Genomic DNA, 61,104 nt, shown 5'->3' with positions numbered 1-61,104 from the left:
TTCTCTCTCTCTCCCTGGGTCTCTCTCTCTCTGTCTCTCCTTGGGTCTCTCTCTCTCTCTCTCCCTGGGTCTCTCTCTCTCTCCCTGGGTCTCTCTCTCTCTGTCTCTCTCCCTGGGTCTCTCTCTCTCTCTCTCTCTCCCTGGGTCTCTCTCTCTCTGTCTCTCTCCCTGGGTCTCTCTCTCTCTCTCTCTCTCCCTGGGTCTGTCTCTCTCTCTCTCTCTCCCTGGGTCTCTCTCTCTCTGTCTCTCTCCCTGGGTCTGTCTCTCTCTCTCTCTCTCTCCCTGGGTCTGTCTCTCTCTCTCTCTCTCTCCCTGGGTCTGTCTCTCTCTCTCTCTCTCCCTGGGTCTGTCTCTCTCTCTCTCTCTCTCTCCCTGGGTCTGTCTCTCTCTCTCTCTCTCCCTGGGTCTGTCTCTCTCTCTCTCTCTCCCTGGGTCTGTCTCTCTCTCTCTCTCTCTCCCTGGGTCTGTCTCTCTCTCTCTCTCTCCCTGGGTCTGTCTCTCTCTCTCCTGGTCTCTCTCTCTCTCTCTCCTGGGTCTGTCTCTCTCTCTCTCTCTCTCCCTGGGTCTGTCTCTCTCTCTCTCTCCCTGGTCTGTCTCTCTCTCTCTCTCCCTGGGTCTGTCTCTCTCTCTCTCTCTCTCTCTCCCTGGGTCTGTCTCTCTCTCTCTCTCTCCCTGGGTCTGTCTCTCTCTCTCTCTCCCTGGGTCTGTCTCTCTCTCTCTCTCTCCCTGGGTCTGTCTCTCTCTCTCTCTCTCCCTGGGTCTGTCTCTCTCTCTCTCTCTCTCCCTGGGTCTGTCTCTCTCTCTCTCTCTCCCTGGGTCTGTCTCTCTCTCTCTCTCTCTCTCTCCCTGGGTCTGTCTCTCTCTCTCTCTCTCCCTGGGTCTGTCTCTCTCTCTCTCTCCCTGGGTCTGTCTCTCTCTCTCTCTCTCTCCCCCCGGGTCTGTCTGTTTGGTTCTCCGGGTCCGGGGGGTTCCAGTTTTCCGCGGACCCGGCGCAGTTCCGATGGATCTTCAGAGGAAATCTCCGGTCGCCGTCCATGGAAATGTTGATAAAGAAACATTTTTACGAGAGATTTACCCGCTGGTAAGCAGGGCCCGTGATGCGACCACGGCTCTTTCCTTCAGCTCATCCCGCAGTTGCTGCCGAGAGCCGCCGGTTACAGGGGAAGGAATTGGTTAAAAATCCCGCTCGTTATTAGTTTCCAGTTTTAAAATTAAACTTTAGTTCCTTCCGTTGAAGGAAATTAGAGTAAATTCGTAACTCTTTTAATGGTAATGGATTTTTCGAATAACATACAGTACGGAAACGGGCCATTCGGCCCATCGTATCTCTGCCGGCTCTTTGAGAGATCTCTCCAATTAATCCCACTCCCCTGCTCTTTCCCCATCGCCCTGCAAAATTTTTCCCTTCAAGTATTTATCCAATTACCTTTTGCAAGTTATTATTGAATCTGCTTCCACCGCCCTTTCAGGCAGTGCATTTCAGATCAGAACAACTCGCTGCCTAAATTTTTTTACCCCATGTCGCCTCTGGTTCTTTTGCCAATCACTTTAAATCTGTGTCCTCTGGTTACCGACCTTTCTACCACTGGAAACAGTTTCTCCTTATTTACTCTGTCAAAACCCTTAATGATTTTGAACACCTCCATTAAATTTCCTTGTAATCTTCCCTGCTCCAAGGAGAACATCCCCAGTTTCTCTGGTCTCTCCACATACCTTAATTTTCACATGTGCAAAATATCTTTTGCACATGTGAAAATTAAGCTTCTTGTTGGAATGTTTAAACATGGATTTTCATTTAAAGGGTCAAAAGGAGTTTTCTGACTACAGTTTTGAACAATTTGCACCAGAAACTGTGTTAGTTGTGACATTCAAACTGCAACTGGCTTCATTTCTACTGCAGCACAAGCTTTTACATTATGGCATGTGCATTTCTCACTTTTATCAAAAATGAAAACATCTGTATCAATCAAGTACAATCTGTTATGCGGTAATGTAATCTTATCACTGATTTCCCTCATTCCAACCTCTGTCTTCTGTGATGACATTTCCCCTTTGACAAATGTTTGTCTGCAAAGCTTTATGCATTTTGAATAATATTTCACTGACAAGTTTATCTTCTGCTGTTGGAGATGCCTTACCAGTGTTCAGACATTTTTTGTCTTTGTGATTGAAGGACCACATGTAAAATTTACATTAATGTTCCCATTAAGTTGCATACAGATACTAACAGATGTTGGTGTTCTGATTTTTAGATTTAAACACCGGTCAGAAAAGTGAATTTCAGAACCCACAAAATTCAAACAACAAATAATGTATAGGCCCAAATAGAACAGAGTTGCAAGAACTCCATGGGCTGGATTGCATGACACATGTGACTGTCAGTCATAGGGTAAGGATTTCCAAACTATCAGTCCTTGGAATTTCCAGAAGTCTCAAAATGGGTCATGTCAGACTGATGTGATGCATGATTGTGTGCAACCCCTGGTTGGCACTAGGACTATTTGTGCTAATTACACCAATCATTGGATATCTAAATTGCACAATATCAAAATCTGTTAATGTGCTGTCAGATTCTTCCTATTCAACCAAAGCATTACTATTCTCAAACATCATTTTCAGTCTCCTGCTGAAAGCTTTATATTTGGATTGTGTTTGGATTCAATCATCTGGGATTCACTGTTGAGGTACTGGTCACAGTAACGTCACCCGTTGCCCGCCTCTGCCTCAGTCCATCTGCTGCTGAAGCCCTCATGCATGTCTTTGTCATCTACAGATTTGACTATTCTAATGCACTCCTGGCTGGCCTCCCATCCTCCACTCTTTGTAAACATAAGCTCATCCAAAACTCTGCTTCCAGTATCCTAACCCACACCAAGTCTCAATCACCCATCACCCCTGTCCTTGCTGACCTACGTTGGCTCCCGGTCCCCAATGCCTGCAATTTAAAATTCTCATTCTTGTGTTCAAATCCATTCATGGCTTCACTTCTCCTTGTCTCTGTAATCTCCTCCCGCCCTACAACCCTCCGAGAACCCTGGTTGCTCCAACTCTAGCCTCTTGTGCATCCTTCACTCCCTTCGTCTCACTATTGGCGGATGTGCCTTCACCAGTCTAGGCCTGGTGTAGAATTCCCTCCTTGAATCTTTCTGCCTCGTCAACTCCCTCTCCTCTAAAATCCTCCTTAAAACCCACCTCTTTAGCCAAGCTTTTGGTCACCCAATCTAATATCTCTTTTGGCTCGGCATTCATTTTTGTCTAATTCCACCTCTGTGAAGCGCCTTGGAACCTTTTTCTGCATTAAGGGTACTATATAAATGTGCATTGTTGTAATATTGTAACATTAGCTCCACCATCACAAATGTAACTGCAAGCATTTCTATTGTTGCATAATTACTTGAAGAGTTTCATTAGTAACATGACATCATTCAGCCCCTCGTGCCTGTTCTGCCATTCAATCAACTCATGGCTCAACTCCATTTACCCATCTTTGATCCATACACCTTGATATCCTTACCTAACAAAAATCTATCGATCTTAGTCTTGAAAATTTCAATTGACCCAGCATCCACAGCCTTTTAGGGGAGAGAGAGATCCAGATTTCAACTAGACTTTGTATATCAAGTCAATTGTTGATTGTGCTTAAGAATTCAGAATCTGGCCTCAATTCACCAAATTAATTGCAACAAACTGCAACTGTTTTTGCACTGCATTGCATCAATTAATTTTACCAGTAGAGGGTGCTCAGAATCTTTTGGGAATTTACTGTACATAAAGAAACACCATTGCTTTGACAAGGCAACTGAGAATGTTACTTTTTTTTTTCTGTTAAAAGCAATTGTAGTTAATGAAAGGCCTCAAAATCTACAATCCACTCAATTACATTTTGATTTCTTTGCATATTATTCCCTTTTCTTTCGAGACAGCTGGTACCTGCTTAATTGCTCATTGGGGCTGCATGGCTGGAATTTTGAACTTTCCATGTGGGGAATTGTGAGCATGAACCCATATAATAACATACGGGATATCAAATGCCCAAACCACTAGTTTATTTTAGGGCTGGATCAATATTGCAGCTGAATTCATATTAGCAGCTGTATCTTTCTTGTTAGTCTTTAAGATTAGGTAAGCACTCTCACTTAAACAAAAAAGAGCTCAGCAATAATCATGCCATACAGTCAACAACGTGCATTTAAAAAGTGCTTCTCATGGGCAGGAAGACATCTGAGTATTTACAATAAGGAGGAAAGGGATAGCGTGCACACTGAGCATCTAGCTTTATTGGTGAAGATGAATAGAGAGGGAGGGTATCAATTAGCAGGTTTGGGTACAGCTGGATCATGGAGTTGGTTCGCAGTTGATCCTCAACATCTGTAATTGGGCTCCAGGGCAACAAGTGGAGCAGGGCCAAGGCGATGTCTGCTTGTCTTGGCACCGTGCTGGCCCACATGATCCACCCTGACCAGTCCGACACGGTCCTGGGCCGGAGAATCCACGATAACAGCCACCTGGTCCGGGACCTGATCCCAGGGGGCTGGTCTGTCAGCCACCTTCCTTTCCCTGGATCGGGAGAAGGCGTTCAACAGGGTGGATCACGAGTACTTTTTCGGGACTCTGCGTGCTTTCAGGTTCGGGTCCGACTTCTGTACGCTGCCTGGAGTGTCTGATTAAGGTTAACGGATTCTTGACGGCGCCCCTTCGTTTCAGGAGAGGAGTGCGTCAGGTATGCCCAATTTCCGGCCAATTATACACCGTCTGCATGGAGCCTTTCCTGCGTCTCTTGCGGAAGAGGTTGTCGGGACTGACTCTGCGCGAGCCAGGCGTGGAGGTCGTCCTTTTGGCGTATGCCGATGACGTGCTCCTCGTGGTCATGGATCCCGTTGACTTGCGGAGGATGCGCGAGCGCTAAAAGGTGTACTCTACCACGTCCTCCGCAAGGATCAACTGGGAGAAATGTTCCGGACTCCTTGTGGGTCAGTGGCGGGTGGACTCCCTGCCGGAGGAGCTACGGCCTTTTGCCCGGAGCACCACGCACCTCCGGTACCTGGGAGTCTACCTTAGCCCTGCCGAGGAAGTCTGGCCGGCGAACCGGCAAGAGCTGGAGGCCAAAGTAACCGCTCGCCTAGGGCGCTGGACAGGACTGCTCCGAGTGTCATCCTACAGGGGTCGAGTGCTGGTCATAAACCAGCTGGTGGCCGCAATGTTGTGGGACCGGTTGGTCACTTTAATCCCTCCTCCTGAGTTTGTCGGCAAGATTCAGAAGAAGCTCATCGACTTCTTCTGGGGGGTCGCTGCTGCGGCCCTGAGTCTCCCACTTAGGGAGGGCGGTCGGGGGCTGGTGTGCATCCGCACCCAGGTGGCAACTTTCCTCCTTCGGACCCTGCAGCGATACCTGTACGTTGAGGATTCTCCTAGATGGTGTGTGCTGGCCACGTATTTCTTCCGCCAGCTGCACGGCCTGAACTACGACACGCAGCTCCTGTTTATCACGTTGCTAGGCAGTCGCGCATCTTTGCGGGAGCTGCCTATTTTTTACCAGGATCTGATCAGGATCTGGAATATGGTTGCCTCCTGCCAGCGCTCTCCCCCATCAGGGGTGGCGGCCGTCCTGCAGGAGCCGCTGCTCAGGGATCCGTTCCTCTGCAGCGTTGGCTTCAGCAGCGCGCGGATGACGGAGGAGAGGGCCCTGGCCGGTAAGGTAACCAGAGTCAGGGACGTCCTGGATGGCGGAGGGCTGGGCTGGATGGCGCCAGGGACACTGGGCACACGGATGTCCTTGCGCCATGTCTGGGACGCGGCCGCCGCCATCCGGGCGTTGAAAGTGGCACTCGGCCCTGACTCCACTCTTTGTGTGGAGGAGGCTCAAGCGTGTGGAGCCATCCCGTCCAATCTGACCCCCGTTCGGATGGAATTCCTCATCGGCATCAGGCCCCGAAACCTCCCTCGGAGGGCTGTGCCTCACAACTTGAGCCGTCTCTCGGAAATTCCCTCCGTGCCATTTCACTCTGCGCGGAGGGATTTCCTGTACGGGCTGCTCCTGCACACTCTCCACTTCCTCGCCCTCATCTCTCGCCCAGACACGCCCTGGCGTACCATCCTGCCGTCCGGCGGAGGCGAGGTTCCCTAGTGGAGGGCTCTCTACTCGGGGATCCTCCCGTGTGCCTTTGGGGCTCTGGGGTGGAGAGTGTTGCACAGAGCAGTCGCGACCAACAGGCGTTTACGCCATTTCACGGACTCCCAGGCCGCCTGCAATTTCTGCGGCCTGGACGAGTCCGTGTTTCATTTACTCATGGGGTGTGGGAGGCTGCAGCCCCTGTTCCGCTATTTAAGGGAGCTGCTCCTCAAGTTCTGGCTGCACTTCAGTCCTACGCTCCTGATCTTTGGCCGCCCAGTGAGGGGGGGGTGGGGGTGGGGCTGGGGCTGGGGTCGGTGGACGTCCTCGTGGGCCTGCTCCTGGGCCTGTCCAAGGTGGCTATCCACAGGTCCAGGTTAGACGCAGCCTGTGGGGGCAGTGGCTCCAACTGTCTGCCTTTCTTCTGCGGCATTCTCCGCGCCCGGGTGGCCCTGGAGAGGGAGCATGCGGTGTCTGTCGGTACGCTTGAGGCTTTCCGCGACCGGTGGGCACCGCAGGGACTGGAGAGCATCCTGGACCGATATAATAAAATTATAATTTAACACTTATTTTTGGTTTATTGGTTTACTGCACATGAACACACCCTAACCCCCCCTTCTTATATAAAAAAAAAGGGGGGGGAAAGGGAAAAAAAAGCAAAAAAAAAAGTGGAGTAGGAAAGTAAACTCAATGATCTCATTAGAAGAACAGCAGAATGTGCAGTGGGGTAGGCTGTTAGGTAAGAATAACTGCATTACAGGAAAAGTGGAGTTTATTTACATCCCATACTGATGGACAAGGGAACCTTGTATATCCTTCAGATAAAAGGAAAGGATCTTGGTAAAGTGAAGCCTAAATGGCTAAATAGAAGTCTGTAGGGAAATTAATTTTTAAAAAGTATTTTTCTATGTATAAAAGGTTCAGGGTAATGTTGTTATCTATGAGAATTTTTTTTTATCCTTCCATTAAGTAGTTTGATAATGGTTCAGGGGGAAGCAAGAATGCATTATTTGATGATACTGTTAATGATTGCTTCAGCATGTTAGTAAGAGTATTATAAAGAGCACTTTATTAAAATTAGTATTCTTGTAAGGATCCTGAGACAATATTGGCTCGCCATGTGAAGGAACAAAAACAATAACTTGCATTTTTATAGCACCTGTAACATAAAAAACATCCCAAGACACTTCTCAAATGGAAACAGACAAAAAAATGGATGCGAAGCAATAGAGGAAGAGATTTAAAGGGGTGACTGAAAGCTTGATCTAAAACATAGGTTATGAGAAGGTTTTTAAAGGGTAAAGTGAGATGTTGGATAGGTGAAGGAGTTTAGGGAGAGAGTTCGAGAGAGTGGACCCAAGGCTGCTGCAGGGTTTGCCCCTAAAGGCAGGAAAAAGAGAGAGCTGGGAACACATAAAAGGCTAGGGTCAGAGAACTGAAGCCTGAAGGAATTTGCAGAGACAGCAATCATAGTATCAATAGGTTTAGAACAGCTATGGAAAAGGACACGGACCACTCTAAAGTAAAAATACTCAATTGGAGGAGGGCTAATTTCAATGGGATGAGAACAGATCTAGCCCGGGTAAATTGGAATCAAAGATTGGCAGGCAAAACTAATTGAACAGCGGGCGGCCTTTAGGAGGAGATGGTTCAGGTACAGTCTAGGCACACTCCTACGAGGCAGAAAGGTAGGACAATTAAAGCCAGAGCTCCCTGGATGACAAAAGAGATAGTGAGTAAGATGAAATGGAAAAAAGGGGCATATAACAGATATCAGGTTAATTACACAAGTGAGAACCAGTGGGGCAGAGGGGCAGTGAAAAAGGAAATAAGAGGGGCAAAGAAAGAGTTTGGGAATAGACTGGTAGCCAACATAAAAGGGAATCCAAAAGTCTTCTATAGGCATGTTAACAGTAAATGGGTAGTAGGAAGAGGGGTGGGGCTGATTAGGGATCATAAGGGAGTTCTACACATGCCGGCAGAGGGGATGGCTGAGGTACTAAATGAGAGCTTTGCATCTATCTTTACCAAGGAAGAAGATGCTGACAGAATCTCAGTAAAGGAAGATGTAGTTGAGATACTGGACGGGCTAAAAATTGATAAATAAGAGGTACTTAAAGTAGATGTCATCCGCTCCAGATGGGATGCATCCTAGGTTGCTGAGGGAAGTAAGGGTGGAAATTGTGGAGGTACTGGCCATAATCTTCCTAACATCCGTAGATACGGGGGTGGTGCCAGAGGACTGGAGAATTGCAAATGTTACACCCTTCTTCAAAAAAGGATGTAAGGATAAACCCAGCAACTATAGGCCAGTCTGTTTAACCTCAGTGGTGGGGAAACTTTGAGAAACGATAATCTGGGACAGAATTAACAGTCACTTGAATGAGTGTAGATTGATTAGGAAAAGCCAGCACGGATTTATTAAAGGCAAATTGTGTTTAACTAACCTGATTGAGTTTTTTGATGAGGTAACAGAGGGTAGATGAGAACAATGCAGTTGATGTGGTGTATATGGACTTTCAAAAGATGTTTGATAAAGTTCCGCATGGTAGGCTTATTATCAAGATTGCGGCCCATGGAATAAAGTGGGCAGTAGCAACATGGATACAGAATTGACTAAGGGACAGGAAACAGAGAGTAGTGGTGAACGGTATTTTTCAGATTGGTGGGAGGTATACAGTGGTGTTCCCCAGGGGTCGGTGCTGGGACCACTGCTTTTCTTGATATATATTAATGACTTGGACTTAGGTGTACAGTGCACAATTTCAAAATTTGCAGATGACACAAAACTTGGAAGGGTAGTAAACAGTGAGGAGGATAATGATAGACTTCAAGAGGATTTAGACAGGCTGGTGGCATGGGCGGACACGGAGCAGATGAAATTTAACGCAGAAAAATGCGAAGTGATACATTTTGATAGGAAGAATGAGGAGAGGCAATATAAACTAGAGGGCACAACTCTAAAAGGGGAACAGGAACAGAGAGACTTGTGGGTATATGTGCACAAATCACTGAAGGTGGCAGGGCAGGTTGAGAAAGTGGTTAAAAAAGCATCTGGGATCCTGGGCTTTATAAATAGAGGCATAGAGTACAAAAGTATGGAAGTCATGATCAACCTTTATAAAACACTGGTTCGGCCACAACTGGAGTATTGTATCCAGTGCTGGTCACCGCACTTTAGAAAAGATGTGGAGGCCTTAAAGAGGGTGCAGAAGAGATTTACTAGAATGATTCCAGGGATGAAGGACTTAAATTACGTGGATAGACTGGAGAAGCTGGGGTTGTTCTCCTAGGAACAGAGACGATTGCGAGGAGATTTGATAGAGGTATTCAAAATCATGAAGGGTCTGGACAGAGTAGATAGAGAGAAACTGTTCCCATTGGTGGAAGGGTCAAGGACCAGAGGGCATAGATTTAAGGTGATTGACAAAAGAACCAAAGGTGACATGAGGAAAAACCTTTTTACACAGTGGGTGGTTAGGATCTGGAATGTACTGCCCAAGGGGGTGGTGGAGGCAGATTCAATCTTGGCCTTCAAAAGGAAACTGGATAAGTACTTGAAAGGAAAAAATTTGCAGGGCTACGGGGATAGGACGGGGGAGTGGGACTAGCTGGATTGCTGTTGCATAGAACTGGTGCGGACTCGATGGGCCGAATGGCCTCCTTGCGTGCTGTAACCTTTCTATGATTCTGTATGTGTGGGGTAAGGCCATGGAGCAATTTAAAGACCAGGATGAGGTGTTTAGGTTTAGTGGGCAAAGGTGAGCACTGTATTGTTGAATTTCAGTTGGTGAGGCAGATTAATGCTACTGATAATTTAATTGTAAACAATTTTACAACACCAAGTTATAGTCCAGCAATTTTATTTTAAATTCACAAGCTTTCGGAGACTTCCTCCTTCCTCAGGTAAACATTTACCTGAGGAAGGAGGAAGTCTCCGAAAGCTTGTGAATTTAAAATAAAATTGCTGGACTATAACTTGGTGTTGTAAAATTGTTTACAATTGTCAACCCCAGTCCATCACCGGCATCTCCACATCATGATAATTTAATGTTAGTACCTGATTTCAGGAGGGCTAAATTTCCACATATGAGGGAAGATTTGGGGAAGGGACATTGGGGTAGGTTGTTTGGTAAGAATATCTGCAATATAAAGGAAACATGGAACATGTTTACATCCATGCTGATGGATAAGGGAGCCTTGTGAATCCCTAAAAGAAAAAGAACTGTTCATAGTAAAGTGAAGTCTAAATGGCTAAGTAGGAAGGTCTGTAGGGAAATTAACCTTAAAAAGATTGTGTTTTCACAGAGCAGCATGTTTTTTTTGGAGTCTGTGTACTGTGTATATTAATTAACAATGTAAAAAAAGTTTGAGAAGTAAGATATTTTATTGTTGTCCAGATTCATGTGTTTAATGTCGAGTGCAGGGTATTTCATACATTGAACCTGTGAGATGACAAGTTGTGCTGGGAATAGACGCCACCTTATGCTTATTAGATAAATTAAGAAAGTTTGCGGGCATCATACCCACACACGAGCAAGGCGTTTGAGATAATAGTTTTGGAATTAGTATTATCAGGGGAATTAATATCCTCAATCAATTTTTGATAAGGTGGTATTAAAAATGAAGAGGGATGAACATTTGAACCAGTTTTCCCAAGAGTATGGATCAAAGAGAGGCTCTTAATATTCGTCCACTTATTGAGATGTATTAAGCTGAATAATTTGAAATCCCAGTGTCATTAGCCTTGCCTGTTTTTGGATAGGTTGCTTGGTTCAGTGCCAGCTCTCTGATGCTGTCTATCTTGATAGCAATACTCTAGAAAGGTCTCTGGAAAGAAAGAGAGAGCGGTTGTCAAAACAATTTGCACCCAGGCTTTAAAGTGCGCTCAGTTTCAATTTGGAGGGAGGATTAATGTTTGTTCAAATGTTAGATCCTGTGTTTGTGAAATATTTCTTGTTTTGAGCAGTTCCCTTGTTTCAGTATCTTTGATATGTTTAACCCTGTTTTATTTTTGTCTGATTACACTCCTGTGAAGCGCCTTGGGATGTTTTATGATAAAGGCGCTACATAAATGCAGGTTGTTGTTGTTCACAGGTTCTTCCTTTTCGTGCAAAGTTTTCATCATGGTGCTTATGTCAGAGCTTTAATCAGGCACTTTGTTTAGTTGATCAGTGGTTTTATTTGAATTTTGTGTGTTTAATTTTATTTCCATTTCAGTTACAGAATGTCTCACTGTGTGTCAAATATGGTTACCTGCCCAAAAATATGATGGTAAACATTCAAACTGAAAGTGTTAAACAGAGAAAGACTTGCTAAGCAGTCTGTAGAGCCAGCGCTCGATATTACAGAACAGAAGAGTGGTGCTAGCTAAAACCTGATCATTTCATCCAGAGCTGTTATATTTCTATCCAGAGTAACACTGCCTCATGTTATTGATTAATTTCTGGGTACTGTCATCATAACAATAATACTTATATTTATATAGTGCTTTAGAGCATTGAAACATCTAGGTGCAGTGAATTTTTTTGAAGTGTGGTGATTTGTTATGCATCATGTTGCCTTGTAGCACCACCCATGGTGGTAGGAAGATTGGTTGCTACTGGAAACTTCCTAACCCATTTTCAGTGGTGATACAGAAAGCTCCAAATGGTGGCAGAATAACCACGATGATTTAAATTCAGGAGGGATAACTTGCATTTTGTTTTAAACTTGGTTACTGGCTTATACCTTTAAAAAGTGATCATATATCTCCAGTGTCCATAAATTTTGATCTTCTCCATGCCCTTTAATGGGTAATGGAAACCTTGATTTTATTCAGTTCTTCAGTAGGCTGAGAGGAAACAGGGCAGTACCAGAGTTAAAATTGCTGTGCATCACTTACCGTCCCTTTCGCACTCCACCGCCATATATACTGGGACCTTCTGCTGGAGAGCCCAGGCTGAATTAGGTGGGAGCCTCATTACTGTATGCAAATCTGGGTCCTACGAAGAACCCCGATGCAATTTCGATGGACAACTGGGCGGAGCATGTGCCATTCACACCCGCCCAGTTGAACCAGACAGAAAAGCGGAAGAGGTCCCAAAAACAAAAGTAAATAATTATTTTTGTGGGGCCAGGAGGAGCAGGAGTTCTCTTCTGGGCTGTATAAGAATAACATGGGCAGATGCCGCCTCGGGCTCCCCCCACCCCATCCCCCCCCCAGACCTACCCTTCTGCTGGCTGGTTCATCCCTTCCTGGCTGACTGATATTGCGCTGGCCTGGAGCTGGCGAGCTGCATTGGGACACCCGTTTGAGGGGTGCAACTCAACACGGCATGGTAATGAAGGCACCGCCCCGGGCAGGAATTGATGGACATTCTGCCTGCCTGTTCCATGCCTGGAATTAAATGACCTCATGACCATGCTGCCGGTGAGTTGTGCACCCTGAGCGGGCCATTGCGATATCGGGTGACTCAGAGGCTGAGCCAGCCAGCCCGCAGGTAGGATCCGGGAGAGGGAAAAGGTCTGAGGAGGGGTCGATTACAATTGTGTGGGGAGGGGCGGGGGAGCCCAGGGCGGTAGCGGCCCATGGTATTGCTCCTCTTGGCCTCACAAAAATGTTTCTACACTCATCTTTTGGGCCTGCTTCTGCTTCACTGCCTGGTACAACTGGGCAGAGCATGCACGGTGCATTGTCCATCCAGTTGTCCCTCGAAATTGCATCGGGGACCTATGTGTGTCATGGGATCCCGATTTGCATATAGCAATGAGGTTCCTGCCTGATTCAGGAACCAAGGAGGACTAAGGCCCACAGCCCATTAAGTTTGAAATACACTAGGAGAGAATACAAAATAAATAAATCAACTAGTAGTGGTTTGGTGATATCAAGCTTGAGTTTTAAAAGCTGGCAGATTGTAAGAGGCAAAGCAGCAATGGGGCTGTAAGTGGTGCACGGCAATTTTAATTCCGCTACTACCATGTTTCCGCCAGGCGAGCTGAGTTAAAATCTGACCTTTTATTTCTGTTGCAAATTCAATGTTTCCACTTTCACTCCTTCTTCATCCACTGACGCTCTTGGCCTCACTCTCTGTCTCTGACTCTACTTTTGTTCCACCTAAACTACAAATGCTCACTCTTAATCTAACACTTGTCACCCAGTTTTGTACTGTAACACATTCTTTCCTAAGAACTCAAAACTGTTGAGCTTGTTCAGTCTTCTCTTTCTCTTACAATCTGCCAGCTTTTAAAACGCAAGCTTGGTATCACCGAACCAGTACTAGTTGATTTATTTATTTTGTATTCTCTCCTAGTGTATTTCAAACTTAATGGGCTGTGGGTCTTAGTCCTTCTTGGTTCCTTAATTTAAAAAAAAATCACACTTAGCTGCCAGCAGTGCCCTTATCTTCCTGGAATTATTACAGAAAATTGCTCAGTAGGTATGCAATAGTACCTGCCAGTTGCACTTCCTAAAATGTATACCTAATTAGCTGTTCAAACTTAGACATTTTTGTGTTGGTTTTAGAAACTTGAAGGGTGTCTACTGATGACTTTGGAAAGTAAATAATCCAATTTAGGGTTAATTGAAGGTCAGGTTTTGATTTTATTGAGCACAATAATTTAACGTCTATAAGCAGTGATATCATTACAGAAATATCTCTAGGGACGTGCAAGATTCAAATTACAGGGCAAATCAACAATTTTCACTAATTGTATTTTTGCAGCAACAAGGAAACAAATTGACTTTCTGCAAAATATAGCAAAAAAAAGCACACCTAAAACAATATGGGCTTGGAAAAATGTGTTTAGAATTTAAAATGACAATAAAATGATAGGAATAAATATGTTTTTGGAATGAAGGTTATGAAGTCATCGTTAAAATCAGAGTTTTTAACCGGAATTAAAAATAATACTACTGACGTTATCCCTTCATTATTAAAATTAGGATTGAATCAGGGGATAAGAAGCCAAATGGAATCACCAATCCTCCAATTAAAGAAGGATTTTCTTTCACATATCATATATCAATGCTCACAGTACTGCGTCTGCTGAAATATGATTCATGCCCATTTCAGTCTTGGGAAAGCAAAGATCTCTTTTTAAAAGAATCCAAAATTTTGCAAATTCATGGCATTTACAAAAAAGTGAGGACTTCCAGGTCAAAGAAAATTGTACACTGCCAAGATTACTATTATTTCAGTTCTGTAAATGAATTATGGAACTACTCACAGAACTTCAGTTCCTTTCACTGCATTAGTAAAACAAGGGAGTCACTAGGTAGAAATATTGGCACATCGGAGGTAGTGGGTCGCAGTTTCCCGAGCGACACTTTTCAGCGAGCGCCACTGGTCACTGAGGACGCATGATTGGGTTGCGGTACAGATCAGCCATGATCTAGTTGAATAGTGAAATACTCCTGTTCCCTTGTTCCTAATCAGCCCTCATTGCTGATCATGAGTTGCTACTTGCAGGAGAAAAGGAGATCCTTCTTTTGAAAGCCATTCAGAAATTAACTGCAAATGATCCCTAAATATTTGAAAAAGAAAATTGCAAAAGAGTATGGGGAAAGAGCAGGAGAATAGGATTGAGTGGTAGCTCTTTCAGTGGGCCTGCACAGATGCAATGGGCCAAATCGCCACTTCCTCTGTTATAAGATTCTATACTCTCACCACCGGGAACTCACATCGTTACTTAGTCTACTTTTGATGTCTTTGTTAAAGTTGTAACACACCATCAAATTGATTTAAATGGATAGTAAGTCAGGTCCCGGAGGCCTATAATTTCCTGACTAGTGCTCCCTATATGCGTCTCCCTTTGGGGAGAACGCCTAATAGGACAATTAACCCATGACTGCACAAGTGCCTACCTTCGGGTACTTCATTGAAGTGACCATTCTTCATTTTCGAGCCCAGACAGTGAGTGCTGCCAGGTATTCAACCATAGAAGGTTCACAAGCAGATCTGGTACTGTTCCAATCTGAAATCCACGTGCGCTTTTCAGTTGCGCTGGTTAGTGATCAGGAGAGGAAGCCCCAGTTGATTTTATCCTCTGTATAAACTAGGGACACTGGGATCAGTTGTGCCCTGTGGATGCCCTGGTTGAGATCACCTGACCCAGAATTTAGCCATTTCGGGAGTTCATCACGTAGTTTTTTTACAAAATGTGTGACTGGGTCCATGTGATTTGAAGCATTAATTCCTGAAACATTGATGAGCCACATGGATTTTGGCTCATTTCAATCTATAGGATTTAACAGGACTGTGCAATCTTCATTAAGAATATAGACCCACATTTTGAGCCCCGTTAATAGTTCAACCTGTAGAGACTGCAAACAGTATGGGTTTTATATGAAGGGCTGCCTTTAGGGTTAATTTTGATTAACTCCTGAGGTCAGATAAGGTTTTTAAACTAACAATGTAAATCTGCTTTGCTGCCCCAAGTAAAATGCGATGATGTGTGAGCAGGGCTTCTGTGGGACAGGATGTGGATGGCGGAGCTTTGGATAATTTGGAACTTGTGGAGGTTGGAAGGCTGACTAGGAGAGCATTGGAGAAGTCAAGTCTAGAGGCGATGAAGGCACGAATAAGGGTTTTGTCAGCAGTAGGGATAGTGTAGGGGTGAAGCAAGCAATGTACATAGTAGAAATAAGTGGTCTTGGTAATGGATATTCCACAGGTTGTGGGGGCTCTTTCAGCTTGGTTGTAACCCACCTAGGAGAAGGTACTCTAAAGATTAAAAACTCCGAAGAAGGCAGTGGGAAACCACCTCAGCTGCTCCTCCCCAGTAAGTGGTTCAAGAATTTCATGTATGTGAGACTTGAGTTAGGACTTGTCCTCGGGCAAAACACATCGGATGGCTGGAGTAATGTAATGGAAGATGCTAGTTTTGACTGCTTTGTTTGTGAACACTTATATTAAATTCACAGACTCACCTATAAATAACACAAAATACTTTTATGAAATGTGGCTGTACTATTATAAAATAGTCAATTGGTTTTTAAACATCAGCTTGCATTTTGCCCACTTACCTGTGTTTTTTTTAAATCTCAGAGAAAACCTGCAGTTCTTAAAGGAATTCACCTGGGCACATGCACATCAAAATGGACAGTGGATTACCTGAGCACAACTGGAGGAAGTCAAGAGGTCAAGATCCATGTTGCATCAGTACCACAGATGAATTTTATCAATAAAAATTTTATCTACAGGTACTAAAAAAAACTTGTTCTCATAGATTTATTTTGTGGACTTGAATTTATTTTCTACAGAGGGCACTACAGCTCGTTTCAAGGAATTATTTAATGCCATTCATTGTGACAACTTACGTAGAATTTTGATTTGCTGTAATTCAGTAGATTTAAGGGAAATGATGCATTTAAGGGGAAGCTAGATAAGTAGAGGAAGAAAGGAATCGAAGGTTATGGTGATAGGGTTAGATGAAGTAGGATGGGAGGAGGCTCGTGTGGAGCATAAACACCGGCATAGACTAGTTGGACCGAATGGTCTGTTTCTGTGCTGTAAATTCCATGTAATTCTACCTTTTTATACATGTATGAATGAGACCAACTAATGCTGGATTATAAAGGTTTTGAATTCAGGTACTTTAGATGGAAACTACACGACCAGCAGAGCAGGGCACCACTCCCCCTCCCCCCCAACATTGGGCTATGAAGTGGTGAGTTCCCAATTTCAAAACTTGCTACCATGGGGAAAAGCCAAGCAGTGAGACTAAGAGCTTCCTATGGCGATATGATGTGGAAAACCAAAAGGGTCGGTCTTCCTGGATCACTCTCGTATGCTTCCCACTGGCCACTTAGAGTGGCTTTGGTGAAGCTTGGGAGTAGGTGTGTAACCTATCCTATTGTTTGGGGAAGGTGCATGACCTGGGAAAGTTCCACAGCATTAAAAAGGGAGACAAATCAAACTAATTTTCTGAACTTAAAGCACTTTGCTCACATTCATTTTAAGTCTTTATTTTGAAAATATATTTCCAAATGGAGTTTTCTAGTACTGTGTGATATTGTAACACTGAAACAGGTGTTACCCATACCAGCTTCTGTTTTCTCCAGTGAAAATTTGTAGATTAGAATTGTTTTTCAAATGTATTTTATTTCTGGACAATTAAAATAACAATGCGTGATAACAGATCATTTTAATTGAAAAAAAACATTGCATACATAATACAAGGCTAAATACAAAATAATTGAAAAGTTTTCATTGTTAATGTTCCATGATCTGTTTCAGTACCACTTTCACACCAACATAGCTGTAGAGTAAATGGAGATCCAAATATGGTAAATTTGCCTCAACGCATCACCTCCAGGCCATGGCAGTTCTATTTGTCTCACACTTCATTTTACTTGCAGCCACCCAGCTAGACCAGAGATTTTTAATTGTGCTGTGCTGCTGTAAATGCTCTCCTAGAAATACAATACAATAGTATAATACAAGGAAACCTGCCGTCCTTACCCGGTCTGGCCTATATGTGACTCCAGACCCACAGCAATGTGGTTGATTCTTAATTGCCCTCTGAAATGGCCTAGCAAGCCACTCAGTTGTAAAATCTCGCTACGAAAAGTCATAATAAGAATAAAACCAGACGGACCACCCGGCATCGGACCACTAGGCACCGGACACGACAACCGCAAAAAACCAAACCCAGTTGACCCTGCAAGGTCCTCCTTACTAACATCTGGGGACTTGTGCCAAAATTGGGAGAGCTGTCCCACAGACTAGTCAAGCAACAGCCTGACATAGCCATACTCACAGAATCATACCTTTCAGCCAACGTCCCAGACTCTTCCATCACCATCCCTGGGTATGTCCTGTCTCACTGGCAGGACAGACCCACCAGAGGTGGCGGTACAGTGATATACAGTCAGGAGGGAGTGGCCCTGGGAGTCCTCAACATTGACTCTGGACCCCATGAAATCTCATGGCATCAGGTCAAACATGGGCAAGGAAACCTGCTGATTACTGCCTACCGTCCTCCCTCAGCTGGTGAATCAGTCCTCCTCCATGTTGAGCACCACTTGGAGGAAGCACTGAGGGTAGCAAGGGCACAAAACGTACTCTGGGTGGGGGACTTCAATGTCCATCACCAAGAGTGGCTCGGTAGCACCACTACTGACCGAGCTGGCCGAGTCCTGAAGGACATAGCTGCCAGACTGGGCCTGCGGCAGGTGGTGAGCGAACCAACACGAGGGAAAAACTTACTTGACCTCGTCCTCACCAATCTACCTGTCGCAAATGCATCTGTCCATGACAGTATTGGTAGGAGTGACCACCGCACAGTCCTCGTGGAGATGAAGTCCCGTGTTCGCACTGAGGACACCATCCAACGTGTTGTGTGGTACTACCACCGTGCTAAATGGGATAGATTCAGAACAGATCTAGCAGCTCAAAACTGGGCATCCATGAGGCATTGTGGGCCATCAGCAGCAGCAGAATTGTATTCCAGCACAATCTGTAACCTCATGGCCCGGCATATTCCTCACTCTACCATTACCAACAAGCCAGGGGTGCCAACCTGGTGAAGCTACAACTCAGGACTACATGCATGCTAAACAGCGGAAGCAACATGCTATAGACAGAGCTAAGCGATTCCACAACCAACGGATCAGATCAAAGCTCTGCAGTCCTGCCACATCCAGTCGTGAATGGTGGTGGACAATTAAACAACTAACGGGAGGAGGAGGCTCTGCAAACATCCCCATCCTCAATGATGGCTGAGTCCAGCACGTGAGTGCAAAAGACAAGGCTGAAGCATTTGCAACCATCTTCAGCCAGAAGTGCCGAGTGGATGATCCATCTCAGCCTCCTCCCGATATCCCCACCATAACAGAAGCCAGTCTTCAGCCAATTCGATTCATAGAATCATAGAATCATAGAAGTTTACAACATGGAAACAGGCCCTTCGGCCCAACATGTCCATGTCGCCCAGTTTATACCATTTTATATCACTCCACGTGATATCAAGAAACGGCTGAATGCACTGGATACAGCAAAGGCTATGGGCCCGACAACATCGCAGCTGTAGTGCTGAAGACTTGTGCTCCAGAACTAGCTGCGCCTCTAACCAAGCTGTTCCAGTACAGCAACAACACTGGCATCTACCCGACAATGTGGAAAATTGCCCAGGTATGTCCTGTCCACAAAAAGCAGGACAAATCCAATCCGGCCAATTACCGCCCCATCAGTCTACTCTCAATCATCAGCAAAGTGATGGAAGGTGTCATCGACAGTGCTATCAAGCGGCACTTACTCACCAATAACCTGCTCACCGATGCTCAGTTTGGGTTCCGCCAGGACCACTCAGCTCCAGACCTCATTACAGCATACTGCATGCGGGCTCGGACTGCTTCATTATTTGAGAGGTTGCGAATAGAACTGAACACTGTGCAATCATCAGCGAACATCCTCATTTCTGACCTTATGATGGAGGGAAGGTCATTAATGAAGCAGCTGAAGATGGTTGGGCCTAGGACACTGCCTTGAGGAACTCCTGCAGCAATGTCCTGGGGCTGAGATGATTGTGCTAGGTGTGACTCCAGCCACTGGAGAGTTTTCCCCCTGATTCCCATTGACTTCAATTTTACTAGGGCTCCTTGGTGCCACACTCGGTCAAATGCTGCCTTGATGTCAAGGGCAGTCACTCTCACCTCACCTCTGGAATTCAGCTCTTTTGTCCATGTTTGGACCACTACCATCTACCAAGTGGGCTGCTTTATCTTGGATGGTGTCGAGCTTTTTGAGTGTTGTTGGAGCTGCACTCATCCAAGCAAGTGGAGAGTATTCCATCACACTCCTGGCTTGTGCCTTGTTGATGCCACCATGCAGCAAGACCTGGACAACATCCAGGCTTGGGCTCATAAGTGGCAAGTAACATTCACGCCAGATAAGTGCCAGGCAATGACCATCTCCAACACGAGAGAGTCTAACCACCTCCCCTTGACATTCAACGGCATTCGCATCGCCGAATCCCCCACCATCAACATCCTGGGGGTCACCATTGACCAGAAACTTAACTGGACCAGCCACATAAATACTGTGGCTACGAGAGCAGGTCAGAGGCTGGGTATTCTGCGGCGAGTGACTCACCTCCTGACTCCCCAAAGCCTTTCCACCATCTGCAAGGCACAAGCCAGGAGTGTGATGGAATACTCTCCACTTGCCTGGATGAGTGCAGCTCCAACAACACTCAAAAAGCTCGACACCATCCAAGATAAAGCAGCCCACTTGATTGGCACCCCATCCACCACCCTAAACATTCACTCCCTTCACCACCGGCGCACTGTGGCTGCAGTGTGTACCATCCACAGGATGCACTGCAGCAACTCGCCAAGGCTTCTTCGACAGCACCTCCCAAACCCGTGACCTCTACCACCTAGAAGGACAAGAGCAGCAGGTACATGGGAACAACACCACCTGCGCGTTCCCCTCCAAGTCACACACCATCCCGACTCGGAAATATATTGCGTTCCTTCATCGTCGGTGGGTCAAAATCCTGGAACTCCCTTCCTAACAGCACTGTGGGAGAACCGTCACCACACGGACTACAGCGGTTCAAGAAGGCGGCTCACCACCACCTTCTCAAGGGCAATTAGGGATGGGCCACCGACGCCCAGATCCCATGAACGAATAAAAAAAAAGTTCCAGATATATGTGGAAGCACAGCATACAGAATTTTACAACAGTGAAGATTTTTTAAAATGGCATAATGATCATCTGGACTTTTAACATTTCACCCTGAGAAGCAGGCAAGTTGTTCCGATGGTGTGATACTAAGACATAAAAACCAGGCCAATCCAAAGTTTGATCCCCCCTCTCTATGTCGTTAGCTAGTCCTGCCTGGGATGGCATTCAGGATGCTATAATTGGCCTGAGGCCCCTGGGCTAAGGAGAGGAAAGATCTGCCATAGTGTTCCCAATTCAGATCAGGGTTGTGGGTATTGGGTGAGGATAGGATTGAGATTGGCTGCAGTCAAATACTCTGCCACCACAACTGTCATGAAAAACATGAACAACGGAACCCTGTGTGAGAACCTCTCTGGATACGTCGAGGGCTTCCTGAAACCCATCGTACAGGGAACCCCCAGCTTCTGGCGTGACACTACAGACTTCCTACAAAAACTCAGTACCCACGGACCAGTTGAACCAGGAACACTTCTCACCACGATGGACATCTCTGCACTCTACACCAGTATCCCCCACGATGACGGCATCGCTGCAACAGCATCAATACTCAACACCAACAACAGCCAATCTCCAGACGCCATCCGACAACTCATACGCTTCACCCTGGATCACAATGTCTTCACCTTCGATAACCAGTTCTTTACCCAAACACACGGAACAGCCATGAGGACCAAATTCGCACCCCAATACGCCAACATTTTTATGCACAAGTTCGAGCAGGACTTCTTCACTGCACAGGACCTCCAACCAACGCTATACACCAGATACATCGACGACATTTTCTTTCTATGGACCCACGGCGAAGAATCACTGAAGAGACTACATGATAACATCAACAAGTTCCATCCCACCATCAAGAATCGGTTTCTTTCTTGGACACACGAATCTCCATCAAAGACGGGCACCTCAGCACCTCACTCTACCGCAAGCCCACGGACAACCTCACGATGCTCCACTTTTCCAGCTTCCACCCTAACCACGTCAAAGAGGCCATCCCCTATGGACAGGCCCTGCGAATACACAGGATCTGCTCAAACAAGGAGGAATGCGATGGACACCTACAGACGCTGAAAGACGCCCTCGTAAGAACAGAATATGACGCTCGACTCATCGATCGACAGTTCCGATGGGCCACAGCGAAAAATCGCATAGACCTCCTCAGAAGACTAACACGGGACGCAACCAACAGAGTACCCTTCGTCGTCCAGTACTTCCCCGGAGCGGAGAAACTACGCCATGTTCTCCGCAGCCTTCAACATGTCATCGATGACGACGAACACCTTGCTAAGGCCATCCCCACACCTCCACTACTCGCCTTCAAACAGCCACCCAACCTCAAACAGACCATCGTTCGCAGCAAATTACCCAGCTTTCAGGAGAACAGCATCCACGACACCACACAACCCTGCCACGGCAACCTCTGCAAGACATGCCAGATCATCGACACAGATACCACCATCACACGAGAGGACACCACCCACCAGGTACATGGTTCATACTCCTGTGACTCGGCCAACGTTGTCTACCTCATACGTTGCAGGAAAGGATGCCCCGGAGCACGGTACATTGGCGAGACCATGCAGACACTGCGACAACGGATGAACGGACACCGCGCAACAATCGCCAGACAGGAGGGTTCCCTCCCAGTCGGGGAACGCTTCAGCAGTCAAGGACATTCAGCCACCGATCTTCGGGTAAGCGTTCTCCAAGGCGGCCTTCGAGACACACGACAACGCAAAATCGTCAAGCAGAAATTGATAGCCAAGTTCCGCACCCATGAGGACGGCCTCAACCGGGATCTTGGGTTCATGTCACGCGACACGTAACCCCACCAGCGAATAAAGGTTATCTGTTTTTAATACAACGGGTCATTCTCTGTCTTTCTCTTCCTTTCGGATGCTTCTCCCTCTCTCTCTCTATCTTGTGTTCTGGCCGTTTGTATATTCGGTGGTCCTGTAGGTAACACCCCTCTGTCTGAACACTTTGATTGCCTTGACAACGGGCAGTTGGAAAGATTATCTGTAATCACCAGGTATTGTTCTCTGACTATAAATGCGAAACGTTCAAGGAGTCCCACACTCACCTGACGAAGGAGATAATCTCCAAAAGCTTGTGATTTTCAAATAAAATTGTTGGACTATAACCTGGTGTTGTAAGATTCTTTACATTTGTCATGAAAAATGGCCATGGGGCGAGGTGTCCTTGAGACTCTACACCAGCAAGTGTTGGAGCTTTCAGCAAAGGAATGGAGGGAACTGGGGAAAAAAGTTGGAAATGGGCTGTGTTTGCTACAAAAAAAATTTACTGGAAGTGTGGAGAGATTAAACTTCATTGTCACGTGCTTTCTGTGGTCCCGGCAAATGGTGTAGCAGTATTGTTTCAACATATAATGTTTAACAAAGCATTTTCTAAAATCTGTAAATACCTGTATTGTAAAGCAGGGAACCAGCTGAAGTATTTTTTTCTTTTCTTACTGGGCTCTCAGGAAAGTACAGTCATTGCAACTATTGTGCATATAGGTATATATCTACAGAAATATTTTACAAAACCATTGTATACATACGGGTCTATGGTTTATGAGGCCATTGTACGTATTGGCGTATGTTCAAATTTATTTTATGAAGCCAGCATATATTTAATTGCACACTCATATCTATTTTAGGCAGCTAGTTTAGTCTTGGGTTCTGGGCGTTAGTGTCCACACAGCGGCCAAATATCACTCATTCAGATTGGTATATAGTTCACGTGTGTTTCTGCTGCAAATCTGTTGAAAAGGCTACATTTTGCCACAGAGGAAGGAGTGCATCCTCTTACAGCTGGTAATGAGAGTTGCACTAGTTTGCTTGTGTGGGGTCATCCTTCTCCAGTGGGCAGGCCCAGTAAGCACTAAACTGGGCTGCAGAGAATTTTACTGCGTACATTGAGGGTGATAGAGGAAACCTACACAGTCGATAGGAAAGAACATTTAGCATATATGCCACCGTTCAAAGCCTGGAGCTCTATAGGGAAGCCCAGCAATTTTATAGTAAATATAACATTATTCTAATGGGCATATTAATTAGGTAGCTCAAAATGATTATAATGACTTATTGTATTATACATCGAAAAGGTATAATTTGGACATATCTCTAGGCAGAATCAAATTCCCTCCATTCCTTTTGTGCATCTATTTTAATGGATTTATATCACATGGGATTGTAATTACCATTGATGATGATGCTAAATTCCTATCTTTTAAAAGTACTTTCTAAAATAAATGTTTGTGCTTTAAGACTATGCATTTGCTTTCCAATAAAACAATGAAAACATTAGAGATAATTGGTAAAGATAAAATGATCTCATTCATTTGGGTTCAACTTAAGCAAAGTTGATTTAAATGCTTTTGGAATTCTGCATTAAAGCATTTTATAAATGTTTAATTATCTTCAAAATAACAGATGATAACAAATCGGTGTGAAGAGGCTCATGAGAATAATAAGGGACTACGAATAATATTAATTATTCATACAAATGAACAGCAAATATGCTCAGTTTGCTAATAACATAAGAAATGTCACCACTAAGTATTTGCACAATATATAGTGCCATTGTCATTCAGAGTTCTGCAAGGAAAGCAAATGCCCCCTTCCCTTTGTTTGATGGCACCCTGCAGCAACATAGTTGATCTGAGAGCTCAATTTTGTGAGTGATTGAACATTGGCCCCCATTATTGTTGTATTTCACAGTTCCAGTAATATGACACTCCACCAACTACCTACTTCTATTTCTAAATTGAAATAAACAAGAAATTGTTACTTTTGCCAATTACCTTAAATCTATGTCCTCTGGTTCTTGACCCTTCTGCCAATGGGAACTGTTTCTCTTTATCTACTCTGCCTAGACACTTCATGATTTTGAGTACCTCTATCAAATCTCCTCGCAACCTTCTCTGTTCCAAGGAGAACAACCCCAGCTTCTCCAGTCTATCCACATAATTAAAGTCACTCAACCCTGGAATCATTCTAGTAGTCTCTTCAGCACCCTCTCTACGACCTTCGCATCTTTCCTAAAGTGCGGTGCCCAGAACTGGATACAAGTTCTAATTATTGACCACACTGTTAAAAGGAGCACTTTTTTCAAGGAGAGTCTTGGGCAGTGTTATTAATTAAGTCTGTACAATATTTGCTTAAGAAAGCCATGGTTCACTGGTTATATAAACGGTGCACTCTTCAAAAGATATCTAAAGAAAGACTTGCATTTATATATGGGGACTTATCAGAAACATATCAAAGTGCATTGAATTAATTTGAAATGCAGTGACTGTAGTTATTTAAGCGAACATTGCCGTTATTTTGCATACGGCACGATCTCAAACAGCAGTGAGGTCAAAGACCAGTTAATCTGTTCTTGGGAATGTTGTTTGAATGTTGGCCAGGATATGATAAGGATTTTCTGCTTTTCTTTGAATAGTCCCATTAAACAGGCAGATGTCCACTCGAAGGATGACACCTCTAACAATGCAGCTCTCCTTCAGGACTGCAATGGAGTGGAGTGTCATCTCAGATAACATACTCAAATCTAGGAGTGGACCTTGAACCCTTAATTGCAGATGACACTAAGTTAGGAGGGATAGTAAGTAGTGCATATGGGAGCAGGAAGTTGCAAAGGGACATAGACCGATTAAGTGAGTGGGCAAGACTATGGCAAATGGAGTTCAATGTAGGTAAGTGTGAGGTCATCTACTTTGGACCCAAGAAAGGTAAAATTGGAGTATTTTCTAAATGGTGAGAAACTAGGGACTGTAGAGGAGCAGCGATTTGGGAGTCCACATACACAAATCATTAAAAGCCATTAGAAGTACAATCTTTTCCATGTTTCAGGCCTTGGTCCGATCACATCTAGAATACGATGTCCAATTTTGTTCCCCTTGCATGATGGGGGATATCAAGGCCCTGGAAAAGGAGCAAGGATGTCTTACTGCAGTTATACAGGGCCTTGGTGAGACCACACCTGGAGTATTATGTGCAGTTTTGGTCTCCTTACCTAAGAAAGGATATACTTGCCATAGAGGGAGTGCAACGAAGGTTCACCAGACTGATTGCTGGGATGGCAGGACTGTTGTATGAGGAGAGATTGGGTTGACCCGGCCTGTATTCACTTGAGTTTAGAAGAATGAGAGGGGATCTCATTGAAACATATAAAATTCTGACAGGGCTAGACAGACTGGATGCAGGGAGGATGTTTCCCCTGGCTGAGGGGTCCAGAACAAAGGATCACAGTCTCAGGATACGGGGTAGGACATTTAGGACTGAGATGAGGAGAAATTTCTTCACTCAGAGGGTGGTGAACCTGTGGAATTCTCAACACAGAAGGCTGTGGAGGCCAAATCACTGAATATATTTAAGAAGGAGCTAGATAGATTTCTAGACACAAAAGGCATCAAGGGGTATGGGGAGAGAGCGGGAATATGGTATTGAGATAGAGGATCAGCCATGATCATATTGAATGGCGGAGAAGGCTCAAAGGGCCGAATGGCCTACTCCTGCTCTTATTTTCTATGTTCAGAGGAGGGCCACTCAGTTGATACCTAATTTAAAGGCCCTCAGTTATCAGGGCAGGCTTGGATAGCTGGGTTTTTTACTCTGTTGAAGTGCAGACTTGAAGGAAATATGATTGAGGTCTTTAAATAATGAAGGGTTTAGATGCTGCCCACATGGATGGTCTATTTGAGCTAATTAGGGAAACGGTGAACTAATGGGATATCAGTACAAGTTACATAGCATGGAACTAATTTTAGATGCTAGGAGGCGTCAACCTTGGAATAACTTGGTAGCACATACAGTGAGTGTGGTTTCACTGCAAGGATTCAAAAGGGAGTCAGACAAGTTCCTGTGAGTGATGAACATCTTGAGCTTTAGAAGATTGGTGGGTTAATGGAGGCTCGTGACATCAGTTGCCATGTTCTCCTGGAGCTAGTTTGATCACCTTCGTGCATTGGAGAGGAATTTCTCAGTTTTTCCTAAATTGGCCAATGGTTTTTCCTTTGTTTAATCACTTCTCCCAGTTGATTGCATGACTGTGGGCAGAGATGACTTTGGGAATAGGGGTGATGGTGTGTGTGTAAGTTACACCATGCCAGGATAGAACAGGCTTAATGAACGAACTGGTCTTTTCCTGGCAGTTTTTGTATGTTTATTTGTTCTTATTTTTTGTTCCTTGTGCGGCCAAAGAGTACTTGCTTCAATAACCTGTTCATAGTTTATATCTTTAAAATCTAGTTTAATTGAATGTGTTTCTTGTTTGCAGAACTTTACCATTTGATGTACTTGTGAAGCGAGCAGCTGAGGAAACACATACAGAATATTTCATATCAGAGGTATTTCTTCAACTTTTCCTAAAACTTGTACTGGAATAAATTGTCTGTTTTGGGAGTTGTTTGCTGCAGTTGGAAAGATATTAGTACCTTGCTCTAATTAGTTGCTTTCAACAGTGACAAGTTTGGGCATGGCAGCATCAGATAGGTGGGTTAAAGGCAACAGCAAAGTGCTGACAACTAATGAAGAAGATAAGCCTGATTGTAACAAAAATCACACGTAAATTAATCTCTGGCTATAGCAACTACAGCAACACTGTGCCTGGAGAAATACAAAATATTTCATGTAACCGAACAAGGTACTGTTCAGCAATGAACATAACAAGTTAAATGTACAAGAATATTTTCTGATGACATTAACAAAAGGGAAAACAACATCACAACAGGATATTGCATCAGCCAGGTCTTGGACATCAAAGGGGCAGGCAAGTTGCCGTCGCCCCCTCCCCCCCCCCCCCGGATGTTCAACTTCCCGCCACTTGTTTTTAAGATGAGAAATGGGCAGCTGGCAGTGGAATGTTGTCCTCACAGGGTCTAAGGGTGTAGTAGTTGCAAGAACAAAGACTTTATAATTCTACCTTGTCAGTGCTCCAGGAGGGACTCTTTTCTGAAACAGGAGGCACCTCATACTTACTTCAACACTGGACCACGCTCGAGGATGAATCCACCCACAATCAAGTGGAAGAACCAGTCAACCAGCAACATACACAAGTGACTGAATTACAGTCAGCAGAAGCATCAAGCACTAAGCCTAATAACCCAGAGGAAATATGTTGTCGTAGAAGATCTGGATGACTAAATAGAGAAAAAACTAACTGAAATAAATTATTCTCATAAAACCCATAGAGGGGAATGTAGTATTAACTGTCACTTTAAGAAAACAAGAATGATACCTATATGAACTCGGGAGTTAGAAGTGTTTATGTAGTATGGGCTGGTTGAAGAGCATCTTTCTATTTACTGATTGCATATGCAGTTGTAGTTCTTAAACTGTGCGTCACTAATACATTGTGATGAGTAGTGCTTAATATGTCTTCTTGGAGTTCTTTATTAAACTTATTTAGCTGAAGGAACGTATACTTGACAGATTCTTCACACACTAGAGACTTATATCATAGTAGGTAGAGCACAGGAAGAGGTCCATCGTGTCTGTGCCGGCTTTTTAAAAGTGCTATCCAATTGGTCCCATTCCCCTGCTCTTTCCCCCTAGCCCTGTAAATTTTTTCCCTTCATGTATTTATCTAATTCCCTTTTGAAAGTTACTATTGAATCTGCTTCCACCACCCTTTCAGACAGTGCATTCCAGCTCATTACAACTCGTTGGGTAAAAAAAAAATGTTTCCTCATGTCGCCTCTTACTCTGAATCAGACGTGCGATCTACCCCATCCCCAATTTTTCTTCCATTGCTTCTCCTCTCCTAAAAGGTGATTCATGCAGGCATATGTATGGGGGAAAGAAGCCATTCTTACCTGGACAGTGAATGTTGGTGGGCAATTCGACCGTGCTGGCCCATCAGAACCAAACTCAAACATTCTCATCAGGGATCCACACAAGTGCGCTTTCAGCAGTAAGCAGGAGCAGGAATGTTACCCGTTTTGTTTTTTCTCCAGCCTAACCCCAAAACACTTGAGGCCAACTGTAGTATTTCCGCAGAAACCCTGGTTGAGATCTGTTAGGATGGACTAGGGATTCTAGTCTACATGACTCAGCACCGCACCATGTGGTGAAGCCACCCACTGAGCCACAGGAGAACTGTTCAGTTCTAAAATTCAAAAATGCCAAAATAGCCTCACATCTGAAGTGACCTGCATCGAGGATCATCATTTAAGCAAAAAACATTTCAGTCCCAGAACCTGATAAAAATGATTTATTAACGAGAGCAAACAATAAATGTGACTAATTTTCCTACACATCTTTCACAGAGAGAAAAAATGCCATTGTCTCATTTTCCAGATGGTTTATGGTTTGTTATGTGTTCATTTGTACAACGGTGATCATCTATGTAATACTTTGTTTTAGTGCTTCATTAAACTTCCTGAGTTAAAGCAAATTTGGCTTAATGTCTTCAGGGATTTGTTTTATGCTCATTTGCTCCATGCACAAGCCTATGTATTTTTTAATGTTTCTTTGAGAACTCTGCAGGGAGCAGTCATGGAAAGGGCAAGGCTGTAGAGCAGCTTATCCCAGAACTTTTAAATAACATTGAATGTATGAAACTTTAATGACTCCTGTAACTTGCACAGATGAATAAGCTGAGTGCCCTTATGACTAATTTAATCATTGTTTTGTGTTCAGGATGAAAAGTATTACTTGCGGTCACTAGGAGTAGACCAACGGAAGGTGAGTGACTAAACAGTCAAAGGTTTCACAATCTGCAGCTCCTAAATCACCACCCTTGCATCTTATTTTTTCTAGTTTTTTTTCTCCTCCTCTCATGTCACTGACTCATGCTGGATTTGATTCAACAGGCAGTAGGAGGTATCCTTCATTATCTGGCACAAGTGGCCAAGCTATCAGTCTAGACAATCGGTGCTCATGGTTATTTGACCATGAAGAGCATCACAGCCAGGTCTGATCCCGTCCTTGCTCAACTTTCACCCAGGCACAATACCCAACTGGTGTTACTGGACAGCGAGCAGTGCTGGCAACTCTGGCTAACTTTTTCCCTGCGGGAACATTGAGAGCAGTTTTGAAGCTTATATCACCACCCACCTGAGAGCTGTATATGTTACAGACCGGGGATCATAGAATGGTTCAGCACAAAAGGAGGCCATTCAGCCCATCGAGCCCGTGCCGGATCTCTGCAAGAGCAATCCAGCTAGTCCCACTCTCCTGCCTTTTCCCTGTAGCTCTGCAAATTTTTTCTCTTCAAGTTCTTATCCAATTCCCTTTTGAAAGCCATGATTGAATCTGTCTGCACCACCCCCTTAGGCAGTTGATTCCAGATCATAACCACTCGCTGCGTAAAAAAGGTTTTCCTCATGTCGCCTTTGGTTCCTTTGCCAATCACCTTAAATCTGTGTCCTCTGGTTCTTGACCCTTCTGCCAATGGGAACAGTTTCTCTCCAGCTAGTCTGTCCAGACCCTCCATGATTTTGAACACCTCTATCAAATCTTCTCTCAACCTTCTCTGCTCTAAGGAGACCAACCAGAACTTCTCCAGTCTATCCACTTAACTGAAGTCCTTCATCCCTGGAACCATTCTAGTAAATCTTTTCTGCACCCTCTCTAATCGCAGCTGTGACCTTCCCAGACTGGGCAATGTGCTTATCCCCTGAGTTGGTAGAGCAGCTTTTGCCAGAGGGCATTAACTGAAACAACTGACTGCCAATCAGAAATGATTTGTGATTTGATTACATGCTGTTAAATAGGCTCATGTTACCGTTGGTTTAAATGTTTGTAATAAACCTTATGCACTGTGCAGATAATTAGCATTTCTTTGAATCAAGATCAAATGCAGTAATTAGACTTCATAATCAGTAAGATCTCAAATGTCAGAGGTAATTAATATGCATGAACACAAAGGAAATACAGAAATATGGACTTTAGGTCTTGTGTTTGGTATTATTATGAAGTGTCTACTTACTTCACACTTCTCGATAGGGAACATTTAATAATTATTGGGACATTTCAAAGCAACAATTTCATAACATGTTCTAGTTTGGCAAAAAAACTTAGAAATAGAATCATAGAAAGGTTACAGCATGGAAGGAGGCCATTTGGCCCATCGAGTCTGCGCCGGCTCTGTGCAAGAGCAATCAAGCTAGTCCCACTCCCCCGTCCTATCCCCGTAGCCCTGCAAATTTTTTCCTTTCAAGTACTTATCCAGTTCCCTTTTGAAGGCCATGATTGAATCTGCCTCTACCACCCCCTCGGGCAGTGCATTCCAGATCCTAACGACCCACTGTATAAAAATGTTTTCCTCGTGTCACTTTTGGCTCTTTTACCAATCACCTTAAATCTATGTCCTCTGGTCCTTGACCCTTCCGCCAATGGGAACAGTTTCTCTCTATCTACTCTGTCTAGATCCTTCATGATTTTGAATACCTCTATCAAATCTCCTCGCAACCGTCTCTGTTCCAAGGAGAACAACCCCAGCTTCTCCAGTCTATCCACATAATTAAAGTCACTCAACCCTGGAATCATTCTAGTAAATCTCTTCTGCACCCTCTCTATAGCCTTCACATCTTTCCTAAAGTGCGGTGCCGAGAACTGTACACAATAATCCAGTTGTGGCCGAACCAGTGTTTTATAAAGGTTCATCGTGACTTCCATACTTTTGTACTCTATGCCTCCATTTATAAAGCTCAGGATCCGTATCCTTTTTTAACCGCTTTCTCAACCTGCCCTGCCACTTTCAACGATTTGTGCACATATACCCCCAGATCTCTCGGTTCCTGTACCCCTTTTAAGAGTTGTGCCATCTAATTTATATTGCCTCTCCTCGTTCTTCCTGCTGAAATGTATCACTTCGAACTTCTCTGCGTTAAATTTCATCTGCCACGTGTGCGCCCATGCCACCAGCCTGTATATATCCTCTTGAAGTCTATCATTATCCTCCTCACTGTTTACTATCCTTCCAAGTTTTGTGTCATCTGCAAATTTTGAAATTGTGCCCTGTATACCCAAGTCCAAGTCATTAATATATATCAAGAAAAGCAGTGATCCCAGCACTGACCCCTGGGGAACACCGCTGCAAACCTCCCTCCAATCCGAAAAATACCGTTCACCACTACTGTCTGTTTCCTGTCCCTTAGCCAATTCTGTATCCATGTTGGTACTGCCCCCTTTATTCCATGGGCCGCAACCTTGATGATAAGCCTACCATGCAGCACTTTATCACCTTTTGAAAGTCCATATACACCACATCAACTTCATTGCCCTCATCTACCCTCTGTTACCTCATCAAAAAACTCTATCAGGTTAGTTAAACACAATTTGCCTTTAACAAATCCGTGCTGGCTTTCCCTAATCAATCCACACTCATCCACACTCGTCCAAGTGACTGTTAATTCTGTCCCGGATTATCGTTTCTAAAAGTTTCCCCACCACTGAGGTTAAACTGACTGGCCTATAGTTGCTGGGTTTGCAATATTGTTCAAAAATTGAATGTTATTTTAATTACTGACTGGTAAAATTAAATTTTAAGATACCTTAGCAATAATAAAGGATCCAATAGCCAGAAAAATACTAAGCAAGATATCCAATAGCTGTATACATGACTTAATAAAAATTAAAACTAAGTTGGACAAATGGATTTTGATCTCTCATTGAAATGTGTGTTTTTGTGGTAAAACAATATCTGAACTTTGACCTAAGGTAGGAGTTGTATTCCAGAATATGTCTGTTTTGAAACAGCAGTTATAGTCTGACCTGACTGACATTTTTATAAAATATACAGAAGGAAAATATACCTTTTTCTCAAGAACACAAAATTAAAGGGGGAGCATTAAAGGTAATGGCCTCGAAATGCCTAAGTTAGGGTTTGTGCTTTTCTAGGGGCAGGAATTTGAGGCAGTTTCTGCCCAAAAGCGTCACATTGTAAATGCCGCCAGGTTTCAGGGTGGGCTGAAGAAGCACCCAACTTCTTAATGGCAGACGATGTACAATACAGTTTGGAGGGATGATGGTACCCGGCCTAAATTCCATAACTTTTGCCTTCACATGTACCCTTCTGGTTGTATGCCACTATTTAACTACCGTAGTTGCCAGGACCTGTTCATCAAGATGGTACTTTTTTTTAAAAGGGTAACTGCTGATGGTAAGATTTGTTTTCAGTACCGTCGGTCATTTACTGGGATTGACTGAAGCTATTTGATAAATGGTTTCACCGTTATACTGAGAAACTCTTCACCTATATTCTCCAGTACCTGTGGAGAGCCATGTAGTTAAAGGGAATTAGGGAACAACTCTTTGAAGGCTGCAAAATAGGCTTCCCATTGGGAATCCCACATTACAATGGCAGAAAAAGTACCCACCGCTCTCAACTTTTATGCAACACGCTCATTCTAGGGAGCCATAGAGAACTTTTTCCCAATCAGGCAGCTCACTGTACATTTCTGCTTAAGGCAAATCACCAAGGTCCTGATTGCTATGGCAGCTTAGTTTGTGCACTGCAACAGTGATCCCAGACAGATGACTGAGAGGCCAATAAATTGTTACAAAATCACTGGAATTCCCCAGGGTTGTAAGACCTATTGATTACATGTGGTTTTGCGGACCCAAATGTTAACCCCCATATTTATATCAACCGTTAAGGCTTCCCTAATTCCCTTTAGGGTGATACCCCAAATGGCGGATCTTGAATTTTACAGCAGGGATTACCCATTTGCTTTGCTCTTATTCAGCTGACAGCTCACCTTTGTTGACCTTTGTGAGGTCATTAAACTAATTCTGGCAGTGTAAGTGGGTCCTTGGTGTTATATTGATGCACTCTTCAGCCACAGTCTCCTCCACATGGCCTATCCTGTTGCATTTCATAGCTTCTTACCAGCTATTCCAACAATAGCATTCCTACTAGGCACGATGGGCCCAGTGGCCTTCTCCTGTGCTGTACCTACTGTGATACTATGATATGATACTCTGATTTCTGACAGAAGAAATTCAGCATCAGCCTCAGAAAAATTCAGTGCTCACCTTTTTTCTCCTCCTGCAGTTACCATTGTAATCCTTCTTACCACAGCATGCTCACTCCATTAAATTGATACAACCCCTTAAATGAGGAAGTTGCCTCCCTGCTCTGCCCCGTCCTTAAATTTTCCATCCCCCCCCCGCCCCCAAAACATATCTGGCATGCTACTGACAGGATTCGCGTCCTTACTTCACCCAGCATATTGGAAATTAGCTAACCCCCGGATTTCTGATGGGGGTCAGCATCCTTGGATATCAGCAGACGGAATTCACGCCCAACCGCACTTCTGCCCATGCATCAGGGACCCAGGAATTTCAAGCCAATATTCCAGCTGATTGGAAAGCTGCTTCCATTTAGATAAGTCTCCAGATAACCTTGCCACTAACTAGAAAAGTGGATCTTCTGTAACTCCCTTTTCTCCCCCACCAATCCTTTCACAAGTTCTTTGTGCATAATGTGAATCATTTTATTACGGCACTGAGCTCTAATGTTGGAAGTTTACCTTTTATTATTTGACTGCTTTCCATTTCTTGGTGCAATGAATTTGCTTTGTGTGGATATCATGTACTGATCATTCCAAAGTAAGACTGCAGCATTAATGAAGGTATGCATTTATGCTGCAATTTGTTAACAAGATGGTTTGTGCTGCTGAAAGGATTAAGGGAGCAATGTTTCCTATCTTGGAAGTTTTTATAGAGAACATGAATAGGGAAAATGGAGTAATAGTGGCAAAGGGTTACTTCAGAAAGGAATACTTCAGCAAGGACTAAAACAAATGACCCATTTGTTGTGCATTTTCTTTGTGGCTATTTTGTGTCCTTATTTAAAAAGCTTTTTCTGCTCCATTAAAATGCAATATTTGTAGTAAAAAGGAATTTTGAGCAGATCCACAAAAGTTTTGTGAAAAGTTTTGTTTTTCTGAGGAGATTTGTGCATAACTGATTAACTCCGCTTTTATGCTGAAACATCGCTACGTATGAATTTCCTCCATCGTTTGTGGTGCTTCTCAGATATGTAAGACGAAGCCCTCTGCCGCTCATCCAAAAGACCAGCTCATGTGAATTTCCTAGACTCACGCCAATAATGCAGTACCATAAATCTATGCCCAAACACTTAAGTGCAGCATAGCCCGAAGTCACATGATATTGGTGTAACAGATTTCTGGAGTTAAATAGTAATTTTCTTTGCAATTTAAAAAAAAACTAATTCTTATTGAGATCTGCCACTATACTTAACCACATTGCTGTCAGTCTACATGCAACCGATATTTTTCAGACCCCCCCCCACCACACAACACGTTCAGATGGTCTAAACAGCTGGAAGGCCTTTCCGATGGGCATGCCCCTGTTCTGCATAATAATGGAAAGGTCGAGGAATAGCAGAGGCAAAAGGCTCGGAGAGTAAAACGCCATGGCAGAAGACAGCAGCCAACTTGCTACTATCTTTATCGGTGGAGCTGCATTTGCATTTATTTTACGCTAGTTTTTATGTTCCAGCTTAAATTTCTGCATAAGTGCGATCCAGGAAATTCGGGTCATGCTTTTGCTAAAACCATTTTTTCAATGAAAATGTTCAAAAAGCACTTTTATTGAATATCATTTTTTCTTTTAGAAATGTGTACACATACATGAAATGTAATATTTCAGCATTTTAATCCGTTGACAGCTAGATGGAATCATATCATGAACCGAATAAGAATGTGATCCAAAGTAATAGATAATCCAAATTGTTGGGTTGATGAATGTTTCCACACCAACAATGCTAACCCTTTTTTTCCCTCTTTTCAATTTGTTGATGGATCTGCTGTGTATTTCCAACATTTTCTGTTTTATTTTAAACAAACATTATCTACATTTTAATTTTTTTTTAAATTACAAAACACTTGTTTAAAGGGTTACAAATGCATAATATTTGAATCGATATCCATTAATAAAATAGAATAAAGTGACATACATTATTGGGTGCAATACTATATGAGACTGTCTGGGTATTCAGTATTCTGATTGTAAATCATGTCTTGAACAAAGATCAGGGACAGATTAACGCAAGGGACTTTGGGGCAGGTGCTCAGTGGGCCCCTGCCACAGACCCCATGCAAATATGTTTCACTTGAGTATATTGTGTTATGATTTGCTTTATTATTGATGCAATGTAGAAACATTCTACGGGCTTATTTCTTCATTTATTTTACTGCATGCTTGTGTTTTAATGGATCGGGGGTTGTGCGGGAGTGGTGCGGAGGGACCCTGAATGTTCTTGGTGCCCAGGGCCGCAAGAATTCTTAACCCAGCTCTGACAAAAATTACTGTAATATGCAAATTTCTTATTGAAGCCAAAAAGGTCTATTAAAATTAAAGAAATTTGGGGGGAGAAATCATAATGAGCAACGTTACCTTGCGACCATTTAACAGCTTGTGTCAAATTGCTGTCTCCATTATCTTAACAGAGGTTGATAACGGCACATGTCGTACTGCTGTCTCCACTGTTTTAACAGAGATTGTTAACAGCTTATGTCAAATTACTCTCTCCACTTTTTTATCAGGAATGTTAAAGGCTTGAGTCAAATTACTTTCTCAACTGCTTTAACAGAGATGGTAAAAATTCATGTCAAATTCTCCTCACGGCTGTTTTAACAGAGATGTTAACCTACTCAAAATAAATGGTTTAATGCTGCTGTTAAAATAGTTGAGAGGAATTTGTTAAGTGTTCATCAGATAACATTGCCCACAGTAATTTTCAGGCTTTGATATAGAACAATTAATTTTTAATCCTAATGCTTACTTGTATACCTGTAGGATTAAAATGGTAGTTTAAATTTGTGGTATAAATTAGCAAATTCTGATTCTTTCACTATCATGTCTTACTGCAGCTGTTTTTTTTTCCAAAGCTCTATTAAATTCAAATTTCTATTAGTTCAAGTGTATCAAATAAATAGCTGACAACATCTTTCTTTGCTGGTTAAAAACAGGATATTGCAGATATCACAAAACAATTCCCATCTCTGGCTAAGGACATCAGTATCCCAGAGTTCTTTGAGAAGAATCAATTTTTCTCCAGTGTTTTTCGAATCAGCTCGTTGGGCCTGCAGCTCTGGACTCATTATGATGTATGTAACAGGACTAATACTGTATGATGTGTGTAACAGGACTAATACTGTATGATGTGTGTAACAGGACTAATACTGTATGATGTGTGTAACAGGACTAATACTGTATGATGTGTGTAACAGGACTAATACTGTATGATGTGTGTAACAGGACTAATACTGTAGTCCGTTTTTCCTGGTTTACATGTTGGTGCAGTGGACATTTGCTTACATGACAACTGTAGAAGCGTCCATTGATACAATGAATCTGTTGACATTGTGTACATATGGACATGTTAGACACTTAAGGATAAGGCTGCTTTCTTGGAAGCCATGCGGTCAGGTAGCTAGACAATACTCAAGTTTTTTTTTTCGTTCATGGGATGTGGGCGTCACTGGCAAGGCCAGCATTTATTGCCCATCTGTAATTGCCCTTGAGAAGGTGGTGGTGAGCCGCCTTCTTGAACTGCTGCAGTCCGTATGGTGAAGGTTCTCCCACAGTGCTGTTAGGTAGGGAGTTCCAGGATTTTGACCCAGTGATAATGAAGGAATGGCGATATATTTCCAAGTCGGGATGGTGTGTGACTTGGAGGAGAACGTGCAGGTGGTGGTGTTCCCATGTGCCTGCTGCCCTTGTCCATCTAGGTGGTAGAGGTTGCGGGTTTGGGAGTGGCTGTCGAAGAAGCCTTGGCGAGTTGCTGCAGTGCATCCTGTGGATGGTACACACTGCAGCCACTGTGCGCCAGTGGTGAAGGGAGTGAATGTTTAGGGTGGTGGATGGAGCGCCAATCAAGCTGGCTGCTTTGTCCTGGATGATGTCAAGCTTCTTGAGTTTTGTTGGAGCTGCATTCATCCAGGCCAGTGGAGGGTTTTCCATCACACTCCTGACTTGAGCCTTGTAGATGGTAGAAAAGCTTTGGGGAGTCAGGAGGTGAGTCGCTCACTGCAGAATACCCAACCTCTGACCTGCTCTGGTAGCCACAGTATTTATGTGGCTGGTCCAGTTAAGCTTCTGGTCAATGGTGACCCCCAGGATGTTGATGGTGAGGGATTCGGCGATGGTAATGCCGTTGAATGTCATGGGGAGGTGCTTAGACTCTCTTGTTGGAGATGATCATTGCCTGGCACTTGTCTGGCGCGAATGTTACTTGCCACTTATCAGCCCAAGCCTGGATGTTGTCCAGGTCTTGCTGCATGCGGGCATGGACTGCTTCATTATCTGAGGGGTTGCAAATGGAACTGAACACTGTGCAATCATCAGCGAACATCCCCATTTCTGATCTTATGATGGAGGGAAGGTCATTGATGAAGCAGCTGAAGATGGTTGGGCTAGGACACTGCCCTGAGGAACTCCTGCAGCAATGTCCTGGGGCTGAGATGATTGGCCTCCAACAACCACTACCATCTTCCTTTGTGCTAGGTATGACTACAGCCACTGGAGAGTTTTCCCCCTGATTCCCATTGACTTCAATTTTACTAGGGTTTCTTGGTGGCACACTCGGTCAAAAGCTGCCTTGATGCCAAGGGCAGTGACTCTGGAATTCAGCTCTTTTGTCCATGTTTAGACCAAGGCTGTAATGAGGTCTGGAGCCGAGTGGTCCTGGCGGAACCCAAACTGAGCATCGGAGAGAAGGTTATTGGTGAGTAAGTGCCGCTCCATAGCACTGACGACGACACCTTCCATCACTTTGCTGATGATTGAGAGTAGACTGATGGGGCGGTAATTGGCCGGATTGGATTTGTCCTGCTTTCTGTGGACAGGACATACCTGGGCAATTTTCCACATTGTTGGGTAGATGCCAGTGTTGTTGCTGTACTGGAACAGTTTGGCTAGAGGCGCGGCTAGTTCTGGGGCACAAGTCTTCAGCACTACAGCTGGGATATTGTCGTGGCCCATAGCCATTGTTGTATCCAGTGCACTGAGCTGTTTCTTGATATCATGTGGAGTGAATTGAATTGGCTGAAGACTGGCTTCTGTGATAGTGGGGATATCGGGAGGAGGCCGAAATGGATCATCCACTCAACCTGTCTGTCCCTCTTATGGTCTAAATCAAATATGTAGTTTAACCTTAAAATATACACCAGCAATCCTGGTACAAAAATTCACCATTAAACATGTATGAAAGCTGACGTCACCTCAGTTAAAGAAAGAACTTGCATTTATATCGTACCTTTCATGTTCTCAAGATGTCTCAAAGCACTTCACAACCAACATACTTTAGAAGTGTAGTCAATGTCGTAATGTAGGCAAACGCAGGAGCCAATCTGCACACAGGGTCCCACAGACGGCAATGAGATAAATTACCAGATAGTCTGTTTTAGTGATGTTGGTTGAGGGTACAAAATGTGGCCAGGACACCAGAAGAACTCCCTTGCACTTCTTCGAAAAGTTCCATGGGGTCATTTACATCCACCTTAGAAGGCAGATGAGGCCTTGGTTTAATATCTCATCCAAAAGACTGCACCTCCAACAGTGCAACAATCCTTCACTAATGCACTGAAGTATCGGTCTAGTTTATGTGCTCAAGTCCCTGGAGTGCGGCTCACAGCCTTCTGACTCAGGCAAGAATGCTACCACTGAGCCAAGGCTGACCCTTTAAGATGTTACTATCCACAAGCAGATGTATGTCTTTTTTTTTTAATTCGTTCATGGGATGTGGGCGTCACTGGCAAGGCCAGCATTTATTGCCCATCCTTAATTACCCTTGAGAAGGTGGTGGTGAGCAGCTTTCTTGAACCGCTGCAGTCCGTGTGGTGAAGGTTCTCCCATGGTGCTGTTAGGTAGGGAGTTTCAGGATTTTGCCCCAGCAGCGACGAAGGAACGGCGATATATTTCCAAGTCGGGATGGTGTGTGACTTGGAGGGGAACATGCAGGTGGCGGTGTTCCCATGTACCTGCTGCCCTTGTTCTTCTAGGTGGTAGAGGTCACGGGTTTTGGAGGTGCTGTCGAAGAAGCCTTGGCGAGTTGCTGCAGTGCATCTTGTAGATGGTACACACTGCAGCCACGGTGCACCGGTGGTGAAGGGAGTGAATGCTTAGGGTGGTGGATGGGGTGCCAATCAAGCGGGCTGCTTTGTCCTGGATGGTGTCGAAGCTTCTTGAGTGTTGTTGGAGCTGCACTCATCCAGGCAAGTGGAAAGTATTCCATTACATTCCTGACTTGTGCCTTGTAGATGGTGGAAAGGCTTTGGGGAGTCAGGAGGTGAGTCACCGCAGAATACCCAGCCTCTGACCTGCTCTTGCAGCCACAGTATTTATTTGGCTGGTCCAGTTAAGTTTCTGGTCAATGTTGACCCCCAGGATGTTGATGGTGGGGATTCGGCAATGGTAATGCCGTTGAATGTCAAGGGGACGTGGTTAGACTCTGTCTTGTTGGAGATGGTCATTGCCTGGCACTTGTCTGGCACGAATGTTACTTGCCACTTATCAGCCCAAGCCTGGATGTTGTCCAGGTCTTGCTGCATGTGGGCACGTGCTGCTTCATTATCTGAGGGGTTGCAAATGGAACTGAACACTGTGCAATCATCAGCGAACATCCCCATTTCTGACCTTATGATGGAGGGAAGGTCTTGGTGAAGCAGCTGAAGATGGTTGGGCTTAGGACACTGCCCTGAGGAACTCCTGCAGCAATATCCTGGGGCTGAGATGATTGGCCTCCAACAACCACTACCATCTTCCTTTGTGCTAGGTATGACTACAGCCACTGGAGAGTTTTCCCCCTGATTCCCATTGACTTCAATTTTACTAGGACTCCTTTGTGCCACACTCGGTCAAATGCTGCCTTGATGTCAAGGGCAGTCACTTTCACCTCACCGTATGGCAAATGGAGCAATGGACTTGACTATACAGTAGTGCTAAGTCTGTGATCAAGGTGTGGTGAAGGTGTGATGCTTTGACAAGTGCAGGTTTTGTCTTTTTCCCCCAGACGTGAAAAAGTATGTTTACAGTGTTAGTGGTACCCCCTAGAAGACCCAGTACATCCGATTGGTTGTACCTCCTGATTCCCACATAGCCAGTGCCCTTAATCAGCTGAATCAGTGGATGAAGGTCTAAGAGTATCAGTCAACACTATTTTCCTTCCTAGCTTATAACCTGGAGAGGATGTCAAACTTAGGAAATGAATGTTTGCCCTGACTCAGCCTTGAGTGATCCCCAGTTTTAACTGAGGCACTTATTGACTTAGGTCATTGCTGATGTCAGCTGAGAGTGAATGGGGCTTCTGCTCAGTCTGAAATGTCGAGTCTCCTCAGGGTGTGGGCACAGAACTGTAATCCTGCCCTTCTAATGGAATTTTGTAAATTAAATTGCATGTGGCAAAGATAAAAAGGGGTAAGGAGTTTACTTTGAAAGGTGCTTCCCCCTACACCACTATGCCCTTCTCATGTATACTCATTCTGTCAAGGCTAGACTGAGAAATTTGGTTTAATATTATTATTTGTGGTCATGTATTAGATCCCATGTTCAATATTTTTATGATAATACTGTTAAAATTAGGAAACCAGTAATAGGAAATGGATGAATCATCGTGTCCTTTCTATTGCATCTGTCATGTTCAGCTGATTATGTCACATAGCTATATATCTCCCTGGGGTGATTTAGCAGATTTAACACTCATCTTGCTTTATATTATTAATGAAACATAGAAGAAATGGAATAAATTCAGTAAAAACCCCTGTACGACCTCATAAAAATGACGTTATTATGGATTTGAAATTACAAAAAAAAAGCAAAATAAAGGGGACAAAGATTACAGTTATATAAACTACTGTGATCAAAGAAAAATAGTGAGGTCATGCTCCAGATATTGGGTCTTTGATTACTACTATAAAACACTGATCAGTTATTAATACTATTCTGTGGAAACACTAGAAAAGATTATTTCTGTATATTCATAAAATACATTAAAATAACATCAGATTGTTAAAAAAAAAGTCAATTTCAGTCGGACTAGCTTTGGTTTGTAAAAGGACCCCATATTACAGCCCACGGAACAGCTGGAAACTAGACCAGGGCCCGAATACTCTGGATTGCAGCCATGCGCGGTAATTGCTGTTTGGCCTTTGTAAGGCCATTTATTACAAGGAGAGTGACTGGAATCTAATATATGACCACAAATAATAATATCAAACCAAGTTACCCAGTCAGAGGCCCCATGCCCAGACCCTACTCGGAGATCTGGCACAAGGTTGGTCCCAGTATGGACTGATTGACCAACTGGTCTCAGTGAAGCTCACCGGGAACTCCAAGCCAGAATTGCAGCTTGGACATCCGAATATTAAAGAAGTAGGATTTTATTGTGTGTATTTTAAGGAGGCCTCTTTGTATAGGGGCTGTAGGGGTAACGAGTTTTTATTCCTGAAGGAGGGAAGGGGATTAGGGAACCTAACACTCCCTCCTCCGAGCTGTGGACTCTTCAGCAGAATTTCTGGCTGCTTTGGTGAGGTGTAGGCACCAAGATTCTCCCTGAGCTCCACAAACCTTGGCGGGGACAGCCGTGGAGCTCCAGGGCTAGCTTATCTCCAGACTTGCGCTGAGATGCACCACCTTGCAGATTTTCGGGGCCAATATTTAACTGATCTATAGAGTAAAAGTTCTGTTTTCTATCTGTGCAGAGTTGGCTAATCTCAATTAGGGTGCCAGTTGGAGTGTAACAAGGAAGTTATGGAGGGCTAAATCTACCAGGATTCCTGCTCTTAATCGTTACCCAGTGATATCTGTTGGAAAGTGTGGAGGGCTGGAGCAACCTCAGCTGTAATGGCCCCATAGTCAAATAGTCTGCCAACACTCACTATCTAGACTCACATTTTTGGGTGAGGTGCTGGTGAATTTCTGGCGCCCATCGACTACTGCCATTCAGTCACTACCTTGAGGAGAAGGGAAGAAAACTGGCAAAGAAAAGGAAATAATTGGCAGAACTGTTAACCTTCAGATACTGTAATGAGTCAACACTATAGTATCACTTTTAACTTTGGATAATGCCTGATACGTATACCTTTTGGTGTTGGAGATCTCCACCAGTTTCACTTTGAATTCATTTTGTTGAAGACTAGTTGTGCAGTTCCATTAAATATCATTGAACTATTTTTCGGTATCCTTCCAGGTTCTTTTTGTGGTGCATCTAGCCTTTGCCCACCAGTTGATTGCCTCCCTTTCGGGCTCGGGTTTTAGTGATTCTTTGTTGGATGCCAAATATTGCTACCCAACACATCTAGCTCTCTTCCCAAAAACCTGGATATTTGTTTTGTTCAAGACATTCTCTGCCCCTTTCTCTGACCAGATTTGTTGCTTAAAGATCTCCAGCATGCAGCTTCACAGGGACAACTTCTCATTTCTGGCTTATACTTAACCGCATTTATTGGTGCTGTCATATTGGATGATTTCATTTCCACCAACATTTATGTCATAGTGGATAGTTTGACAGAGAATGGCGAATGTTTTTTTCCTTAAAACCAAAGGAAAATCACCAAAGAAAAATGCCTGGAACCTCCAAGGTAACCCCCATGTGAAGATCATACTCCACACTACTAAATGTACAATAAACTGGAACCTCAATGGACAGCTATCTTCTCAAAGCTGCAGTTTCATTGATACAAAGTTGAATTTGCAACTTGCTGAAATAATTTTGTGCAACATACTGTTGTATCTCTCTCTGCCCCTGCCTCAGCTCATCTGCTGCTGAAACCCTCATCATTGCTTTGTTATCTCCAGACTCAACTATTCCAATGCTCTCCTGGCAGGCCTCCCACCCTTTGTAATCTTGAGCTTACCCAAACTCTGCTGCCCATATCCTAACTCGCACCAAGTCCCGATCACCCATCACCTCCGTGCTTGCTGATCCAAATTGGCTCCCGGCTCGGCAACACGTCGATTTTAAAATTGTCATCCTTGTGTTCAAATCCCTCCATGGCTTCGCCCCTCCCTATCTCTGTAACCTCCTCCAGCCCTACAACCCTCCGAGATCTCTGCGCTCCTCTAATTCTGGCCTCTTGCACCTCCCCGATTTTCATCACTCTACCATTAGCGAACATGCCTTCAACTGCATAGGCCCTAAGCTCTGGAAATCCCGCTCTAAATCTCTCTGCCTATCTCTCCTCCTTTAAGTAGCTCCTTAAAACCTACCTCTTTGACCAAGCTTTTGGTCGCCTGTCCTAATATCTCTTTAGGTGACTTGGTGTCAAATTTTGTCTGATAATGCTCCTGTGAAGTGCCTCGGGACGTTTTTACTACATTAAAGGCACTATATAAATGCAAGTTGTTACTGTCTTCTACAGGTTATGGATAACCTACTGATCCAAGTAACAGGAAGGAAACGAGTGGTGCTGTTCAGTCCTCAGGATGCACCTTACTTGTACCTAACAGGTAAAAATTACAGTTAGGGTTGAAGGAAGACACTGTATTGCACCAAATCCTACTAAGGCTGTTAAAAACTCATTCCAAATTAAGTATCATCAAGCCTAATTTACATATCTCTTTGCGAGACTAGAAAGTGTAATGATTGTGGAGGTGCACTGTGTGATAATTAGTTCCATCTGCTTAGTGTTCATGTCTTTTGTTGAATATTCATAGCAAGGCAGAGCGCCAATTATCAGAACAAAGTGCCTTTCAAATGTTTAAGTTCACTGTTAACCTATTTGCTCTGCTGGGACATGTCTTCTCATTCTTTAATTTTTTTAATTGATTTAATCATCACTACCTTACAATGGCAGTAATTGGTGAAGTGATCAATATATCAAATTGTATATTCATATGTAATTACAATGTACTAAGAAGGGCACGCCCTGACAATACATTGTATTTTGAATTAAAGCAAATTTGGTAGGAAGAAATAGTTCTGATAAAATATTTTCCCTAATTGGATTTCACTTAGGAACCCCAATTAAGCTGTTTGTCCTGTCACAAAGCCGTATCATTTAATGCTTATGTAAAGGCAGAATCTTTGCTCCACATTCAGTGCTTTTTATTCTTAACTCCCTGACTTTTCTCTGGTTTTGCATTGCTTCAATTTGTTTTCTGTCCTCTCCTACAAGTCTAACTTCCTTCAGATATTTTTGGAGATCAGGAATACTGTAGATTCATGCAGGGTATGACATCTCTGCTTTAAGTTCATTTTCATACCCCATAACTCTCTGAATTCAAAGTGTCATTGATTTAATTTGGGGGAATTATTGGATAGGCTTAGTTCTTGACCTCTTCAGCACCATCGTTGCTGCAGTCTGGACTATTGTGACATGGTTTGCACATGGATTTTTTAAAACTACTTTCAACAAAGTATTACAGTTTGTTGGCAAATACAATTAACAATGCAATGACATCGTTGCATCAGCAAAGGCATAATTGATTTCTTCCATTTACAACTCTTAAAAAAAACTGATATGCAAGTCACTTTACTACGACTTTCTTCAGTTGAATTAAAGAAGCAGATTTAAAGAAATGAACATAGCAAGTGAAGGGTACTGAAAGGAAGAAAAGTAGGACATTTTCCATGTCTTAAACTCATTCTTTAAAAGTATAGAACGCTAATGTAAATAAAATCAGTGTTTAAAGTAGTTGCTGCACGAAAGAGAAGAAAATCATGATACCAACAATCCGAGGGCCCCAAGTGTACTTTCGGTAAATACCATTGAGTACTAAGGCAAGTTTTATTTCTCCCATCCAGGTTTCCTAACCCACACTCACTCATACTACTTTTGCTTTTGCTAATGACATGCCATGTCCCACTATCAATATCTATACAATTCTAGGTTTGTCTCCAGTTTCAATAGCAAAATGTATAATATATAGTACCAAAATCAATCCATATGTACATTGGCATTTTAAAATTAAAAATCATAATCTTAAAATATATAATGGTAATTGTTCTTTTAGTTTCTTCAGAGATCGTTTTATAATGTACTACAATCTTCACTTTGTATTTGTTTCTAACTTTGCACAGGTGATAAGTCTGAGGTCTTGGACATAGACACTCCTGATCTAGGAAAATATCCACAATTTGCCAAAGCCCAGTGCTATGAATGTCAATTAGATCCAGGAGACGTGCTTTACATTCCAGGTAATCTGCAAGTACAAAACCAGCACTTGAATTTAGCCCCAAAATGGGCCATCAAAACATTAGCAAATCCTTTTTATCATATTAATAACTGAAGATCATAAAATGTTGTCTTAATGTTGTTAAAATTAACTAATAATGAAGATGTCAGCTGCGGCTCAGTTGGTAGAACTCTCACCTCTGAGTCAGAAAGTCGTGGGTTCGCCTCACTCCAGAGACTTGAGCACAAAATCTAGGCTGACACTTCTGAATGTCCCTTTCAGAAGGGACATTAAACTGAGGCCCCGTCTGCCATCTCAGGTGGATGTAAAGGATCCCGTGGCACTATTCAAAAAAGAGCAGGGTAGTTTCTTGGTGTTCTGGTCAGCATTTATCCCTCAACTAACATAAACAAAAATAGATTATCTGGTCATTTATCTCCTCGCTATGTGCAAATTAGCTGCCGCGTCTGCCTATATTACAACAGTGACTACACTTCAAAAGCATTGTAGTAGATTTAGACTTTTGTAAACTTATCTCACTGTAATTCAGGTCACTTGTTGCCCTTCAGTCTAGTCTGTGAATATCTTCACAGATCCTCTCTGGAAAATTTCAGAACCTTTGGCCACCATTTTATTCTTGGGTAAGTTCTTCTCTTCAATAAATAGGTTAATCTTTGCGTTTTTTTAACAAGTGAATTTTAATTTATTGCATTTTCTTCATTTGTAACAATCTGTTAGCCTTCACGTTGCTTTCTCCCCTATCAAATCAAACAAAAAATCTATTTTCTCAGCACTTCAAGAATGGACCTACCTCCTCTCACCTTGGCCGTGCAGTAACTGGCCCTTTCAAAGTTGCTGAACCAAACTGCCTGCAAAAAGAAATGTGTTGGCTGTAATTAAAACTTAACATAAAGAACTAAACTTTGAATCAAAGCACCCCTCCCCGAGTCATTGCCTGAACCGCTGGTTGTTCAACATTCCTGATCCCCAGTTTGCCACTTTCACCAGTAACTTCAGGTCCAGCACAGAGCAACCAATCAAACACTGTGAAGATGGTGTGCAACAACCTGGACCCCACCTCTGTTTGTGGCTCTTCCCCCCACCCTGACTGGCACCTCTCTTCATGACCTTGCTGTTCCGGCTTCATGCCCGCCCTGCTCCTCTGACCCCTACATCTTCAGCCGGCCAACACATCATGTCCTGACCGGCCATCGCTTTCCTTCAGTAGTTCCCAGCATTATTTATTGTGCTGTAAATATTTTAAAAACAATTTGCTGCTTCCCAGCTTAGTGCATCCGGCACCCAAACCTGACTGACGTGACATGCTATAAATGGCGACAGTATTTCAAGTTTCATGTTGTTGGGATGCCAGAAGTTGGAACTGAGCTAATTGCATTCAAGTTTAATTCACTGTAAGTGCCTATTTGAGTCATGCACTCATATAGGTACTCGGTCTTGGATTTGTTGCATTGTGACAAAACTTTCTGAAACTTCAGGTTCCCATCTAGACCATTGAATATTATTTGCATTTTACCATGGTTATATAACAGAACCAAGATGTGCCATCTTAATGATTGTCTTGTAAATGAGATTCATATTGAACATTAATTTGACTCATAACGTTAATAATTTATACTGACTTAACATGCTTGCAACATCCAGTATTTGAATTCTTAGGAATCGCCTTGTAAAAGTCATCTAAATAAATCTTCTGAATAACTGTTTTTCCCTCACAGCATTGTGGTTTCATAACACTGTCGCTAAAGAGTTTGGGGTGGGAGTGAACGTATTTTGGAAACATCTTCCAGCAGACTGCTATGATAAAACAGACACGTATGGAAACAAGGACCCCTTAGCAGCCTCAAGAGCTATGCAGATTTTAGACCGCGCCTTAAAGACACTGGAAGAACTTCCCGATGAATACAGAGACTTTTATGCACGTAGAATGGTCCTACGAATTCAAAGCAAATCATACAGCAATCATTATAAATAGAATAATGTCTATGTGCCTCGATTGTACAAAATCAAGAACAGTTACTGTATTTATTTGGTGTCAGTGAAATAATTTACAATAAAACTATTATTTGCATCATGAAAATAGTTTCCAATTTTCCACAAGTTGCTGCTTTAAATGATTAGATAAACCTAATAGTACATTAGCAGTAAGTTTTCTAATTCACAAGCATAACTGCTTTGGACGGCATCTTTTAATACTTAAGAGGTTTATTACACTAATAATACTTTTTCAAAGCACCATTAAAAAGCATAAAATGTATTATGCAGTATCCTCATGTAGTGTCTTAATATCATTCACGATCGTTAGTAAAGTTCATGGTGCACATTTCAAATGGTGTATAAAATATCTAATTTTATTCTATGTAAATGGCAATTTTGCCAATTTTTAAATGCAAAATCATGCTTGGAATTGAGAATGTTAACATTCGTACATCTCTCTAATGCCTGTAACCAAATAATAGGATCATTTTTTTCTAAATGCATTAAGATCTCCATATAATTGGCCCAAAGCATACAAAATACGCAGTTTTAAAACATTGCTAGTGAACTTGGTTTGCTTTTCAGTGATACAGAAAGAGAAGTTATTCAAAAGATGAAAATTCTTCAGGTGAAAATCATGCAGTTTCAATTATGGTTTTTGCATAACTTTTCAACAGTAGAGCAATAATACGTTTAAAAGAAAATCTAGTCATTGTTTATTGTGAGTCTGAACTCAGTACAGGGTTTGCATGGCAGTGTCATTCAGCAGATAGTTCAATGTGAACTGTGAGTGTAAAAGTAGAGGAAAGCTAAGGGTATAAAATTAACAAGTCTCAAGCAGAACTTGCGATTTAAAGGATTGTTTTCCTACACAGAATAGGGAATATTTAGAATAGAGAACCCCAGCTAAAACAGTTGGCTGGAAATTAAGTTGACAGCTCGAAAAATAAGTTTGGATAGAGATGTTTCAATGCTTTATGGATCATGATGGTTCTTGATCTGCAGAGACTGAAAATGGCAGATAAGAACAGCAACTGGTCAGGATGTAAGGTTATTTAGATATTCTGGAATTTTATTTGATATAACTTTGGGAGCTGGCAGGAGAATCTTTTCAGCAACCTTCCTCAATAGGTTCAATGGGTGAGATAGAGTCCGTGATAGAACAAGGAGACCAGCTGGCCATGAGGCTAAGCCAATGAACTGGTAGATCATTATGCTGTGCACGCTTGGGTTTGAATTGTATTTCACACAAAGGGCAGTGGAAATCTGAAACTCTCTTCCTCCAAAAGGCTGTGGATGCTGGGTCAATTGAAATTTTCAAGACTTGAGATTGATAGATTTTCATTGGGTAAGGCTATCAAGGGCCATGGAGCTAAGACAGGTAAATGGAATTGATGTGCAGATCAGCCATGATCTAACTGAATGGTAGCACAGACTCGAGGGACTGAATGGCCTACTCCTGTTCCTATGTAAATTGTTCAAGGCCCTTGGAAATGAAAGAGGTTGATGGACCAAGTGCCTTTTGTTAGTTCCATGCTATCTTAATTTTTTTTTCTTATTTTCTCCCTCCCCGCCCCCCCCCCCCCCCCCAGCTGAAGGCACTGGGTAGATTTTTCTCCTCTGCTGTAATGACAGTGGATATTCAGTGTAGAGATTCCGCCCAGCCCCTGCCTACTCCTCTGACCCCAGCACATTTCCTGGGTGGGGGAGGGCAGGGCAATTTACATATAGAGTGCAGGAAGAAGAAGAACTTGCATTTATATAGCGCCTTTCATGACCCAGGACGTCCCAAAGTGCTTCACAGCCAATGAAGTACTTTTTGAAATGCCATTTACAGTACTGGTGGGGCACCCAACTCAAGTGGGGGTAGGAGGGAGGGAAGCAAAATGAGCTGCAGTGTGTCGTAGCTGATGGTGCTGTCGGAAGACAAACAAATTCTGCAATTGATTGCCTTAGTCAAAGCAGTGCTTTCAATTTAAAACATCTCCCTCTGCTCGCTTAAAAACACTGGTGTGAGGTAACTTTGTAGGAAAGTAAGTCAGATGATGTATTTCCTTTATTTAACATGGCATTTGAATACCCCTGTCCAAATATGAGTAGGCGTATTCAGCAGCTGCTGTCACCTCCACAGGAAAATCACAGAAGTGTCGGGGACAAATGAGGAGCCAGCACAATGGTTCCCTGGTTGATTTCCCTCCCCGTCCAGGAGGAAAGTCTAGACCCCTGTGTCTGAATGGTAAGGCCTGAGGCTCTCCAGATATTGGGCGTCGGGCCTTAATTCAAAGCGTCAAGAGCCTGCCGGTGATGAGGAGTCTGTTTGGGCCACTGCTAGCAGCCTTTAGTTAAGTACTGTCGGGGATCAGGAATTGCGGGGTCGGTTTAGGAGCAGAGGGGAGACCGTGGCGGGGAGTCGGGTTGGGAATGGTGGCGATTGTGTGGTGGGGGGCAGGGGTCGGTTGCGAACATCCAGTCCTTTTAATGTGGAGTCCCGCTCCTGCACCTCTGACCCTCCCGGCTCCACATTCAGGTGCGCGGACCTTTTTTGGCCTTTATCTTTACAAAGTATCCATGTTGATAACTTCACTCGTAGTTGACTTGATGTTATATCAGTGCAGGTACAGGGTGGCCATTTCATGCAATCAGATTCCGTAATTCCAACACTGCCTCCCAAGTGCCAGGGAAAAGGATATAATGGAACAGGTGCAACAACAAAGGGAAAGATTGGATGCAGGGAGGATGTTCTCCGTGGCTGGGGGGTCCAGAACGAGGAGTCACAGTCTCAGGATACGGGGTAGGACATTTAGGACTCAGATGAGGAGAAATTTCTTCACTCAGAGGGGGGTGAACTTGTGGAATTCTCTACCACAGAAGGCTGTGGAGGCCAACTCACTGAATATATTTGAGGAGGAGCTAGATAGATTTCTAGACACAAAAGGCATCATGGGGGGTATGGGGAGAGAGCAGGAATATGGTATTGAGATAAAGGATCTGCCATGATCATATTGAATGGCGGAGCAGGCTCGAAGGGCCGAATGGCCTACTCCTGCTCCTATTTTCCATGTTTCACTGTTTAACTTGTGGAAAGGGAGAGGGATCAGTTGGAAGTCATAGTTCATTTCAGAACCAACAACATAGGGAAGAATGGATTCAGATCCTGTAAAGACAGTTCCAGGATTTGGGGCATAGATTAAGAAGAAGGACCTCAAAGGTGATAATCTCAAGATTATTACTTTACTAGCCAGTACAGGAACAGCCAGATTAGGGAGGTAAATTTGTGGCTATAAGGTGGTATAGGAGGCAAGGATTCAGATTCCTGAGGCATTGGGACCAATTCTGGGGCAAGAATGAGCTGTATCAATAGGATGGCCTACACCTAACCAGAACTGGGATCAATATCCTTGTGAGGAACTGTGGGGGAGGGTTTAAACTGATCTGGCAGAGTGAGGGGTAAAGCTGCACTCTTCATAAAGGAGGTTGGGAAAAGCCAGGAAATTATTCACCAGTTAGTCTTATTTCAGTGGTTGGTAATGTACCGCTCCTGTACCGTTGCCTCTGGTGTCCCCCAAGGATCCATCCTTGGCCCCCTACTATTTCTCATCTTCATCTACATGCTGCCCCTCGGCGACATCATCTGAAAACACATCAGGTTTCACATGTATGCTGACGACACCCAGCTCTACCTCACTACCACCCCTCTCGACCCCTCCACTGACTTTGATTTGTCTCACTGCTTGTCCAACAACCAGTACTAGATGAGCAAAAAGTTTCTCGAATTAAACATTGGGAACACCGAAGCCATTGCCTTCGGTCCCTGCCACAAACTCTGTTCCCTTGCCACCAATTCTATCCCCCACCCTGGCCACTGTCAGAGGCTGAACCATTCTGTTAGCAACCTTCGCGTTCTATTTAACCCTAAGCTGAGCTTCCGACCCCGTATCCTCTCCATCACTAAGACCACCCGCTTCCACCTCTGTAATATCGCCTGTCTGTGCCCCTGCCTCATCCTTGTGTTCAATTCACTCCATGGTCTTGCCCCTCTCTAACTCTGTAACCTCCTCCAGCCCTACAACTTTCCTAGATCTCTGCATTCCACCAATTCTGGCCTCTTGTACATCCCTGACTTTGTTCACCCCACCACTGGTGGCTGTGCCTTCAGCTGTCTGGGCCCTGAGCTCTGGAATTCTCTCCCTAAACCTCTCAGTCTCTCTACCTCTCTCTCCTCCTTTAAGAGGCTCCTTAAAACCAATCTCTTTGACCAAGCTTTTGGTCACCTCTCCGTTGGCTCGGTGTCAATTGTTTTTTGTCTGATTACACTCCTGTGAAGTGCCTTGGGACATTTTACTACGTTAAAGGTGCTATATAAATGCAAGTTGTTGTTTAACTGTCTGCTAACAATGTGATTGATTAATGCAGGGGCCAGTGACAGATACGAACATCCGTACGAACATACGAATTAAGAGCAGGAGTAGGCCTTTCGGCCCCTCAAGCCTGCTCTGCCATTTGATAAGATCATGGCTCTGATTGTGCCTCAACCTACTTTCCCGTCTACCTACTATAACCTTTGACTCCCTTGTTAATCAGGAATTTATCTAACTCAGCCTTAAAAATATTCAATGACCCTGCCTCCACTGCTTTCTGGGGGAGTTCCATAGACTCATGACCCTCTGAGAGAAAAAATTTCTCCTCATCTCCGTCTTAAATGGGAGACCCCTTATTTTTAAACTCTGGCCCCTAGTTCTAGTCTCTCCCACAAGGGGAAACATCCCCTCAGAATCTACCCCTTCAAGTCGCCTCAGGATCTTATATGTTTCAATAAGATCACCTCTCATTCTTCTAAACTCCAATGTGTACAGGCCCAACTTGTCCAACCTTTCCTCATAAGACAACCTACTCATCCCAGGAATCAGTCGAGTGAACCTTCTCTGAACCACCTCTAAAGCAATTATGTCCTTTCTTAAATAAGGAGACCAAAACTGCACACAGTATTCTGGATATGGTCTCACCAATGCCCTGTACAACTGTAGCAAAACATCTCTACTTTTATATTCCATTCCCCTTGCAATAAATGACAATATTCTATTTGCCTTCCTGATCACTTGCTGTAACTGCATACTGACTTTTTGTGATTCATGTACTAAGATACCCAGATCCCTCTGCACCTCAGAGTTCTGCAATCTCTCTCTATTTGAATAATATTCTGCTTTTCTATTCCTCTTACTTTCCTACCTACCTTTGTGTCATCAGCAAATTTAGCAACCATACATTCAGTCCCTTCATCGAAGTCGTTGATACAGATTGTAAATAGTTGAGGCCCAAGCACTGGTCTCTGTGGCACTCCACTCGTTACATCTTGCCAACCTGAAAATGACCCATTTATGCCAACTCTCTGTTTCCTGTTAGCTAACAAATCCTTTATCCATGCTAATATGTTACCCCCTACACCATGAGCTCTTATTTTGTGTAGTAGCTTTTGATGTGGCATTTTGTCAAAAGCCTTCTGGAAATCCAAGTACACCAAATCCACAGGATCCCCTTTATCCATGTTGCTTGTTACCTCCTCAGATGAGATATAGCATCACCTGATTACCAGCAACCAATCAGAAGGCTGGAAATGTATAGCTAGTGGACATGTACAATGTTTTTATATGTATATACAATATATATTTAATATATATAAACTAATAGGTGCATGCAGGTTACAATGGAAGTTCATGAAAGTACGTACTTGGAAAGAAGGATAATATAGACCAATGGCAATCTGACCCACAAAACCCAAGTAACTCAGTACCATTTGCACTTATATTGCTTATTTCCTGGTTCATCCTGTTTGAATTTGTGGCCCTGGAAATTTGGAAAGCACTGTTCTTAACATTTGCCTCATTGCTGGATCAATCCTAAATCAACACAATCACATCTGTTGGTGTCAGCAATTTGAGATTCCAATAAAAATTAATTGGAACATAGATTTAAGCTGGTATTCAGCCCTCAAGCTCCATGGTTTACATCTAATCAGCCCATGAAATAAAAAGACTTAGGCACTTCTCATCGAGACAATTCTTCAATTTAAACGAAAATTCTTGAATTTTTAAAATAATTGGAGTCAAGGACCAAGTATATTGTGGATGTTCGTGTCATGACACAATTTTGTATCAGGACACAAGCTCACTGATGCACTGAATTCACCGAACACCAGCATGTTAAGTGAGTCAACGAGGGAGGGTACTTCTGACGACAGAGGGCTCTGAAACGTGGTTCTCCACTGCCATTGTCTGTGTGGAGCCTGGTGGTGGTTAGTGCCACTGACTCTGGGACTTTTTTTTTAAAGTGCAATATATCAGCTTTATTCTCAGTAATAATACATACATACACAGATGCTGAAAAAAACTGTTTTTCATTTTGAATATCTCCCCACAGGGAGGTGCACATTCCCAGAGATACTGCAATACGGGGTCAATGCGTGGTGTGGACGGACCAAGCCCCTATTCCATCTCCCTGTTCCAAAAATCAATTTAATATATGGTCTCCAGATAGGGGACGTACCAGATATTAAACTGATAAGAACAGATTTTATTTCTGTTTCAAAAATATACTTTATTCATAAAATTTTTAACGATACATACAGTAGTCACTGACTCTAGGACTTATGGATTGGAGTGGGTCGCATTCTGTAAAAGCACCTTCACCCTAGTTTCAGACATACACTGCAGCCTTAAACAAGAAGCTGCAATGTGAAAGTGACCCTTAATTAAAAGTTATGGAGCAAGGATGGCAAGACCTGGCTAATTGTGCCAGGTCGTGCCAAGGAGCGTGCAGAGGAGATTTACTAGAATGATGCCAGGGATGAGGGAGGGGAAGGTGCGAGGTTGGGGGCCTATGAGGTTGGAGGGACTTCAGTTATGTGGAGAGACTAGAGAAGCTGGGATTGTTCTCCATCAGGACCGAGATTAGGAAAAATGTCTTCACTCAGAGGATTGTGGATCTTTGGAATTCTCTACCCCAGAGGGCTGTGGATGCTCAGTCGTTCAGTATATTCAAAACTGAGATCAATAGATTTTTGGACACTAAGGGAATCAAAGGATATGGGGATAGGGCAGAAAAATGGAGTTGAGGTAGAAGATCAGCCATGATCTTATTGAATAGCGGAGCAGGCTCAAGGGGCCGTATGGCCTACTCCTGCTCCTATTTCTTATGTTCTTAGAGCAGAGAAGGTTATGGGGAGATTTAATAGAGTTGTTAAAAGTCATGAAGGGTTGATAGGGTACATAAGGAGAAACTGTTTCCACTGGCAAGAGGGTTGGTAACCAGAGGACACAGATTTAAATTAATTGCCAAAAGAACCAGAGAGGAGATGAGATTTTTTTTACACGGAGTTGTTATGATCTAGAATGTACTGCCTGAAAGGGTGGTGGAAGCAGATTAAATAGTAACTTTGAAAAGGGAATTAGCTACATACTTGAAAAGGAAAAAATTGCAGGGCTATGAGGAAAGAGCAGGGAAGTGGGACTAATTGGATAGCTTTTTCAAAGAGCCGGCACAGGCACGATGAGTCGAATGGCCTCCTCCTGTGCTGTATGGTTCTATGATAAGGGGACCGAGGAGTGTCACCTACAATAGTACTTTTGCCAGTCTCTTAAGCAAAATGAAACGTTCACAGATCGTGCCATGTTAGTTATCATCTCATTCACTCTTAAACTATGTAGAAGACCATCACATCCCGACATCAAACTGTCCCGTCAATCTGCCGAAAACACCATCTACTTATTAACTGCCTGGCACTTGCCACCTTATGCATTAAAAGTAAATTGACCTTGTCTAAGTGTGAGCGATCCTGACGATGTGCCTTCATTCAAGGCTAGTTGGCTAATAATAAACTTACGAGTCGTGTAGAAATCATATGTGCACCTACACAGACAGACTGGTTGATCTTATTTTAGAGGACCTTTCTCTTGGTTGTAGGTTTTATACTCAGTCAATATAGAGATTTAAATCCAATTAATAACAAGATAATCGTGTTATTTTACTAAGTAAGTTTGTACTTACAGTTGGAGTATTGACGATTGCCTACTGTTTCTCTTACTGTTCCTGCCACACTACCATCTACTCCCTTGTTAATCTGTTGTGTATAACGTAAAAAGCGAACCCAAGAATTAGATAGTTAAGGGGGTGTTTGAAAATATGTTGTTTGGGCAGAGAGAGGAGCAGCGAGAGTTGTATGTCATATTGTGCCCATTTCAAGTTGATTTACATCATTATATAGTGCGCTAACAGGCACGTGTATTTTATACAGTTGGAGTCTACTCCCGCCACTTTGCGCATTTTAACCGCACCTCTTTACAAAATGGAAAGAATCAAATGATATTTATTCCAACTAATATTTGCTAGCGCCTTTAATCGTTGAAGTTCTGAACAATAACATGGAATAAGTACATCATCACAATGATCAACTACCTATCGGCGTAGGGTTTACATTGAAATATCACAGCTGGATTTCTGAAAATCTCAGGGGAGGCTGAGAAAGCTGAGAGCCTGTACAAGAGCAGTGTGTAAGATGACTACATAATACAAAGATGTCCTATCTCACTCAAGTGTTGGACAATGATACTTAGGATGTTACAAACACGTAAGGAAACACTAACAGAAGTTCATTCCCATGGATGTACCGCGCCGCCTAACACTAACTATCCTGCACTCTCATTACTAAGTACTCCTTGTGACACCAACACACAGCTTTGCATAATAATTACAATCACGCTGTTGAAAACCTTTAGCTATTCCTAGTGCTAAACACCTCAGGAAGTGGTCGAAATGCCTGTTGCAGACAGAGAGCACCTTCTGGAGACTGTACTCCTGGACGGCAGCTGAAGACACGGAGCCCCGCCATGGGACGGGATCGCGATCGCCGAGCTCTTGGCTCATCTCATCCTCGCCTTGTTTCCTGGACGGTATCAGAAACCGAAGATCCGACGGCGAGAAGGGCCCAGCGAGTTCCGACCCGCGCTTCCCTACGGTTAAAATGCCAGCGGCGTGGTTCCCTGCGCCGTACAGGAGTTCGTAAAGTTTGCAGTAGCACTTTCTCCGGCGACAGCAGTTTGGGAAAGTCTGGGTCTGCGGCAGAGCGAGGAGTAGGACTGCCACCAACAGAACCTGGAAAGCGACATTGTCGTTACTGTGAGGGCAATGTAAAGACAACCCGATACAAATCATTTCAAAAACAATACTTCAATTTACATAAAGGACCGCTGCATTCAATTAGAAAAGAAAGACAATAGCAGTCTCCACATCAGTAATGCAAGTAAACAGTGGCGATGTATATCGTGGGCTTTTATCCTGTGTATTATATTGAAAAGGAGGTATATTAAATAATGTGGGCTATTATTAACTAATTATTTCAATTTCTATATACATTTGACAACGGTTCACGGTTTATTTTAGGGGTTGATTTGCTAAGTGCTGTACCCTATTCCACTGTGCGATCCAGTGAGTTAAATCACAAGATAATGTTACAGAACAAGGTGTATATGAGCATGAAGTACTATATCATATTCTAACAACATACACTGTACATATCTTAGTGAATTAAATCACAAGATATGTACAAGGTGTATATGAGCATGAAGTACTGTACATGTTCTAGCAACATACACAGTGGGATCTAATGAGTTAAATCACAAGATAATGTTACAGTACAAGGTGTTTGCGAATATGAAGTTCTGTACCCTATTCTAACAACATACAGTGAGTTAAATCACAAGACATTGTTACGGTGCAGTGTGTACATGATCATGAAGTGCTGCATCCTAGTCTAACAATTCACACTGTGATCTAGTGAGTTAAATCACAAAATAATAATATTACAGTACAAGGTGTGTGAACAGGAGGGACCCACCATTCTCTTTGCTGTCAGCGCAGATGGCCAGTTAGTCATCGTGTAGCCTGTTCAGGATGTTCCGGGCGCCGATCTGAGGGTTGAGGTTGTGAATTTCGAGCCTTTAATTAAACTTCGCGCATTCGATGAAACTGACACGCGGGAAAGAAACGTGGTGAGCGGAGTTGGCGTGCGTGCGTCATCAAGGTAGGGCTGCAATGTTCAGAGTGGAGCCTAAAAGCTCACAAAATGCAGATCCCTTTTAAATTAACCAGTGATGTAAACAAATGTAAACATTTGTCCGATACTATTTTTCCCATTACAATTAATCTGAATTAACCCTGAAAGGGTGGTGGAAGCAGATTCAATAGTAACTTTCACAAAGGAATGTTATATATACTTGAAAAGGAAATATTTACAGGGCTACGGGGAAAGAGCAGGGGAGTGGGACTAATTGGATAGCTTTCAAAAAGCCGGCACAGGCACGATGGGCAGAATGGCCTTTTTTTTGTACTGTAAGATTCTATAATTAATTTCAGAAAGTATTTCCTCTGATTTCCCTACAATTCTCCTTTAGGAGTTAAAACTGCAACACAGACATTTTACCATTCCGGGAAGAATAGTAAAATGTGCTTGGCACATCTGGACACATCGCTAGCAGGACATTGATCATTTATAGCCGAGCAACTCAACCTGCATGAAAGATGGAAATGTTTTATGTCAATACACTGCTTCATGCACTGTAACACTATATGCTGATATTGGATGTGTGTAATTCTTTTGGAGAGATGCCAACACCCACCTCGCTGAACTGCAAGAATGTGAATGTAAATTCGATTTATTTTTTCTCAACAAATTAATTGAATGTACAGCCAGGCAAGTATTGAATCTTTTCAGCCACTGGTATGTATATGAATCAATTGGTTCCTATATTTTGGCTACATTTTGGTAGGTGTAAGAATATGGTTTGAAACAAGCATAGACAAGAATACCGGCTCATATAGCACCAAGCATCTTAGCAAGAGGCCGGATGTCAAAAGGAGGATGAAGTTCACACCTCTGTAAGAAGGATAACTTACAGAAACCCAAAAGGTCATTGAAAGAATGCTGAGGCATTAAAATGATGAAAACAACCAAAGTCAGGAGACAGTTTGTACCAGATAGTTGCTAAGAAATCACATACCCTAAGAGCTGATAACTATGAAAGGCTACTTAAACAGTAGACACGTCGGGAGCCATGCAAAGCTGAAGTGGAACAAAGTGTTTATGCAGCAGAGATAAGGGATAAGGTAGCCACACTAACATGGTAAGGCTCAGCCTTGGTTGTTTTACACAGAGTCAGCACAGTGGGATGATTTACAAACAGGAGATAAGGACAGAGATGCTTATGTGCAGAACATTGCAGCCGAATAGTATAAGGATAGGGCATGCTCCCTCCCAGCAGTTAGAGCTCTCGAGAGGGGATGGTCGGCATTGCCACAGGCAGTCCATGGACATCAGCTCTGATCATCCTGAATCCGGGCAAATCAGGTTGTATCGATTGCTTGTCATTTAATGTAATCTGAAGACATTTCATAGAATCATAGAAATTTACTGCACGGAAGTAGGCCATTCGGTCCATCGTGTCTCTGCCGGCTGAAAAAGAGCCACCCAGCCTAATCCCACTTTCTAGCTCTTGGTCTGTAGCCTTGTAGGTTGTGGCACTTCAAGTGCATATCCAAGCACTTTTTAAATATGATGAGGGTTTCTGCCTCCAGCACCCTTTCAGGCAGTGAGTTCCAGACCCCCACCGCCCTCTGGGTCAAAACATTTCTCCTCAACTCCCCTCTAATACTTCTACCAATTACTTTAATTCTATGCCCTCTGGTTTTTGACCTCTCTGCTAAGGGAAATAGATCCTTTCTATTCACTTTATCTAGGCCCCTCATAATTTTGTACACCTCAATTAAATCTCCCCTCAGCCTCCTCTGTTCCAAAGAAAACAGCCCCAGCCTATCCAATCTTTCCTCATAGCTAAAATTCTCCAGTATAATCCAGTTGTATTATAACTATAATACTGTTGTGAGTCAATACATTAAAGCTTGTTATTTACTAACCACTCAGGCTTGTATCATGCAGCAGTATTTGTTGAAGGATTAACAACACTTTTGCAGTGACAGTAACAGGCAAATCCATTAACATAATGACGGACCTGAGTGGGCCCAAGTTTTAAAGGTTTAAGAATATCTGGTGTTAAGAAATTGACTAAGTAGCTGGGGAGGAGGACTAAGTAGTTGGCAGCGGAGGAAAGATAGCCAACCTCTCAAGCCCGTGACAGAAATAATTCTGACGAGATAGGGAGGAGGAATAAATAGTTGGAAGAGAGGTAGCCAATCCCTCAAGCCCATGAGAGAATGGCAAGTGCACCGGATGGTTTCTGTTCGACAATCCACACATACGTGGAAAAGTCATTAGGGTCATGCATGCCCTTGATAAAGAACGCAGAAAACCTAGAACAGCTAGGAGAGTTGGTTCAGACACTAACCAAAGAAAAGCAAAAGAGGAGAGGAAAGAAATTGTGCAGGAGGACGAGGAGTTAAAATTAGTCCTTTCACAGCAAACAGAGGCTGTAAAGGAATTATGTAAAAATCAGGTGCAAAGTGTATCCAGGAGAATATAGGAACTTGTACTGTAGTCGTTAAGATCTGTCAGATTTTGTATGAGGTGGAGACTAAGATGAAGAAACTGGTAAAGGAGAAGAAAATTAAAGAGGAGGATTGGAAAGCAGGAATCTTGTTATTTCAGCCACAAGAGCTAGGGAGGTTGAGAGAGGAAGTTGAAATTCGGAAGGGTAAGTTGAAAGATGAGGAAGAAAGAAGAACAAAAAGAAAGATGGATGGCCCTTCACCACGCCAGGCTTGGGTGAGCACACAGGCTGTGAGCTTGAGGCTTTGAATCGGTACAGAATGGGGTTAAGTCATAAACATCAGAAATTGAAATTTGGTTTAAGTAGATAAAGGATAGTCTATGATGGAATCAAGAAGGAGAAAGGGGGAGTGTCACAAGCTACAGAATGTGTTCTTTTGTTTTCAGTGTACTGTCTCTTTAAAAAGCTTGTACTCATTGTGAGTGCTTTCTTTTTGCTGTTGTAGGCTACAACCCTTTTTAATGCTTGTTATGTGTTTTCCTCTTTTGTGTGTTACAAAGATTTTGTTTAGCTGTGAAAGCATTTATTTTTGGTATTTTTACAATTTTTTGGAAAAGCGCGCCTGAAGAAAAGACAAAACGAAAGACGATGTAATTTATTGGGTTTTAGTATGCAGTAAGCATGTGCTACATTGAAAATTTTATCTGTTCTGTCTTGTGTTTAATTTTGATATTGCTGAA

General features: G+C 43.2%; 1 protein-coding gene and 1 pseudogene across 5 annotated transcripts; one reads left to right on the top strand and one right to left on the bottom strand.

Annotated features, from left to right (window-relative positions):
• Positions 1 to 824: 824 nt before the first annotated feature.
• Positions 825 to 47,976, top strand: tyw5 (tRNA-yW synthesizing protein 5). Of its 5 annotated transcripts, none has more exons than XM_067987811.1 (9): positions 825 to 1,081; positions 16,138 to 16,292; positions 27,067 to 27,136; positions 29,430 to 29,474; positions 36,734 to 36,871; positions 44,123 to 44,210; positions 45,784 to 45,900; positions 46,429 to 46,519; positions 47,615 to 47,723. In XM_067987811.1, exons 1-9 carry the CDS (start codon positions 1,001 to 1,003, stop codon positions 47,628 to 47,630), a joined length of 801 nt encoding a protein of 266 aa, XP_067843912.1. In that variant the 5' UTR covers positions 825 to 1,000; the 3' UTR covers positions 47,631 to 47,723. The 5 variants fall into 5 exon arrangements, with proteins under 5 accessions (XP_067843912.1, XP_067843911.1, XP_067843908.1 ...); XM_067987807.1 differs by having other exon boundaries at positions 832 to 1,081; positions 46,472 to 46,519; positions 47,615 to 47,976; XM_067987809.1 differs by lacking the exon at positions 825 to 1,081 and adding an exon at positions 2,262 to 2,389 and having other exon boundaries at positions 46,472 to 46,519; positions 47,615 to 47,976.
• Positions 47,977 to 54,286: 6,310 nt separating this feature from the next.
• On the bottom strand, positions 54,287 to 54,461 carry LOC137324080 (U2 spliceosomal RNA; annotated as a pseudogene).
• Between the last annotated feature and the right edge of the window lie 6,643 nt (positions 54,462 to 61,104).

This window comes from Heptranchias perlo, chromosome 7 (assembly GCF_035084215.1).
Source record: "Heptranchias perlo isolate sHepPer1 chromosome 7, sHepPer1.hap1, whole genome shotgun sequence".
NCBI lineage: Eukaryota > Metazoa > Chordata > Chondrichthyes > Hexanchiformes > Hexanchidae > Heptranchias > Heptranchias perlo.
Note: the sequence above shows the minus strand (reverse complement) of the source record. Positions and strands in the feature narration are given on the sequence as shown.

Bases quoted from the DNA above. Each gene is read 5' to 3' on its own strand.
- tyw5 (XM_067987807.1), top strand. From the start codon at position 1,001: ATGGATCTTCAGAGGAAATCTCCGGTCGCCGTCCATGGAAATGTTGAT. The intron at 36,872-44,122 runs GTATGTAACAGG...TGTCTTCTACAG, and splicing joins AGCTCTGGACTCATTATGAT to GTTATGGATAACCTACTGAT. The intron at 44,211-45,783 runs GTAAAAATTACA...AACTTTGCACAG, and splicing joins ACCTTACTTGTACCTAACAG to GTGATAAGTCTGAGGTCTTG.